General features: G+C 36.3%; 1 protein-coding gene across 2 annotated transcripts; it reads right to left on the bottom strand.

Annotated features, from left to right (window-relative positions):
* Positions 1–36341: 36341 nt before the first annotated feature.
* On the bottom strand, positions 36342–71350 carry ODF2L (outer dense fiber of sperm tails 2 like). 2 transcript variants are annotated; one of them, XM_008690640.2, is made up of 17 exons: positions 71121–71350; positions 65793–65962; positions 63373–63505; positions 62587–62715; positions 61103–61162; positions 60906–60977; positions 60269–60385; positions 56747–56932; positions 54174–54283; positions 52687–52822; positions 47514–47624; positions 46044–46148; positions 43888–44046; positions 42465–42550; positions 42220–42382; positions 39126–39251; positions 36342–36851 (listed from the first exon to the last, which is right to left on the bottom strand). In XM_008690640.2, exons 2-17 carry the CDS (start codon positions 65903–65905, stop codon positions 36723–36725), a joined length of 1935 nt encoding a protein of 644 aa, XP_008688862.1. In that variant the 5' UTR covers positions 65906–65962; positions 71121–71350; the 3' UTR covers positions 36342–36722. The 2 variants fall into 2 exon arrangements, with proteins under 2 accessions (XP_008688862.1, XP_040483016.1); XM_040627082.1 differs by lacking the exon at positions 43888–44046.
* Between the last annotated feature and the right edge of the window lie 739 nt (positions 71351–72089).

Genomic DNA, 72089 nt, shown 5'->3' with positions numbered 1-72089 from the left:
AGGAGCTGCCCATAGAGCTCAACTGGGTCCTGCCTCTCTGCGCCATGCCAGGGTGGGCTCTGGCTGTAATGTATCAATCTACTTAGCTCGCTTTCCTTTCTGGCATTAATGTCTCCTGTAAAGAGGCATTTGTTTCAGTCTGTTGGGGTGTTTGGTGCTTTCATTTGCTCTCAGCTGTATCACTGAATGGTCCATTTCTTCTGTAAGGGTTCCTAAAACTGTGATCTTTCAAAATTTTTCATTTTAAGTTTAGCATAATAAAATGCTTTAAACAGTGGATGTAATTCTCAGCAACAGAGTCACTCTGTCACAATTCTAAGCCTAATTCCAAAACCGTCCCTGAAAGGACACGATTTATGGACAAAGAATGAGTTTAAGTCATAAAGTTGGCAAGCAGTCAGAATAGATCAACTTTCAATTATTAACATTCTGAGCCATATGTGAATTGACTGGAAACCAGATCTTGGAGCCATAAACATTAAGACTTGTTCTTTCCTTTCTGTCAGTTTAAACACCAAAAGCACTTTAGGAAACCAAAGAAACATGAACATTTGTAAAGGAAAAAGACTGGAGTAAACCTGTCTCTTTTACTTTTAATGCCTGGATACTCTTTCATGTCCTTTCTAATGTTTTATTTAGTTCAAGTTCAATGGTTTCTATAATTTTTACAACTTTCCTCAAAGGTACTTCATTGTGACTCAGCAAGGTATGCCACCTTCATATATTTTGAACACAGTCTCTTCAGTATTTAAAACATTTTTCATCTTTGTTTTGCCAGAAATCTTCCTATAGTCTATGCTATTCTCACCTTCCTCATTAAACAGAAGAGACTTGCTTCAGTTACCTTAATGAATACCCATTATTACTTAATGCTTCGAAGAGCAAAATTCTAACTACTTTTCAAAGTTCTTTTCTCTTTCTATAGTCTCTGCAATCACCTTTCACTGGGACTCCATCAAATGTGTGGGTGCCACCTCCTCGTTTCAAATGTAATTTTTATAATTTATACAACTTAATTGAATTTACGTGTTAAGTAAAGCCAAGAGGCTCTGCCTGAGGGTTTCTAAGTTCACCCGGGAAGTAGAGAATTTAATTACTGCAGTAAGCTACGGTGCTGCAGCTTTGTCAAAGCCATTCCAGCATGCTTTTCAAAAATTTTCTGGCTGTGTATCTATACACCAGAGACAGGGATCATAGAAATCTGACCTCCAAAAGAGAGTGGTTTTACTACACTTTTAATCTTTTTTTTTTTTTAAGATTTTATTTATTTGACAGAGACAGCCAGCGAGAGAGGAAACACAAGCAGAGGGAGTGGGAGAGGAAGAAGCAGGCTCCTAGTGGAGGAGCCTGATGTGGGGCTCCATCCCAGAACGCTGGGATCTCGTCCTGAGCCCAAGGCAGATGCTTAACGACTGTGCCACCCAGGCGCCCCTAGATTTAATCTTTTTTAAAACAGTTTTATTGAGGTATAATTGACATATAATAAACTACATATATTGAAAGTGTATACTTGCAAGCTTTGATATACGCACACATCCATTAAATCATCATCACAATCAAGATAATGAGTATGCCTATCACCTCCCCAAATTCCTCAATCCCCTGTGTAATCCAGAACCCCAGGAAACCACTGATCTCCTTTATGCCACCACAGATTAGTTTGCATTTTCTAGAATTTTAAATAAATGTAATCATACAATATGTATTCTTTTGGGGGGGGGCTGTTTTTCCCCCTACTCCGCGTAATTATTTTGAGATTCATCCATACTGTAGCATATATCAATAATTCATTCCTCTTTATTGCCGAGTACTAGCATACTATATAACTATACCACAGTCTGTTTATCCATCCGTTTATAAACATTTGGGTTGTTTTCATTTTTGAGCTATTACTAATGTGAACTTTTATGTACAACTGTTTGGTGTTATGGGCTAAATTATGTTCCCCCTAAAATCCATATGTTGCAGTTCTAACGCCCATTATCTCAGAATATAGCATTGTATTTGGAGACAAGAGCTGTTAATAGAGGTGATTAAGTTAAAATGAGGCTGTTTGGGTGTGCCCTAATCCAATGTGGCTTTTGTCCTTGTAAGAAGAAGAGATTAGGATACATGGAGAGATATCAAGGCAGGACATGCAGAGAGAAAAAGACCGTATAAAGGACACAGCAGAAAGGTGGCCAGAGAGGCCTCAGAGAAAACCAACCATGCTGGTACCTTAATCTTGGACTTCCAGCCTCCAAAGTTGTGAGAAAATAGATATGTTGTTTAAACTACCTAGTCTGTGGCAGCCCTAACAGATTAATACATACAGGACATGCACTTCTCTTTCTCTTGAGCAAATACCTAGGAGTGGAATGATGGGTCATATGGTAAGGATAAATTCAATTAGCGAAAAGTAAAAGTCTTTTTAATAAACTGAGAAACCGTTCTCAAAGTAGCTGTACCGTATTGCATGCTCACCAGCAGTATATGAGAATCCCAGTTCCTTCATACTGGTAAGGTCAGTCTTTTTAATATTACTGATTCTAATAATGTGTATTGCTAGTTCATTGTGGTTTAAATTGCATGTCCCTAGTGACTAATGATGTTGAATATCTTTTCATATACTTATTTTTCACTCATATTATCTTCTTTGGCGAAGTGTCTGACCAACTCTTTTGCCCATTTTTAGTTAGGCATTTGTTTTCTTACTATTGAATTTTGAAAGTTCATGATCTATGTTAGCTAAAAGTTTACCCAAATAGATCAGATATACGATATATATGATTTTCAAGTATTTTTTCTGTAGCTCACATTTTCTTTCTCTTAGGAACATAAGTTTTTAATCTTGACAGAGTTCAATATATCCTTTTTTCTTTTATAGATCTTGTTTTCAGTAACATATCTTAAGAAATCTTTGTTTAAGCCAAGGCAGCAAAGATTTTTCTTTCCTCTTTCCTTCTAGAAATTCTATAGTTTTAGGTTTTTCATTTAAGGTCTATGATCCATTTTGAGTGAACTTTTGTAAATGGTGTGTAGACTGAAGTTATTTTTTTCCCCTTCACCGTTCGTTTAAAAGACTATTGAAAATCAGTTGTCCATAAATTTGTGGGACTACTTCTGGATTCCATTTTGTTCCATTGATCTATTTCTCTATGTTTACACTAGTGCCATGCTGCCTTGATTACGATAACATTTTATTAACCTTGAAATCAACTAGTATTAGTCCTTCAACTCTGTTCTTTTCAAGGTTGTCACGGCTATTGTAGGTCCTTGACATTTCCATATGAATTCTAGAATTGGTTTATCAATTCCTACAAAAGAACCTGCTGGGATTAGGACTGAGATTACATTAAATCTTTAGAGTCAGTTTCAATTAGTTGATTTGTTTTCCTAGTATGGTTCTTATTTTCCTGCTTCTTTGCACAACTTGTAATTTTTAATGACTAGCAGATATTGTAAATTTTATCTTGTTGGGTGCTGATAGTTTTGGCTCATGTAAATAAATATTCCAGAGTTTTGTCCTAGGATGCAGTTAAATTACTTGGAAACAGTTTTATCCTTTCATGTCTTATTGGACTAGCCCAGAGCAATGCTTAGTCTAGAACTACTTATATCCTACAACTGAGACAAGACCCTTCTATGCACCAAACCCAAGTCCTGTAAATCATGGGCTTTTCCAGTCTGGCTGGTGAGAGGGGGTACTATTCTCAGCCCTGTGTGAGCAGTGGGCACTGCTACCTCTAACATGTTTAGGCATTTCTTTCCCCAACATCAGGCAGTTCCCCCCCAGGCAAGTGCTAATCAGTACTCAGATAAATACTCCAGGGGAAGCCTTTACAGATCTCTGACCTCCTCTCTGTGCGGCTCTCTCCTCTCCAGTACTCTGTCCTGTGAACTCCAGCCATCTTAGTTTCCGGCACTCTCAGCTTTACCTCCTCACCCCACAGAGTCCACTGCTCGCTCTGAGTTTCCCCTCCCAGCACTGTGGCTTGGAGACGCTCCGAGATGGTAAGCAGAGTAATCATAAAGCTCATCTTGCTTGTTTCCTGTCTCTCAGAGATCACTATCTTTTGTTGCCTGATGTCCAGTGTCTTCAAAACCACTGTTTCCTATATTTTGACCATCTTTCGGATTGTTACTGGTACGAAGAATATGGTCCCTATTACTCCATCTAGGTCACAAGTGGAAGTTCCTCACAATCGTTTTTTACCAATGTTTTGTAACCTCAAGATAAAAGTAATGCAATTTTTAAACAATTATGTCATTGATCAAAACTTTTTAGTAAAAAGTTAGCTGTTCTAGTTCACTTATTTTTCTTGTATTATGTCATTCAGGAACTGTGCCTTTTGATTCTAACCAACGCAGGATTCCTTTTCCATCTGTATCAAACAATGTTAATAATAAAGGGAATGACCGAATTAGCACTGGACCATAAATGCTTCCTGTCCTCATGTGCCAACTCTGATTTGCTACGGCCACCAGATTGTGTTGGCTCATAACAGCCTCTTTGCCACATCTTCATCAATAACTAAAAACAACTGAAGAGGAAGAGTTTTAAGTTAAGAGGTTGTTTCAAATTTTGGTTAGAGGGCTGAAACATTCTCCAAGAAGCATAAGGCCTGCTGTGTGCCAGACACTGTGCTAAGTGTTTTACATACCTTAGCTTGTTTTCTTCTCTCCCAAAACCTATGAAGTAGATACCATTTTTAATATCCAATTCTTAGAGGGGGAAACTGAGGCCTAGCAAAGATACACTTGCCTAAAATGAACAGCTGGTAAATAACATAAATGGAATTGTAGGCTAGACAGTCTAATTTCAAAGCTATCTTCATGATCACAATCGATGTCATTTTGGCATACATAAAAAATGGAAGAGCAGAACAGAGGAGAGCTCAAAAACAGAACCACCATATCTGTGGGATTTTACTGTATGATAAAGATGACACAAATTAATTTAATAATTATTGCTGGCTATGCATTATGAAAAAAATCATTGTATCTCACAAGAGAAAAAGATAGAATTCACACATTTTAAAAATTTTATTTATTTTTTTAATTTGAATTCAATTAATTAACATATAATGTATTATTGGTTTCAGAGGTAGACGTCTATGATTCATCAGTCTTATATTACATCCAGTGCTCATTACAACACATAACCTCCCCAATGCCCATCACCCAATTACCCCATGCCCCACCCCCCTCCCCTCCAGCAACCCTCAGTTTGTTTCCTAAGATTAAGAGTCTCTTATGGTTTGTCTCCCTCTCTGGTTTCATCTTGTTTTATTATTTCCTCTCTTGCCCTATGATCCTCTGTTTTGTTTCTCAAATTCCACATATGAGTGAGATCATATAATAATTGTCTTTCTCTGATTGACTTATTTTGCTTAGCATAATTATCCTCTATGTCCATCCATGTTGTTACAAATGGCAAGATTTCATTTTTTTTTATGGCTTAGTATTCCATTGGATTCACACATTTTTAAAAATTGAGGTGAAAAACAGAAATAGTACTAAAAAGAATGTAAACCCCAGGAGGAACAGGTTCCTGTGCCAGTCAGGGTGGGCTAAGTTGTGCAGCAGGAACACAGACAACCTCAGTGTCTTTGTGTCTTGTTACGGCACAGGTGCATTTCTCCTTCATATATATGTTCAACATCGATGGGCGTTCCACTCATCACGGTCACTCAGGGACCCAGACTCCATTTCAGCTACGTTTCCACAATCACCACAGCAGGGAGAAGCAGAGGTTTACAGCTGGAAATAATTAATCTGACCTTGAAGAAGCCACATAACCTATGGCTGCAGCTCATTGGCTGAAACAAGCCCCATCAAATGTTAATATCAAAGGGGTTGAGAATAGTGCAATCCGATCAGAGGCCCCGAAGGAAAAGAAATAAACTATTCTGAACGGCCTTAGTAACTGTTCCTTTGTCTTATTCCTCAGTTTCTTGAGAAGGCTGCTAAATGTTAGTACTAGGCATGATCTTTGTTTTTGTAATTGCTGTTGACTTGTGCAAAATTCTTTTGATTATATTTTAAGTTTTATCATACTTATATTTATATGATTTTTTCATACTTCTATTTTATCATATCATTAAAAATTTTTTTAGCAAGTTTCCTTCATTACAAGTTTGCCGTGAATTTTTATCAGGAAGAATGTTGAATTTTATCTTTTAATATCTATAGAAATAAGAACTTTGGTTTTTTTCTCCTTCAACATTAATAATTACTATATTAATGAATTTTCTATTTTGAATCATTCTTGCATTACAGGGGAAAACCCTACTAAATCGCAGTTTATTATTATAGTCTATTATTTTGCTTAAATGCTTCCAGATTCAAATATTTCAATAGTTTATTTTGAATGTTTTATCGTATCTGAAATCAGGCTACATAGTTTGATGTTTTTGTTCCATCTTTGTTGATGACCTATATAATTCATCAGTGAAAACTACTGATTCTAGGGTCTCTAAGAAAGTAAATTTTAAAACATTTTAAATTTCGTCTACGGTTGTTGACTTATTCAGATATTTGACCTTTTCTTAAGTTGATTTTGGTTAAACAATCCATTCCACCTAGATTTTTTTTTAAAGACAAAACTATAAACATATATTTTTAATCTCTATCTATCATCTATCCTTTCTCATTCATAATATTTACATTGATATCTGTTATTGTTTTTCTTGGTCAGAACATGCCAAACATTTACCTGTTTTACTGACTTTTATAAAACTGGCTCTTGATGTTACTTATTAATTTTTGCTTTATTACTGCCTCATTCATTAATTTCTGCTTTTTATCCTCCTAATGTAATTTGGTTCAATTTCTTGGATCTTTTCTAGTTTCTTCAGACAAAAGCTTAGTTTGTTTCATCTAAATTATGATCATTCTATGTTCTGTCTCTACTGCCTCCTTAACTGTCACAACTTCTACCCAACATCTAAAAGGTTTCTCTCTGGAGTGAGCGTGTGTGTGTGAGTGTGTAGCAGTGTGTGTGTGTGTGTGTGTGTGTGTGTGTATTTTAAAACCAATAATTTGACAGACATTTATGCAAAAGAAACAAAATAAGTTTCATAAGGGTAGGACTGTTCACTTCACAAGGTCAAGTGCTGTGCTTTCAAGCATTTGGTGAATGAATAAATGTACCTGTTCCTTCCAAACATTTCTCTGGTTCTTGTCTCTGTACCTAGAATTCCCTTTCCCATTTTGGCTCGGGAAATGTGTGTCAGCTCTTCAAGACTGGTTCTGGATCAAAAATCAACTGTAGAAAGCCTAACTTTCCACGAGGCCAATTTGCCAAATTTTCTTGTTCCTTTGAACTATTTATAAAGTTTACAACAATTCACATTGGATGGAACAGTTTTAATAGCTTTTAAACATTTATGTAAACTTTCAGTTGACCAGTTTTCATTTTGTTTTCATAACAGCATTTTAGGGAATGTTTAATTGGTCTCAGATTCCTGCTGCTGCAGCTGGAAAAAACTGAGACAGAGGAAAAGGATTTCTACTGGGGGCAAGATGAAAAGGAGGGTCAGCACACATTGTTTCTCAGGCGGAGGGAAGATGTTGGCATAAGAAAAAGGATACATTCATGGACCATATATTCAAAAGAATATATTCTCAAATGTAATTTTAAAAATACATTCTTCTTATAAATAAGAAGATGCACCCAGGTTCCTCCTCTGTTCCCTACACATTTTGCCCCATTTCGTCTCACTTCTGTAGTCTCCTTCCTTCTATACATATAACTATGCATAGTGATGGATGCCAACTACACTTACTATGGGCATCATTTCATAATATCAACAAATATCAAATCATTATATTGTACACCTGAAACTAATATGTTATCTGTCAATTATACCTCAATAAAAAATACTTAAAAAAAAAAACCACAGACATTTACTATGAGTTGACTATGTGCGAGAAAGTAGAAAAGATGCTAAAGATTAAGGCTAAGTAAGTCCAGGTTCCAGTCCAGAGATCACAGTCTGGAGGAGGCAGACCAAGTCTGGTATCTTTATATTCACCCTTCCACTCTGCATTGTGGTTGGCATAGTCTGTGCTCAGTAGAAGTGCTAAGCATATTACCGGCATGTTGCCACTAAAAGAACTAGAACGACAAGTTCCAAGTACACTCACGGGTGTTATAACTAACATTTAAAATAGCAGCAGAAAACAGTGCAAGTCCAAGAAAGTTTATGAGGTGGCCCCGAAAGCTACATTTTCTAATTCACCAAAATATTCAACAATAGCAAAAAAAAAAAAAAAAAATCGTTTAGTGAGATACATGATATTCAGAATGTCACAGAAGCAAAAACAAAACAAAATAAAACAACAACATGAGCTAACCCTGTATTTAAAGTCTGGGTTCTGAAACAAGGTACCTGCGTTTCATTTAAGCTTCAGCAATAACAATCCAATAATTCAAAGTCAGTCAGGATATATTCAAGGATCTGTTAGGTGTAAACTCATTGAAAAATGTATTAATTCAGCCATGATCGAGTTCAAAATGTAACCTATCAGTCCCAGGATGATAAAAATTAAACAGTGTGGAAGCATTCCAGATTCAAGGTCTTATAGCTTCCACATGGCTGATCAAAAACATGCAGAAACACATAGTAATTTAGGAAGTTCGGTAACATATTTTAAAAAAGACCACAATAAAATTTAATTCAAATACGACCCTCAGGATCTTTGAAAACTATATCTAAATTAGTCTGGATATTTAAAAACCGAAATTATGTTGTCAGATATTCCCCCAAGTAACCCTCTTTTAAAATAAACGTCATCAGAAACCTAGGTTTATGACTGGTAGTCCAAAAAAAAGGTATTTGGAATCTCCATCCTTAGAAATTCTGTTCAGTGGTTGTTGGTAGTAAATAGGTTTGAGTTGGGGTGCATTTTCATACAGCATGCGTGTTAGACTGAATAATGTCCTCCTCCCCCCTCAAAATATACATGTTCTAATCCCTGGAGCCTATGAATGTTACCTTATAGGGCCAAAAAGGACTTTACAGATAGAATTAAAGATTTTGAGATGGGAAGATTACCCTGGATTACCTGGGTAGATAACATTTATTACAGTTATAATTTACAGTAGTATCATAGTTACACTTTGTCAATGTAACTATTTAATTTAGAGGCACAACGGATTAGGATAAATCCTATAGTCCAACTGATGTGAAAGACAAAATTATTAGGATAATAAAAGTCAACATTCTCTGCTCCAACTTTCCTGAATTAACCAGAATTCCCTTATTCCCTACTTTGGCTCAAGGGCCAGACGGTGCCCTTAGGCTATCAAAACCAGTTAGTCACACAATTGCCTCATTGATTCCCATTAAGTAACTCATATGCTCTGAGTTATAACTAGCTCTAATTTAGGACCTGCCAGACTGTCAGGCCAGATTTCCATGATGCAGCCCCTGAACAAAAACATCTAAGGCCAGAGATTCCAACAACCTCTTTTATCCTGTAAATTTAAAGAATCTTTGGAGTAAGCCCTCTGCCCCATACCACTTCTTGGATGGACAGGTAAGTTCTGAGAGGTGCAGCTTTGCTTCCTGAATTGCTCCTGATGATCTGATCATCCAACAAATTCCCAGCTGTCCTCACTATCACTTAATCCATAGCTACACAATTCACACTGTTAATTAAATCTCAGGTAAAACCTTTAACTTTATATCTTTGTAATTAAGAGACATTTATACACACACACACACACACACACACACACACACACACCAAAAGCCTTTTTAATTAAAACCTTTTGGTGGAAATACTCCTACTTTCCATTTTGGAGATGGTGACAAGTTTATGAAAAGTTTGATTCTACTCAGGGCATTCCTGTTTTAAATCAAACTAATTTTTCCATAGAATATTCAGTGACTCTCCCCCTCTTAATGCACTTCAGCCAGCCATGTTCCCTTTGAAATTAATTCCAGTTTGTGAAATTCAAAAGATGAAGACTAGTAGGAATTTAATTTCATATTGGTGGTTTCTGTGGCTGGGTAAACATTATTAATGTTTTCATAATGGCACAGTGATTTAACTCACTAAGCACAATGGACATATGGTACCATGTTTGTATTAGCTCTGCCCAGGACATGAAAAGAAATCACTAAGTGTAATCCATATACCTATTTTTTTCATTAACTCCCTGCATTTGAATATGAATTTGTCACCAAGAGCAAAGTTCTCCAGTCAACATGAACTATGGCAAGAGAAAACATACCATTAGATGTATAGGTTAATAGCTACATCATATACAAAACGGGTGATTAACAATCTAATTCTAGAAATACTGGGATCTTACTATGGGACAGGTCCTGTATCCTGAACTGGGGATAAAGGAGTGATGAGCCAGATGCAGCCCCGCTCCACGGAAGCCTAGTGTACAAACGGGGTACCTACTCTTGCCAGACACCATGTGGGTAATTGTGGCAGATAAAGCCGGCTATCTTAATATCCATTCCAACCTCCTTGCTGTACAGCGTAGGCTGGAAAGCTAAAAACTACACGTCCCACATCCCTCATAACCAGAGTGTAGGACGTGATGTGGGTTCCACCAATCAGGTGCACTTATCAAAGACCTAGATTCAAACTAAATTTAAGGGAGACTGGGTAGCTACAGAATTTGGGGGGCCCATTCCTAAATGAAAATGCATGGGCCCTGTACAAAAAGCAGGGGGGGAAACCCCTTCCTTTCTTCTGTGGTCTTTCCCACAACTCGTCGGGGTGTTTTTTGTTTTCTTTTTTGTTTGCTATTTCATGTCGCTCTCCCAGAATGCGGGAACACTCAGATTATGAGTGCAGACACTTATCTGCACGCAGGGGCCCTGCCCACCATTTCTGCGCACTGTCTGCTGGGTTTCCTCTCTCACCTGCTACAGGACCGAAGCCTCCAGAAGTCCAGTCATGCATCTCCCTTTCCCGAAGCCTGCCACCCCAGTCCACGGAGGGTGGGCCGCTCCGAGAGTACTGTCCCCTCCACGGCCCGACGCTCTAGGCACCAAGTCAGAGGCCGGCAAGAGACTCGTCCCACCACTGTGTCACCTAACACTTGGTGGTACCACTGGCCTGAGGCGAGGACTTCGAGAACTTTGGAGCCTGCTCTGCCCGCAGCTGCCCTGGGGCGCATGCGCCTGACTCCAACCAATCCCAATCCTCCCCACACTCTCGCCCAGGCCTCCGCCGGGGCCAGGGAGCGGGAGGTCGCTGGGCGTGTCAGAAACTGGAGGCCTGCAGTGCCCGGGCGTAGGGGATGGATTGACCGAGAACTTGTCACAGGGAGGTGGCAGGAGGACAGAGCTGAGGCTCCAAGCACCCAGCGCAAAATCCACTGTCCCAAAGTAAAACACAAATTTGAAGGTAAGGTAAGAATTTCCGGGTGGCAACCTCGGAGCGCTGAACTCCAAGAATGGTGCCCTTCTCAAAGTGGGATCTTGAATGACTGCACAAGTTACATGCTCATGAAGCTGGTCCTAAGTAGAGAAAAAGGGTGGAAGGCTTTCATGTTATGCCTTTGGATTGTAGCAAAGGTATCAAGGTTTTTCATCACCAGTTTCCTGCAAAAATGTCAGGAGGAGACTGTTAGGTTCTTAGCCATGCAGAAGCTGTGTGATTTTGGAATTTGGAGTTGTTCCTAGAAGCTCAGCATAGAGCCTGCTCTTATAGCCTTTCCAATAATTCTGTAAACCATCTAATAGCTAGCGATAATTCCCACAGCCTAACCAGCAGGGTTCAGTCGCAAACAGAAGAGGGGATACGGTAGTATAATTCTGCCTGGAGAGGCATGAAATAGGAAGATTCCAGAGTAAATTGACTATGATGGTGGCCAATGTTCAGACACAAAAGAAAGCATTTAATATTGAAGATGTCATTCAGTGCTAGAAGAAGAACCAACTGCACTAAAGGAGAGGCTTCACAAAATGAAATAGTTGTCATTCTTCACTCTTTATAGCATGAGTCGGAGAGGATAGTTGAAACAGAGCAGTGATTACCTTTGAGAGTGGATAGTAAATGTAAATTATGTCCTTGCTTAGAAAAAGTAGAAATTGTCCCCAAGACGCAGTAGGAAAAACATGAGCTTCCAATTTAAGTAGATTTACTTGCTGTGTTACATTGGGTAAGTAAATTAATTCTCCAAGTCTTAGGTTCTTCATACTATCCTTCCAGGGTAGAGATAATATATAAAAGGAACCTAGAATAACATCTAATACACAGTAGATACTCAAGAATTGCTGTTATTAAATAATAAAATAAAAATTTGTGTATGGGAACAGGCTTAGGAATACGTGGATGGCTTTCCCAGGTCACCCCTGCATCTGTGTTCATCATTCAAAGCAACACCACCCCAATTATCTATTGGATTCCTTGGCATCCATCCTATCCTCCCATCTATCCATCTACCAATCCAGTCCACTCAGTCATCCCCCCTCTAAGCCGCCCATCCATCCTCTCTCCCTTCTAAAACTGGAACTGTCATAAAAGTTGCAATTCAATATTCAGAAGCCTCAAGATTGCCTAGTAGCCATCTATCATAGCAAGCCACGAATTACAGATGGGATTTACTCCAAAATAAAATTAGCTTAAAATCCATATACAACTTTATCCTCAAAAAGTTGCATGAGGAGGTTGCCGGTGAAGCCAGAGTCACTTGAGCAGTTGAAAAATGGAGTTGTGGGGGCAAGAGGCAGGGTTAGTGGGCTGAGGAGAATGGGAGGTGCAGAAGTGGAGACAATCAGGACTGCGTAAAGAAGCCCTGCTTTAGAAAGAGGAGAAAGGGTGGTAGAGAGAGGCAAGATGTGGAGTTGAATAAGAAGTTTACGATTTGGAGTGGTGATTTCCTGAGACAGATCTGAATATGTACTGAGGGGCTCAGATTCAGGACATGCAGGAGGGATTAGAGTCAGACTGGGTTCCCAGTGTGACTGGAGAGATAGAAGGAAGGAGGAGTTGGACGCCTGTATAGAAGCTCAATGCTGAGATGGAAAAAAGCTGGAGAGCTGGCATCTCCTTCTGTTCTGTGAAGTTGTTTCCCCACACCCTGTGTGCCACTCACCTGATTGAACCCTTATGGCCAAACTTTACTAGGTCCTCTAGAACCCTGTCCTTGTCCTGTCTGCCCATTCCCAGTTCAGGCTCTTTCTGTGGATTACTGCTCCTGGCTCCTTCTCTGCTGACTAAAAGGAGTTCAGTACATCAGAGTGCTTTGTGCCTGTTTTCCTGAGACCTGGGAATATCTAAAGTCTTAGAATGACGGTAATATGCCCTCCAAAATTAAAAATAATACGTGAGAATTGTTCTCTTTATCAAGGAACTTTGTGACAAATGGCTCACTATGTATGTAAACCTCATACCATGAGGTGACGCCAAAAGAATTCCACAGCTCCGTTATCAAGGAAAACATTTCTGTGTTGGGTGGAGTGAAATTCTATTAACAGTCCCCTCTGGCAGCGCTGATTTTGTCAGCCCAAACTGAATGCGATCACAGAGTCTGACAGATAGAAGATTCCACTGGTGCAAGGCATTAGTGAACATGTTCAATAAAGCTCTTATGATGAAATGACATGTTCATTCCAAAACACCTACCCACAGCTTATTCATCTCCTTTGAGAAAATTGTAATGCTTGTGTTTCTCTCCATTAACAATAAAGATAATAGGGACAATCCATGTGGAAAAGGATGGGTTACTTGCCTTACTCAAGGTGAGTTTTACGTAACGATTTACACGTTTTGAGAAGTGAATTCTTTCTTCCTGTGAAAAGGCTGAAATTGTTGACATAAGAATTATAAAACTTTCTCAAAGCTTCAAGTGTAGGCTCAGTAATGTCTGAGCATCTGATGCATGAAATGGTGATTATAGTTGCTAACATGGCATCATCTAGCTGAAATTTGCTAAGAGAATAGAACTTAAATATTCTCATGTACACAAAAAAAATATGTGACGTGATGGGTGTGTTAACTAGATGAGAGGAATCCTTTCACGATGTATACATATATCAAATCATGTGATACGCTTTAAATATCTTACAATGTTGTCAAGTATAGCTCAATAAAACTAAAAAAAAAAAATAGTAAAATGATTTGCATGCATCTTTCCTTCTCCCGCACCCACCCACCATTTATTTTTTCTCAAAACGTAAGCTCTGTTGGGCAGGAAAGACTATGCGCTCTGAATTATTTAAAAAAATAAAGAAGATTGTTACGTTCGGAAAATTTTAGAGTTAAGTATGTCGTACTATATTATCTAAAAATCATATAGATCAATTATAGTATTTTTCTGAATGTCTAAAAACTATTTTAAACTAAATATCCTAGATTTAATCTGGATATCTACTGTTTATTTTTCAGTCACAAGAAATAACAGAGACTTTACCACATTGGTAGTCTGAAATATGAACAGACTATGTGAGGAGTGGGCCAAACAATCACCAAGGAAGTATATGAAAAGTTAAAAAAAAAAAAAAGCAGTAAGAAGTTCTAACAAAGCAGGTCACATTTTTCTAACAATGCCGTTAATAGTTTGATCAATGCTTCCCATGGCGAGATGCGTAAAGCCCTAAGTTACCTGAGAGTCTTATGTTACCAAACGTTAAATAGATTCCATTTCCAAATTTTTGTATTACAATTGAATCCAAGAGAAGAAAGATGGTAAATATTAAGTGCTAGGTTTTGTAATGTTTTACTATTACAGAGAAAGAAATAGTTGTATTTAGATAAGTTCTGGGTATTGTTAAAAGATAACCTGAAGCATATTAAAATTTTTAAGAATTTATTTGAGCGAAAGTTGATTCTAATTGGGTAGCACCAAACTGGAAATGATTAGTAGGAGTTCTCCACTGACAGGAGCTATTGGCAAGACTTTTATAGTGAAGAGGTGGAAGCGAAGCAAGGAAATTAGTTGACTGGCTCTAGCTGAAGCATTGCTTTATTTGGAAAAGCCCAGTTGGTTGGTTGTGATTGGTTATCTTCAGGTTTTGATTTCTTAACCTTGAGGCATTTATAGGCTTAAGTTTTAGTTTGCTTACACTAGGCTGCTAAGGTATTTGAACCAGCTCAATCTAACTGCCCCCTTGTTTAATTAAACAATATATATTTTAGTTAGAACGTATCAGTTAATTTGAGATAAGAATGGAAGCTAGGGTATGGAGACAACACTACACATGACTAATTTTAAAAAATGAAAAAATGAAAGAAAAGAAAAATCTGATTTGGGAGATCCTGTATAGATTCCCTATTGGATTGAATTAAACTGAACATTACTCTGCTGTCAGAAACTTTTGTTTGCCTATGGTTTTTCAATAAAATGACCAAAAAAATGCATTATTACTTCCAATGCACATGTATGTTAGGACACTAACTTTAGCTGTAAGCAACAACAACAACAACTGAAAGTGGATTGAAGTAAGGGGCTTTTATGTAATAAAATGTCTAATGTAAGGCTGTCAAGGGCTGGAGCGCCATAGCACCGAGAACCCAGTCAGTCCTGTCCTGCTCCGCCATGCCGGCGTGCAGCTTTTCTCCTCAGGGTCTTGAGGTGGCTGCTGTATCACCTCATGCCTCATCTCCCGTCAGGGCCACAGCAGCTTAGTTTATCCCTCTGAAAAAGCTGTTTCAAAGTTTCATATAATGACTTACATATTACTGGCTAGAATTGGGTTGCAGGGTCACCTCGAGTGGAAAGACTGTTAGAAAGGTGAGTATTTTAGGGGCGCCTAGATGGTTCAGTTGGTTAAGTGTCTGACTCTTGGTTTTGGCTCAGGTCATGATTTCATGGATAGTGAGATCGAGCCCCCTTATGGGCTCTGGGCTCAGTGGGGAGTCTGCTTGAAGATTCTCTCCCTCTGCCTCTCCCCCCACTTGCTCTTTCTCTCTCTCTAAAATAAATTAATAAACCATTTAAAAAAGTATTTTAGTTTTCAAGCCATTATGTAGAAAAAGGCAAGAATGAAAGATTGTGAATGGCTTTTAAGCCACCGTGTCTGCATCTGTAGGCAAGGGGATGAAGAATCTTGTAAAAACTATCAGCAGGCCATCCAACTAATTTTCTAAATTACAGAAAGAGTACATTTCCTTAGCAAATACTGACTTTCATAAGTATTATCGGTTGGCATTACAAGGCAGATCTTATTGATTTGATGAATCCATGTAAAAGTCATTTACTTATCAGTGAGACGGTTTTCCAATGTGCTATGCTCCTGTTATGATTTGACTTTCAGCTGACCTCGATTTTTCAAATGCTTTTATTTAAACTCTGGACACCTCTAGACACTCAAACTTCAGGATAACATAGATCTCAGCCCCATTATTCCCTTTCCAGGCTATATCAGGGGGAAAAAAAACAAAAACAGGGACTACAGGTTCGTCTATATCAGCTATTGAGGGAAGCAAGGTGTTAAATGGTCTCACTTACATAATGATTCTATATATTAGAACCAGCTAGGAAACTTTTAAGAAATTCTGATAAATTAATTTTTAAGAGCTCTGTAGATAATTCTGATGTGCAGCCAGTGTTGAGAATTACTGCATTAGAAAGAAGGAAAAAAACTAGAAATAGCATGGAAAACTGTGCTATTGAACCTCTTTAAGTTCAGTTTTCTCATTTATTAAATGAGTTAGTCCATAGAAACATTTGGTTTGTGTATGAACATGGTAAACAATAAATATTAGTTATTATTTTGCTGATGTTAATATATTTTTGAAAAAAAAATTTGTGAGCAAATGGAGTTTCTCCAAGGCAAGCAATAAACTATAAGATCAGATATCCTGAAGGTAGAAAAATTGGGTATTTAAATCCCAACTTGGCCACTTACTAGTTAATTTGACATTGAGCAGGGAAGCCATTTGATCTCTCGGTTTTCTTATCTATTAAATATGAGTAATACCTATTTCTCAGGTTATGAAGATTAGAAGATACTATGTACGCTAAAGCGTAATTTTCAGAAAAGTAGAATCATGACTCCTACACAAATAAAAAAAGGACACGTACCGAAGATTTTACTCAACTCTTTAATTACTGAGGGAACTGATATGATGGTAAGACCTGTTCATATAAGAATTTGACTCACAAAGCTTTACGATCTCCAGTCAAAATTCATTTGCATTTGTATGACCTGGAATTACCTGCATTGCTATTTGTTTTTTTTACAATTTGACAGCTATCCTTAGAGAGTTGTAAAATAATCTAGTCAAAAGAAAGTCAATTAAAGGTGCACGTTCCTGCAGTGGGATGATGAGGGTCTCCTGGACAATGCCCAGCATGCTACCGAAAGCTCTCCACCGTAATCTTTGCCCATTTCCAAGTCCTAACACATAGATAAAGCACACAGCAGAGTGTACCCGCCATGTATTAAGCACTGATTAAATGGTGGTTCCAGTTCTCGTTATGCTTGGGTAATAGGATTATTCACCTAAAAAACCTAAGCAAATCAACTGAATGTATTAAGATATTTGTCATCACTATGACACTAAGCATACATGCTTTACATTCCTCCCACTACTGTAAACACAGCAATGATAGGTGTTTTTATATAAAGGAAAGTCATAGTCATATTCAAAAGCAGAGTAAGAGATAATCTTCAGCAATATGCAGGAGCTGAAGCCTCAGGCAACAGAGTTGGACTTGTGTGGGAGGACAGAGCCAGGTGTCCTTACGAAAGCTGGACGCAAGGACAGTGTTACCCTTTGCCAGCTTAGTGACTGAATCTATCTCCAGTCACCAAGGGGGACAGAAGCTGGAGCCACCAACTAAGACCAGGCCTTGGCTACAGATGGTAGAGGCAACCAAAAAACTGATAGACTAGGAAGCTTGGAGGAGAGGAAGATGAAAACTCCCATATAAAATAAGCCTTAAAACTAATTTTTTTTAAACACGAGGAAAATTAACACTAAGACAGCAAATAAACTTAACCAGAGCAGTAATAATTAATAGAGAATATGATGCAGCCATTAATTGTGGAATATTTAACAACATGGAAAACGTGTTAAGGGAAGGAAAACATGTCAGGGGATGTCGATGTTTTTAAGACTGATCTGCTCATTGGCCACTAGCCCTCAACTCCTTTTCTACCCTTTTGTTTCTCCCCCATTGCAGGGAGCTGGAAGTCTGCACACTCCAGTCTTTTCCATAGTCCCCTTCCAGCTGTCTTGCAGAGAGAATCTGCCGATGGGAGACACTGGCAGAAACTGGGAACGAGGAGGACTGCCTTTCTGGAGGTAGCTCTGACAAATGTGGCAGCAGCAGCTAGCAGGCAAATATGAGCCCCTGGCAGGCAACATGGTTTGGACAGTAGGATTCCTGGACTCGCAGGAATTTAAAAAAAATTTATTTTAACTATCATTTTCCATCCAAGCCAAGACCTTAGAAAAGGTTCTATTCTAAGGACATATCCAAGGAAGTGTAGGACGGTCAATGTGGTTGTTTTAAAGTTAGGCTTCAGGCATTGTGATTGAAACATAACCCTGATGGCTTGCACAGTGTAATAAAATGCTTCACCAAAGGTTGCAGAATTGTAGGATGTAATAAAGTCTGCTTAGCTTCATTTCCAACGCTGCAGAACTCCCCGCTTCCTGTAAATCAGCTGCAGGTGGGTTCTGGCAGCCTCAGGAGCACACAGGCTGGGGGGTCTGGGCAAAAGCATTGCCTTTCTGCTTCTGTCTTGGGCATGGTAGCAGCTTCCAGCAGTTACTAATCTTTAGGTAAACACACCTTCCCATTTTTGGTCCTTCAATCCTTCCAACATATTCATAACCACTTTTCTGTACTACTTTCACTCTGTCGGTGGACACTGATGGATAGGGCTGACTACACCAACAGAATACAGAGAACATTCAAGCATTCTCACATATGCCCGAAAATCAGAGGAACAATGATACTTAAGGGACTGTGGATGAAAGCAGGAACTAACTTGTTATGCTAAAAAAGTAAACAACTTACACACTACAAATGTACACACATATCTATAGAAAGGAGGCTGGGTTTTTTTTGGTTAGTAGAATTACAGTTGATTTTTCTGTGGTGAGAGGATTACCAGTTCTGGAAGCAGCCTAATTAGGGTCACATCCCAGCTCTTCTACCTCCTCAGTGTGTAGCTTTGGGTAGGACTTTCAACCTCTGCCTCAATTTCTCCAAATGCCAAGTGGTTGAAATAATATCTCAAAAAGTCATTTGAAGAATAAAAGTATGTTAACAATGTTAAAGGGCACAGAAAAGAACCTAGTATATAGTATTATATAAGTGGTTTTCAGAAAATAATTTTAAAAATGTTTTAAATTTTCTAATTCTAATAAAGGATATATATTATAACTGACCAGAAAACATGTCATATAAAAAAAAAGTGACATTCCATAAAAAAGACAATATAAGTAGTTTTAGAGTTACTGTTAAATTTTTAATCTAATTTTTACAGTGTCACAAGGCTTTAGAAGCCACATCTTATTGGTCACACAAACCAACTGGGACAGTGTGGGAGGTAAGACACGAGAGTGTGAAGGAGATGGGGATCGTTGTGGGCCACCTTGGAGACTGGCTACCACAATCTGGACTATGAAAACCACTGTCATGTTTATTGCCAAATTAATTTTTTCCCTGAGCCAGTATTAACTGTATGATGCTAAGAGTCACAGGAACCCCAGCAAAAGGTGATTTAAATAAGAAGAGGTTTATTTCATGCCACATGAAGTCCCAGAGTAGGGAGTCCACAGCCAGGACGGTGGTCAAGGATGCCTTCAAGGACCCAGGCTGCTTCTCGCCTTCAGCTTTACCACTCTCAGTGATGACAACAGCACTTTCAGACCCCCTGGCAGAAAAACACCCTGTAGCACCAGTGACCTTCCCCTTACACCTCATTGGTCAGAATCTCATCATGCAACTTTTAGCTGAAAGGCAAGTTGGGGAATTGAGTGTTTAGACAGTCCAGTCTCCATAGCAGATGAAGGCAAAGAAAAACAAGGAAAACTGTGTTGACGGAGCCCAGCATTTCCAAAGTTCAGATTTTGAACAGTGCAGCATTTCCTAAGGTGGATCAAGAGGCAGTAAATTACTGGAGCTATATTATAACATAAAAGAAGGACAGGGATTTATGTGTAAGGTTCTTAGGAACTATGTCTTGAGTTAACATAATATATAGTATTAGGTATTTAGCACCCTTTATAAGCATTAGCCTTATACAAGCATTTCTAGAAAGACTTTTATTTTGTTTGCATTCATTGGGACAGATTTTCCATTACTAGGAAGTAAAAAGAGTAAAACACCATCATAATTTTATGTAGTTTACTTTCTCTTAATTTCAGGATTTGCATTACAGGTTTTAATCTGTGCATGAAATGCTAAGCCCAGCTACGCTTCAGCTCAATACTTCTCCTGCCACCCACTGTGCCCCAGACCTTTTGCCACTACCCTACAGATCTGTCCTCACATGTGAGTTCTTTTGCTATCACCCTTCTTGGTTCAGAATTTTCTTCTTTAAATAACATACAAACAAAAAGTGATAGGGCAAATGATTAAACACATTCCCTTTAGAAAAAAAAAATTGATGTTATAAGAAACTAACTTTGTAAAGGAGGCAGCCCAAAAAACAAACTGCATTCTGAAAATACCATGAAATGCCAACATAGCATTTTTGTACTTCAAAAAAAAATGTCTTCAACTTTTATGCCAAAATTGACTTGAAAATTGAAGCTGTTAAAAATACACACTTAATTTAGTAGCTTTTAATTCACAGGGCTTTTTCATGGGTGGAGTTGCAAAGTGGTGAGTTGAATTTTGCCACAGAGGAATATACTGCCTCTGTACAAGTCAGACTTTTTACTAAGAATAGACTTGTGGGCTGCAGGATAATTAAAAAGTGCTTGGCATAATTGAAGTTCTGGTGAGGAAATGATTAAAGTCATGGCCTTGCATGTTGGGTGTATACAAACTACTTTAAAACTTAGATACTGGAATGTATGGCCTTAAAAGGATTATATTAAGACGAAAAACATAAAATGCCCCTGATAAACCATACTTTCATTTTTAAATAGAACTGAAATCACTAAAATTGTACACTGATTTTACATGAATAGTGGAAACTTGCTATACCTATTAGAATATTGAAAAACATCCTTTTTAAAGGAGTAGCTTATGCTTTCACTCAAAACAGACAATGGAAAATAAGTTACAGAAAAATGTTTACTTGGCCATTTCAGCGTTAACAAACATTTTCAATGTTGTTTAGTATCTAGCTTGGTGCGCTACTAAAATTTAAAAGTATTTAAAATTAATTCTTGTTATTTATAAAAGAACCAGATACTGTTTCTTTCTTGGACTAAATTATTTTAAGTTGAAGAATTAGGCTTTCTTTTAAAGGTTAAGCATTTTGAAGAAGCAACTATTACCAGTGGCTACTTTGGGGAGTGGTATCTGGGGTGAGAAGCAGCCGAAATAATATTTTTTACATCAGATTCCTTAGTACTATTTGAATTTGCTTTTAAATAAACATTAACTTTATAATTAAGTTATTAATGATAAAATTAAGTTGAAAACCTTATTAGATCAAAAATCACTGAAGAATTGAAAAATAGGTCATGAAAAAAGAATCGTCTTGACTGAAACTTGAAAAGTATCTTCACATAGAATATGAACAACTTTCAAAACAGACCCGACCTAGGTCTGGAATTATCATCTTAAGACCGAACAGGAAAACTGAAATGATAACATAGTGTTTTGTGTTATAGTGCTCTTTAAAATCTAATTGAAATGGGACTCCTGGGTGGCTCAGTCGGTTAAGCATCTGCCTTTGGCGCAGGTCATGATCCCAGGTGCTAGGATCAAGTCCTGCATCAGGCTACTTGCTCAGTGGGCAGCCTGCTTTTCCTTTTGCCTGCTGCTCCCCCTGACTGTGAGTTCTCTCTCTCTCTTTGACAAATAAATAAATAAAAATTTTTAAAATACTAAAATAATAAAATAAAAGCTATCTGAAAAATCAAGAAACCCCATATTCTTTATTAAGTATTCGTTGACCTGTTAACAAAAGAAAAGACCATCTTCCTCATCTTTTTTTACAGTAATTTTGAAGTCTCCTAACATGTTTTAACTACAGTTTCAGGGTTCCCAGGCTAGGTATGGACCCCATGAAATAAGATAAAGATAAGAAATATGAATTTAAATGATTACTTTACACATGGCTATGACATTAATTTTAATTTAAAGTAATACTTATACTGTACTATTATAAAACCAACAAATGGCTTTATTATCAGACTAAATTATCCTAGACAAAATTATCAAGGACAGGGAAGGGGAGAAGATGGGAAAAGCAGCAAACTCCTATCTCCATGAAAAGGCACTGAAACAAAAATAGTGAAACAGGCATAAATTATCAGGCAAATATGAAGAAAAGGTATCTAGAAGTAGCAATACTTATACCATCCAATTATAATTCAAGACAAAAAGGCATAAAATAATGAAGCGTACTTAGGTAGTTTAATTTGTAGTAGGTAAGTCATCAACTTTGTAACTACCCACAAAAGATTAAAAAGTGAATAGTCTCAAAACATCTTTTGAAAGGAATAGATAATAACCAAATAATAGCATCAAATTCTGTGGAATAAAAATAATACCTGTAGGAGGAAAAAAATGGGCAGAAACACACATGCAGTGGGAGAATTTAACATGCATCACCATTAATATATGATAAAACAGAAAAAATAAGGAAATTTACAAAATTTAGAAAAGTGATAATGAATAAATGCAGAAGAATAACAGAATTAGAAAACCACCATTTTAAGACTCCCTAGTGAAGTAATGGATCTTGGCAATGATTATCAATGACGGCTTCAAAGCATTTAGTAAAAGTTGACATAATTCTTTTTAATCAATGAATCAGTTTGATAATCATCAGAATCTACTGACCCATTTTAATGTTAATGATAGTAGGACAAGCAGACAGTACATTACTCCTAATGCGATGCAAGTGAAAGTTGACAGTACCACCTATGATGTATTCTCGCCAAAAAGATTTAAAACTGAATTCAATTAAGATTTTGGACCTAACTACTGGTTTATAGGAAATACAGGAGATGTAGAAACATGTTAAATAACACTATGAGGATGTACTCAGCCAAATAAAGACTGTAAGAAATTCTGTAGGGCAAATGATCCAATTTATTCCATAAATAAATGTCATGAAAAATAAAGGAAGGGCAACTATTAGATATTCAAGAGACATGTCTACTAAATGCAATATATGAATTTTGGGGGGGATACTAATATGAATAAGTCATTTGTAAAAAAGACATTTTAAACACGAATAATACTTTAAGAAAGTACAATGTTAACTATTAATATAAAAAGGTTAAGTAAAAACTTATACTGCCTATTTAAAAAGTCACAAGTATCAACTGAAATATTAACAGAATTAATTAGTAATGTGACTAAATAGAAGATAAAACAGATACTTTCCGTATATACTATTAATCACTAGTAAGGAGCTAACAATGCTTGATCTATACAAAAAAATCCAAAATTCTAAGAAATAATTTTACAATGAAATATGTGTAAGCAGTTGGAAAACTATAAAACTTATACTAATAGATACAAATGCTTAAATTAATTGAGGACTAGAGTTTAAACACTCTGCTCATACTCTATTGCACTGCCTTAATAATCATTAAACAGTAAATGTGCTTTAGCCCATCCCACCATATACCTTGGTTCTATATGCTGTTATCAATTTACTAATCAATAACATATGACACTTGTTTGTTTATTTTAGGAAAAATGTCTCTTTACTTGGGAATCCCAAAATCATGAACCGAAGTATATAGTTACAGAATGGCCTCATTATTAGCAGTTAGAGAATTATAACTGGATCCTTTTGCCTTTAACAAATTGGGGTTTGCTAATTCATTTGTGAACTTTCTAGGATTAGGAAGTGCTGCAGCCTCATAAAGTTTCACTATGGGAGCCACAGCCTTTATCATCTCCTATGGCCTGGTGTCATTAAATAGTTCTGCTACGTTCCATTTACAAGGCCCCAGCAGCAACCTGATGACTGTGAGCCAGCTTAGGGAATATTGTTCTCCTGGCCATTCCTGTTACCCTAAGCTGAGTATTTACAGTGATTACATTGCCCAATTATAATGTAATACTAGCAAGAATGAATGCCACAATTATACACTATGGTTCTCTCTACATATTTCCCATACCATAAAAAAATATCACATTGAATCAATTAAACTCTGATGTGTGAATACATTCTAATAATCTTCCACATCATTCTTCAGCTAAGTATCACAGTAAATTTTCAGCTTATCACTGGTTCAACTATTTATAAATTAAATAAAACATTTGTTTGTGAAGTAGACATAAGTTTACATTTTTTAGAAACCAGGAGATTTTCTGGAACTGCAGAGGATCTGCATTTATCAACTGAAATACTAAGTTATCCACAGACTTAGAAGGTAAAAAGTCAATAACACAACAAATAAGCATAAACTCAACCATACATATCATTTTGTTTCAGTCATTTTCCCATTGCAAATGAGAACTTTATCTCAGCTATTTCGAAGCCAAACTACACTGCACTCCATACAATGAAAATGATGTGTTCCTCTGAATGAGGACAATTTGTAACACAGAGAAAGAAATAACAGAAACTGAGGTGGTAAACGGGTTAATTAATTTCTGCTTGATGAGCCACAGAACAGAGACACAGACTGAGGAAGGGATTCGGGCACACCTACATTTTCATCTCAGATCCAAAAGGCATCTAGAGTTAGTACCAGTTCTCCCCCAAGGGGCATGAGCAAATATTCAGAGTCTTTCATAAGAGAAAGACTAGAAAAGAGGAATGAGTTTATTAAGGCAAAAGGTCCCAATCAGTGCCACAAATGGGTTATAAATGTGAAAGTACTGATCTTTTCAACTTATAAAGTGGGGTGATCTGGTCAAGACCTATGTTGGCTACAGCTCTGCGCCAGAAATTCCTGGCTGTAAGCATCCTCCTCTATTTACTATAGTTTGACATATATATATGTTATTCTCCTATGTGTCATGGTTTTAAAAAGGTTAGGAAGCTCTGCTGTATGAGAAGGAAATAGGTTTTAATCATCTTTGATGTCCGGCATTTGGCAGCTATGTTTTCTGAGGGGCAGTTGCCATGCTGGCCATGCCTAGAAGCTGGAAATTCAAGCTTGGCCCCTGGGAGAAGACTGCTTCTGGGGGTCAGAGAAAGCAGGAGAGCTTTTGGTGGTGGGTGGAAAGTGGAGGGAAATAATGGAGACTGAAGGATGGCAAATACACAGCATGTTTCCTCATTAAGCCTTTTCCTGAATTCTGAGGGCTGTTTGGGGTAATTGGCTAAATCTTAACCTGAAAACCTGTGAAGAACAGAGCAGAATTACGTGCGGTCCACCAATGCTTAAGAGGGAAAGACCCTCACACTCTCAGGTCAAATTCCAAAAAAGATATGCCACTGGAAAAGTGGTGGCCAGAAGTAGACTGTGTCTTATCAGAACAATAACCCAGTCTCCCATTAGCTGATTGCATTAAGGCACTTAATCTGCTCACAAAAAAAGGTAGACACTCCCTGACAAAAAGTGAGTCATCTTTACTTTTAATAGAAGGAAATGTGGGGGAAAAAAGATATCTGATTGATATAGAAGAGGAATCAAAGGAGAGAAAAAGGAACATAAAACAAGCAATTCTAAAAGGGGAGGATATAGCAACACAGGCTTACCTTAAGAAGAAAAATCCCAAATAAATAATCTAACCTTATACTTGAAGGAGCTAGAAAAACAAAAACAAATGAGGCCAAAAGCCAACAAAAGGAAAGGAAATAATAAATATTAGAGCAGAAATAAATGATACAGAAACTAAAAAAAAAGAACAACAAAAAACGAACAAACAAAAAACCAATAGAACAGATCAATGAAACCAGAGCTGGTTCTTTAAAAAAATTAATAAAATTGATTAACTCTAGCCAGACTCATTTAAAAAAAAGAAGAAGAAGAAAAGGACTCAAACAAAATGGAAAGTAAAAGAGGACAAACAACCCCTGAAACCAGAGAAATACAAACAACTATAAGAGAATATTATGAAAAACTATATGCCAACAAATTGGACAATCTGGAAGAAATAGATAAATTCCTAGAAACTACCAAAACTGAAACAAGAAGAAAAAGAAAACTTGAACAGACCAATAACTAGCAAAGAAATTGAATCAGTAATAAAAAAAACTCCCAACAAACAAAAGTCCTGGGCCAGGTGGCTTCATAGGTGAATTTTACCAAACATTTAAAGAAGAGTTAATACCTATTTTTCTCAAACTATTCCAAAAAGAAGAGGAAGGAAAACTTCCAAACTCATTCTGTGAGGCCAGAATTACCCTGATACCAAAACCAGACAGACTCCCTAAAAGAGAGAACTACAGGCCAATATCCCTGATGAACATGGAAGCAAAAATTCTCAATAAAATACTAGCAAACTGAATCCAACAATACATTAAAAAAATCATTCACCACGATCAAGTGGAATTTATTCCTGGGTTGCAATGGTAGTTCAATGTTCACAAATCAATCACTGTGCTACAGCATAATAAAAGAAAAGAACCATATGATTATTTCAATAAATGCAGAAAAAGCATTTGACAAAGTACAACACACATTAATGATAAAAACCCTCAACAAAGTAGGTTTAGAAGGAACATACCTCAACATAATAAAGGCTATCCTCAAATTCTGAAAAACTGAGAGCTTTTCCTCTATGGTCAGGAAAAAGAAAAGAATGTCCACTCTCAATACTATTATTTAACATAGTACTGGAAGTCCTAGCCTCAGCAATCAGACAACAAAAAGAAATAAAAGGCATCCAAATCAGCAAGGAAGAATTAAAACTTTTCAATATTTGCAGATGACATGATACTCTATACAGAAAACCTGAAAGACTCCACCAAAAATTGCTCAGATACATGAATTCAGTAGACGCATGATAGAAAATGAACATACAGGGACGCCTGGGTGGCTCAGTTGGTTAAGCATCTGCCTTCGACTCAGGTTATGATCTCAGGGCCTGGGATCAAGTCCCGCATCAGGCTCCTTGCTCAGCGGAGAGTCTGCTTCTCCCTCTGCCTGCTGTTCCCCCTGCTTGTGCTCCCCCCCCAACAAATAAAGAAAGAAAGAAATAAAATCTTAAAAAAAAATGAACATACAGAAATCTGTTGCATCTATACCCCAATAATGAAGCAGTAGAAAGAGAAATTAAGGAATCGATCCCATTTACATATGCATAAAAAACAATAAGATACCTAAGAATAAAACTAACCAAAGAGGTGAAAGACCTCTAATCTGAAAACTATAAAACACTGATGAAAGAAATTGAAGATGACAAAGAAATGGAAAGACATGCTATGCTCATAGATTGGAAGAACAAACATTATTAAAATGTCAGTACTACCCAAAGCAATGTACACATTTAATGTAATCCCTATCGAAATATCAAGAGCATTGACCCCCGTGCAGCCCAAAATCACGTATAACTTGTGACTCCCCAAAACTTAACTACTATAGCCTACTGTTGACTGGAAGCCTTACCAATAATGTAAACAGCCAATTAACACATATTTTGCATGTTATATGTATTATGCATTATATACTGTATTCTTACAATAAAATAAGCTAGAGAAAAGAAAATGTTATTAAGAAAATCATATGGAAGAGAAAATACAGTACTGTACTGTATTTATTGAAAAAAAAAATGTGCACCCAGTTCAAACTTCAGTTGTTCAAGGGTCAACTGTACTATGCAAACAAATACTAAATATGAAAGCTGGCATGACTACATGAATATCAGACAACAGACTTTAAGACAAAAATTATTAGAAATAAAGACATTCAATAATGATAAAAGGGGTCAAGCCAAAGGAAAACAATTCTAAATCTGTATGTATACAATAACATAGGTCAAAATAGATACAGGGAAAACCGACAGAATTAAGAAATGAGAAAAAGACACAGCTGAAACTTCAGAAACCACAGAAGTGGAATAGAAAAGAAATAGAAAAATATATAATAATGATGGAAGAATTTTATATATCTTCACCATTCAGAAATTAAATACCATTGGGGGAGGTAGAGAAAATTGCTCTCCTGCCTTAGGACACTGCCCCCATAGCTAAAATTGACAAGGATATTTTAAGAAAAAAAAATCACAGACCAATCTCTCACATGAACATAGAGGTAAAAATCCTAACCAAATATTAGATTAGTTTAATGCAGCAATATACAAAAAAAGGTAATATAGGATGAACAAATGGGGTTTATTTCAGAAGTGCAGGGTGATTTAATATTTGAAATCAATTAATCTAATTAATACCATTAACCAAAAAGGGGAGGAAATTATATAATTATTTTGAAAGATAAATTACATAGCAATTCATAAACATCCATTCATAATGAGAACTCTTAGCAAACTGAATAGAAGGGCATTTCTTAGACTGAAATTATATCTACAATAATCCATGGGAAACATTATACTGAATGGATTATTGAAAGCTATTCCCTAAGATTTCAAAGAAGAAAACAGTATCTGCTGTCACTATGTCTGTATAGGAAGTCCTACCCAGTGTACACTGGAAGAAAGATAAGAGAAAGGCATAAAAATTAGAAAGGAGAAATTAGAGTCTTTATTTGCAAATGATATGATTGTATACAAAGAAGATCCCAAAGAACATAGAAACTATTAAAATTAAATTGCATCAATATATCTGAGTATAAGGTAAGTATATAAAAAGGAACTCTATTGCTGTATCCCAACAACAAATATATAAAAATGAAATTAAAAAATACTATTGATAGGAGCATCAAAAAAAAATCAAACGCCGAGGCCTAACAAAGTATGTGCAAGGCATTTCATTGAAAACTACAAAACATTAACTGAGAGATTTTTTCTAAAAATTCTAAATGAGTGAAGGAGATACAATATTCACCAACAGTAAAGATGTCAGTCATCTCTCCCAAACTGATTCATATAGATCTAGAAGTTCAACACAATCCCAATCAAAAACCCCAATATTTAATTTTTTAGGTAGACATCGACAAGATGACTCTAAAATTTGCATTGAAATAAGAAGGACCAAGGATGTCTAAAGCATCTTGAAGAACAGAGCTGGAGGACAGAGTGGTATTGGTGCAAAGATAGAAAAATTGAACAATGAAATAGAATAGAGTTCAAATAGAAACTACATATCTGATTTATGACATCTATCTGCCTTATGACACAGGTGACAGTGCAATACAGTAGGAAGTGGATTTGATTTTCAATAAATGGTGCCAGGTCAATTAGATAGCTGTATGATAAAAATTCTTATCTCCTGGCTCAAACCACAAGCAAAATCTATTCAAGATGGATTGCAAATGGAAATATGAAAGGTAAAACGATAAAGCTTTTAGAAGAAAACATAGGACACCATCCTCATTAGCTTGGAATAGGCAAAGACTTTTGAAATAGGACACAGCAAGATGCTAACTATAAAGGAAACAACTGATAAATTGGACTATATTTGTGACAGTTAATTTTATGTCAATTTGGGGGCACCTGGGTGGCTCAGTTGGTGCAGCGCCTGCCTTCCGCTCAGGCCCTGATCCCAGGGTCCTGGGATGGAGTCCCACATCAGGCTTCCTGCTCAGCGGGGAGTCTGCTTCTCCTTCTCCCTCTGTGTCCCACCCCCTCCGCCGCAGCTTGTTTTCTTCCTCCCTCTCAAATACATAAAATCTTTAAAAAAAATTTATGTCAATTTGACTGGATCACAGGATGCTCAGCTTTCTGATTAAAATCATTTCTGTGAGGGTTTTCTGGAAGAGATTAGCATCTGAATTGGTAGACTGAGTAAAGCAGATTGCCCTCTCCGATGTGGGTGGGCATGATCTAATCCTTTGAGGGCCTAAATAGAACAAAAATGGGGGTCTGCATGACTACTTGAACTTGAACATCAATCTTCTGTTCTTAGTACTCCTGGCTTTCAGGCCTTCAGACTCAGACTGGAGTCTATACCATTGGCTCTCAGGCCAATGAACACCACCAGCTTTCCTGAGACTCCAGATTGCAGACAGCAGATCATGGGACTTCTTAGGGTCATGGTCACATGAGCCAATACCAAGGATATTCTGTTTCTCAGAGAAGTCTGACCAACACAATATTAAGAACTCTGATCATCAAAAGTCACAATGAAGAAAGTAGAAAATATTTTATGTATCTCCAACAAAGATTCATATCCAGAATTCATTTTAGACTAACTACAACCTAACTTGACTTTTAACAGCACAAAAAAATTTAATAAAGGGGGGTGCCTGCCTGGCTCAGTTGGAAGAGCATGAAACTCTTGATCTCAGGGTTGTGAGTTTGAGCCCCACATTGGGTGTAGAGATTACTTAAATTAAAAAAAAAATTCTGAAAAAAATTAATACAAATGAACATCAAATAAATAGACATGCAGGAAAGTAAACATCAGCTTCAGGTTTTAATTGAACTGACAACTAAAAATGAGAACTAAAAGTATAGCACTTCTCAAATTATGAACAAATACTAATATTTACAATTTCAGAACTCCTTGTAATTTTCAGAGCATGTTCACACTCCTACTTCACAGTTAGAACTAAAATTGAAAGATGACTTGGCCATATTGCTATTCATTTGAATGTCTAATGACAAGATTTAATTGTTACTAGGTGCCAGGCATTAGCTAAGCAATGGAGTGGCATAACGGAAATAGTTCCCACCAGCATCTAATTATTACTTTAGGATAAACGCCTAAGTTGAAAATTATTGTAGCAAATGGCATGAACAATTCTGTTTCAAGAACCTTGAAAACTTTCACAGCATTTGATACTATAATTTACATCGAGGCATTTATCCTAAAGTCATAATTAGATGTAGTATGATACCCACTGCAGAAAAGTTTGTAACAGAGAACACATGAAAACAACGCAACTATCCAACTGTGGAGCAATAATTAATATGTTACTGTATATGCAGAGATAAATGGGACAGTAAGTCCCATTAGTAGTGTGTGAGAATTCTCATTTTACCTCTTTTCAAAACTAGGAATTACCTCTTTAAAATTACTACAGGGAAAGAAGAGAGATTCACTTACACTTCTTTACTACTAAATCTGAACATCTTACAAACATATTTGTTAGCCATTGGTAATTCTTCTCTTATGACTTGTCTGTTTTTATCCATGGACATTCATATTTTATTAATGTGTAACACCTGTTTATATGTTGGGCAGGAAAAAGAGAGTAAAGAAATCTTTTGCCTACCATATTCTCAAGTGTTAGGCTTGGTATTTTAATAGGAGTCAACTCATTTAAAATTAAAATTCTTATTTCTAATTTCAATTTTATGAACACTATCAAAAAGGCTAAAATAGAACTCTCAAGTAAGACAAGTTCAAAACAGTAAAAACCAAGTGACACTTCTGGCATGGAAATGAAAACTTATGAAGTTTTAAAGAATTAACTGTGCTCATCTGTACGAGTAAAACAAAATCTTTTAAATATAAAAAAGTTTTAGATAGTATTCAGGTGGCATTCAAGAAGTTTTAGTTACCATTAATTATGAAAATGAAATTGCCATTTTTTAATGATCATTTACATATGCCTTACCATATTAGATTCAGATGCTCTTTCTATTCACTTATTTTTAAAAAATTGAGCTCTTTTTTTTTAAATGATAGGAAAGAGATCTACTTTACAAAAACATTGCAAAAAATAAACTTTAAGCTTGCATAAAGGGGTCACAGTTAATAATTAAAATATTTATTTAAAATAATGTGTGACAGCTAACTACAGTTTTAATTTTTCTGGTTTTAAGCTTAGTCTGTTGTCAATATTAACTTCAGTGAATAACAACAAATGATACAGAGGGCCCCTAACAGTTCTTTTTCCCTCTAAGCACACCCCAAGCCATGCCAAAGAAAGAACAAGCAAGATACTTATTTTTTAAATGTACCTAAACTTTACAATTTTAAGGAAATCTTAAATTTTAAGGAAAAAAATTTATTTACTTATTTTTAATGTTTTCTTTCTCTTGTGGAAGTGTTACTGGAAAGTGCCACAACTGGTTGCAATGTTAAATCAAAAACACTAATGTTATACTTGGGACTGAAGCAACTTTCCCAATTGAGTAGAATCAGAAGAAAAGACACCACATGTGATTTTTGTTAATGCTTAGACAAGAAAAAAAGAAATTCCTCTTAAAACCACCTGAAGTAACCCATTCCACTTTCCTGACTCACTCCCAATGCCAATTCCCTCCCATTTTTCACTGTAGCCTCTGGGACACACATCTGATTATAGACAAGGTCCCCCCCTCCCACACACACACACCCTGAATCTCTTCAGACTCCACCTCCGCCTGAAAGGAAACCCATCACCTCACCCAGGAACTGCTTCCCCTGCAGTCAGCAGGAGCATGCGTTACTCATTCTTCCAGACTGTTTAACTTCCCTACCTTTCCTGGCAACTCCCCTCACCCTACTTTGAAGCTCAGAACTAATGGCAGTATCACCATCCCTCCATCTACCTATCCATCCAACAAATATGTACTTAGTGGCTGCTATGTGCCAGGCACCATGTTAGATGTAGGCTACAGAACAGTAAATCCCACCGTTAGAGTCTAGGGAGACAAATGTGACACAATCACACAGATACAAAATTGCCAGTTCTGAAAGGAAAGACTAAGAAGCGTTATGAAAGAATGAGAAGGATCTTTAGTCAGGCCAAAGAGTATTTCAAAAGGAAGGTAGGAAGGAAGGAATTTGGTTTTCAGGGAAACCATGTGCAACTGGGCATGGTGAATGAGGAGGAAAGCGGTAGGAGAGGGTGAGGAAGTGGGCAGAGCCGTGAGGCCATGGACCTGAGGGCCAGAACATGTAAGGCTTTATGGGTCATGCTGAGGATTTTGGATTTTATTCTAAATGCCATCAGAAACCAGTGGTAGAGTTTTAAAACTTTCATCCGTTAGCACAGTGACCTACTCATCTGCCCACATTTAAACAGGATGCTTGCTCTTTAGCTCTACTCCAATTCCTTCCACATCCTAGATGGCTTCAACATCCACGCCTTCTCAGTTACATGGCATCCTGCGCTCCAGTGACCTCCACTCCACCTCAAGCAGACTTCTCGCTTTATCCTTGTCCCTGACTATTCCCCCTGTGAAAATACAGTTCCAATATTTCATTCTCAGGCCATAACTTCTCACCAGTCCTACTCTTCCACTCCCTAATATGCCTGTCCTCCAACCTTTAAAATTTTTTATTATCTGATTAGCAAATAATTGAAAGTAATGTAATCTCATTGGAATAAGTGGAATAAATACTATTTCCTCCATCCCTACCAAGGCATGTAGGCCTCTCAACACCTTTCTCTGTGCTTATACCAACATTGTAAACTTATTCACAAAGAGACGCTTGTTTTGATTACAAAAGATGAATCATACCAAATACATAATTCTGTGACTCTTAAGATTAAAAATTTTATAAAAATAAAAATCATGAACAAATCTCAAGCCAGCAGATATAGATTGGATTCATTCTTTAAGTTGCTGCACGGTATTCTAGGTACAGACAGCACTGCCTGTGCTTCCCCTCCATAGGGGACTTTCACTTGTTGTTCGCTGCAACAAACTTACTGACCCCAGGACACCTTGAAGTGGGCTTTTCAGTGGAGTGAAGTGCCTCCAGTCTTGGTAGTTGAGAAGAATGGACGCTCATGACTGAAAATGTCTGGGAGCAGAATGGTTTTTCACAGCCCTTCAGCTGAGGGTAGCAGGTCTCGGGCCATGAGAACCAAAGCCATCCACCTTTCACCACCTGGTTTGCTACTGCCCAAGAAATGTGCAGGGCGGGCTGCTGGCAGGTATTGAGGGAACCACAACCATGAGAAAGCAAGGAAAATTAAAACTTATATGGGGTTTGGAAAGAAAGATGGCCAGCAGAAGAGAAACTCGAGATTCCTACTATAGTAGAACCAATGGAAGAAACAGATGAGAATTTTAATGAAAATATAATGGAATTACAGCCCTAAAAACAAAAAAACAAAACCCAATACTTTCAGGAACTAAAAAACATGATTTCTTAATTAGAAATTCAGTATCCAACAGAAAGAGAATGACTGCCCTTGAAAACCACATTAGTGGTCATAAAAATCAGGTGGAAATACCTCACAAGATACCCTGTGACAGACCCTGAGGGAAAAGGCAAGTTGTATGGAGATCATATCCAGGAGACAAAACAAGGAGGAGGAGAGGAACATGTGGAGAGGTAATAATTGCATAAATAAAGGAAAAAAAAAAACTTTTAGGACTCAAGAAAGTCTTGAGGCCCTGAATATCAAGGATAGAGAAAACCCTGCCAGGCTGTCAGCACCGCGGGGCAAGAGCTTTCTGGGATAGTGGAGAGCTGGAGTAGGGACACTGCTCAGGGACACCAGGGCACTGACTCTGGGCCTCCCTGATGCTGAGTTTGGTTCACACACCAGAAGAGCCCAATGTCTGTATTTCATGCTAAGTTCTTCTAGGGTCTGACACACTTCCTGTTGTCCTTTGTCACTAGCACCTGAGTACCAACCTCAGGGACTCCGTGGTAGTCATTTCCTTCCACAGTCTATCTCAAACTGCAGGGACTAATTCTTAATGCATAGGCACAAACCACCTTGGCAAAAATTAGAAGTATAATAAAAAGAAAATATTCATAGATGAGGTAAATGCATGATTGTTACACGAAACCTTTACCTTTATGAAATGTCTACGAAGGTAGTATGATCATAGTCAAGAGCAGAGACTCTGGATGCCTGCCACTTGCTAGCTCTGTGGCCTTAGGCATGAAACCTTTCTGTGTTTTGCTTTCCTGAAACATAAATAGAATTAATAGCACCTATTAAGTGCTATTAAGTGTAAAGATTAAATGAGTGGGTACATGTCCCACGCAGGGAGCTTTGTCTGGCACATAGCAAGTCCTCAGTAAATAAAAGCAATGTCGTTGCTGCTGCCACTGCTTGCACAGAAAAACAGCACTGTACATAGAACTTTAATTTTAGAATCAGAAGAGTTGAGTTCAAACGTCAACTTAAAATTTAAGAGTTTTATACCATAGCCATAGTAGTTAATCCTTCTATGCTTACATTTTTTTCATATGTGAAACAGGAATATGAATACCTTTCTCTTCAAACATCCATCCATCTATCCCCAAACATCAGCTGAGCATCTACTACGTACCAGCTATTGTGTAGTGGCTGGAACAGAAATATGAATAAGGTACAGTTCTGCCCTTCAAGAGCTCAGCCCAGTGAGCAATACTCAAGAACCTCAGTTTCCTTTCATCAGAGTATTTCTTAAATCTCTCTTTGCCTTAGGAGGTGAAGACAGGACTACAAGGGTCAAGTATGTGTTTTAGTAAAAGTATTATGATTAAAAAAAAAAAAAAGGCAACACTAATATTGTTAGCAGTTGTTGGGCAAATAATGTGGCCAGTTCCTGAAATTACCGTATTACGCTATTTTAAGAAAAATACTAGTAAGCAGTTGGGTCACTGACAAGGAGCTCCAGTAGACCCTACAGCAGTCCTGGGAGTGAGGGGGACCAGAGAAAAGCAGGATCCCATTTCTGGTCAGAGAAGAGGATAAAACATCTTGCGGAGATAGCTCTGTTCATAGGCTGAAACATGTAGGACACAATTTGCTTCTCTGAATGATCTTTTGAGACCCGAGTGCCCTTTGAATAAAGAGCTCTCAAGCCATTGTCTGAGACGAGCTACTACTACCTGATTCCTCGTTGACAACATCAATCCCCTTTTAGAGAATTCTGCCTTGGCGCATCGGGTAGGAGACTGGGGGGAATAAGTTTTTGGTTTCTCTTCTACATCACTGCAATAATAAAGACCTTATCCTACGACTTCTCGGTATTAAAGCGCTTACTTTGATCATCCCAAGGGAGCTGGCTATGAAAAGGGGTGGGGAAAGTTGTTCCCCTTTAATCTTTAACTCAGGGGCTTTAGAATGTCTACAGTGACAATACCAGACAATCACTGATAAAAAATGAAATAGAAAAGAGACTGTGAATTCACAGGAGAGCCCAAATGCCCATTCTTTATAAAGAAACAATGAATGCCAACATATTTTCATCTGTCACCATCCGTTGGCATTTAATAGCTATGATTTAAAATGCTATATTAAGAGCCTCACAGAAATTATAATGGTATCATACTTGAAACAGTATTAATTTGACATTTGGTATCTTTAGAAAGTATGTAATTATACTATTAACAATTAATACCCAGAATATTTTTCTTGATTATATATATATCTATCTTACCACAAAGTAAAACAATTATATATGTTATTCAAAATCATGTATTTGGCTCATAACTGGCCTAGATTTATTACAAATTCACTTAAATGATGGCTACAGTCACAAAAAAATGATTCTGGCTTCTTTTGTGTGAAAACCATTCTAAAAATCAATATAATTTAAATAGGTATAAACCAGAGCTAAATGAAAATTATCCAGCAAAAAGGAACACTAACATCTGTATCTTAAAGTTGCAATTGGATAATAAATTGTATTTAAGAAAGCTACATAAAAACTCTACTACTACCACCCATAAATTAAAGTATATTTATTATTATTTTTGTACCTAATCATGTTTCAGACTTAGAGTAAAATCCTATTGCTTATAGAAAATAAATCCAACCATTTATCCAAACATTGTTACATAAGAAGTTTTAAGAAACTGTAAATAATTCTTAATACTCTCATTCTGATTCTCTGACTTTTCAAGACTATGTTGTATTTCCTTCAAACATACTTCCTGGTGTTGTGCTTGCTAAAGAAAGAAAGGAAGAAAGAAAGAAGGAAAATCAATAATGACATTCATATCAAAGGGTGGTGTCATAATGTAAAATTTATATATACAATAATTAAATACTGACTTTTAATTATTTAAGAGAGAGAATTCTAACATCTGATATGTGCCAACAACTTATCTTAGAGCTCACTTTTCTTTAAAATCCAGCATAACTAAAGTACATACATGGTTGATCTCTACTGTGATATAGTTTGTTGTAATACACAGTCAGCCTCAAATGATTACATATTTAACATGATTAACATAATAGATTTCATTTAAAACTCTCATAACGATTTTTCATTACATTTAACATGACTTATTTTAATACCAGTTTTTGCCATTTTCATATTTTATATCGTAAGACTTTTGCTGCCTTAAAAAGTGACAGAATTCTAGTTTTGATAATGTGAACATTTTATTTTTCGAATCCTTTAAAAATAAGAACTCTGAATATTATAGGTGTTCTTTATTTGAGGGAAAAATTAAAAGCCCAATATATTTTTTAAAAATATTCAGTTGCATATAAATTCTCAAGTAGATCTGTTTACTGAAAATACTCCAGACAGATAGACTGCAAGTATTATCTAGCTTCCAACTGAAATGCAGGCACCTTAAGAAGAGAAATCTTTCATTTCCTTCCTATCTGGTAGTCAATGACACCTGATACCTTCTGAAACTGACTGATGCCCCTTGGGGGCAGTGGAGTTAGGTATGAAGCAATGTGCTAGGCTGGGCTACACAGAGTCATAGAATGAATACAGTGAACCCTTATGGAACATCATCAATTTTATTCAACGGTTTGGAGGGGAAAATATTAATAAGAACACACTTCTATTGTAGGGTAGAAAGTAAAATGTTCATAGATTTTAGGATCCAAAGACATTTCAGGCTTCAGGCAGGTCAGCCTGGGTTAAGCAGGTGAGGCCATGCTTGGGTCTGTGCATTCACTCTGCCCCAGCGGAAGCACTTGGGCAGAAAATCTGAAGAAGCCTACTGTGGGCAGGGCACTGTGGAAGACACTGGGGTATAACCGACTATGAGACCAGCTCTCAGGAGTGCTTACAATTCAACTGGAGCTAAGACACATATACAAAATAAATACTGACCTGCCCACGGAACTGTCCCCTGGAAGGGACAGAACACACAGACTCAGCAATGTCTAAATCTTTGCTAGAATTCTACATTTTTACTACTGTAAAAATTATCAGATTTAATAGAACATCACAAATTAAACTTATTTATTTTGGCAGATTTAACCAAGCACGGGGAAAGTTATAGAGAAACCCAACTCATCTCACTACTTATTTTTTCAGAAGCCTTAATTACACATGTTTTACAGTATCAGAAATTCTGATGGTGAGAAAAAAAGTTAAAAAATAAATGTATAAATAAAAGAGATTTAGAATAAAGAGCAGACCCATGCTACATTAGAAGTGAGAAATGTTTGTTCTGATTAAATTGCCATGGAAATTTTGATGGTGATAAAATTAAATTAATATTACATGTCAAAAATCATTTCACTTTTGAACTTTTCACGTCTTCAACTTTTTAGACACTTGGGAATGAAAAAATAGTTCTTGTGGAGTCTCCAGTTCCCAGAAACGATAAAGTATCATCATTTTCTACATCATCAAATAGACAGTTTTCAAGTAATTTAGTCACAACTAGTGCTAGCTTCCATAGTATCTTGTGCCAATTGACTAGTTTCATGAATATTTAGGAAAAGACATCCGAAGATTAATTAAACACAGCCAATTTGGGATTCTCATTTCATGGCTGAGTGGCCCACAGCACCTATCTTATATGCAGATATAACAACACCGAATATTTACTTAATACAAACTCATCACTTTCTAAAGTATAATATTCATTACTCAAGACATATCAAAGTCTATCTCAAAATAGTTTAAATTGTGTATCTTAAAAAAAATGAAAAATTTGTACCAGAAATTCCTGAGTAGATTGTATCTGTAACTTTCATTAAGCAGCTGTTGTGTGAAAGTAATATGCAGGAAAGGGCCTGATGAGACTTTGGGAAAATGTGGTAGGAGCTACCAAGGATGCAGGGTAATAATTCTATGGCATTATCATGACATTTAAATGTTTATGGTTTATGTTATTTGTTATTCTTAATATTACCAGTAAAGCAAGAGTCCTGATTCCCCTCACTTCACACTTTAACTACATGGTAAGAATGTTAAACGCTAATTTATTTTTTATGAAAATACATTAAGCCATACTAATACTTACGCTGTTCATTTTGCAAACAAGTTGATTTTGTTCTTCATTTTTCTTTCTAAGTTCAGTTTCCAGACCTAATATTTTAATCTGTAAAGCCCTCTCTCTAGACGACATTTTCTCTATTTCTTCAGAAACCTGTAATTTTCATTAAAAGAGTAAAATAACTATGCTTTCTTTAAAGTATGATCTAAAGTCTTGACATAGTTATACTGTACCTCTTTTTCTGAACAGTTTAATTACAAATTGTTTAAAGATGTTCTATCCTGAGGAAACACATATAGCATAAGTATGTTTACTTCTCTTTGCAGTAAAAGTATCTGCAAAATTAGCCTGAGACGGAAGAAGTATACGTATTTGCACTCCTCTGTGACTTAGGTAAGTGTTTTGCCCAATACTGTATTTTTTTTTTAAAGATTTTATTTATCTATTTATTCGACAGAGATAGAGACAGCCAGCAAGAGAGGGAACATAAGCAGGGGGAGTGGGAGAGGAAGAAGCAGGTTCATAGCGGAGGAGCCTGATGTGGGGCTCGATCCCATAACGCCGGGATCACGCCCTGAGCCGAAGGCAGATGCTTAACTGCTGTGCCACCCAGGCGCCCCCAATACTGTATTTTTATAACCTGCTGAGACCAGCTGTCATGTTGTACTGTATTTATATTCACCTTGGTGTCCAGAGGCGGGCTGGAACACAGCAAGTTCTCATTCAGTGAGGACAGTAGACTGAATGAGATTGGGGCAGGGGATGAATACACTTCACTCACACATACAAAAGAGACTGGTTTTTCATTTATTCACTTCCAAAGTGGTCTGAATTTGAGTTTTCTTATTTCTATGATTGCTTATTTTAGCAGAAAGTCTAGCTTAGCTATGTTCATCCAACGACTCAGATATGTGGGAGCCTATGTGCAAGAATGCTGGGTTGGAGCCACACACCAGAGTAAAAGTTGAGGCGAGGACTAGTTGAGGAGCAAGGAGCTGGTGGGAAGGACTGTCCTCTACTCATGCTTCTATAAACTCAGTTCTGAATTATTATAAAGTCATTGACAAAGACTTCTTTTGCACAAATTCCAAGGGCAGTTGTGTGTGAGGGATGCTAGCAGGATCTGAAGCTGTAGGGGAAAGAGACTTTGACAGTGTCATCAGTGTGGACAACGGTGATGAGGCAGTGATGGCACTCCTCACCTGGCAGGAACTAGAGACAGCCCCACATTCCAGTGCAGCGGGACAGAGAAGAAGGCAGACACATCTCTGGGGACTCTCAACACTTCTGAGAAGGAATCTGAGAACACCTAGAGTTTCCAAAGTCCACTTAGGCTGAACCCAGGATGAAGTCATTTCTTTTCCTCCCAAAGGCTGATGGAGCTGAGAAATCTGGATTACATTTCTATCACTGACAATACATTTTACTACTTAGCTTTTATTCGAGGATGTATCTTTCAAAGTAAATTTAAATTGATTTCCCATATATATATATATATATATATATATATATATATATATATATATATATATATATATTCATATATATGTATATGACACTTGTGATAAAAGAGTGACACTTCAGGGATATCAGGTTTTATCTATTGTGGAACTGCCATTAACATGCTTGAGAAAGACATGGGTGGAAGAGAGTTTAGAGGGAAAGATCCAGAATTTAGGTATTGGATATGTTAAGTTTGAAATGCTTATGTTAAGTGGAGATGTCAAGTAAGTAGCAAAATATCTTAGCCTAGATTTCAGGAGAGAGAGAAGTCTGGGGTGTAAATATACATCTGAGAGTCATCATGGTATAGACAATCGCTCTTTGGCATCATTCAGTGTGATGAGGAAACTCATCATCCCCATTTCACTAAGAAACTAGAGTTTAGAGAAATGATTCACTCTGGGTCAGGGTGTAATGTGTCAGAGCCAGAATTCAAATCCAGCTCCTGTTGGGACTCCAGAGCCCACCTTAAGTCCTTTCAAGATTACATTTTCAAGTCATTTGATAAATTAACCTGTTCTCCTGTGTCATTTCCCATCACCCCCACGTTAAACTAACAGTGTCCTCCGGTGTACCTTGTACCCTCCCTCTGTTGTCGCATCAACAGGCTGCATGACATTTGTCTGTTCACATATTATCTTCTCACTGGACTACAAGTGTCCTGAGAGCTGAGGCCAGGTCTGTTGGAGGAGGTCATCGAAAAGACGTGACCTTCAGGTGACCCACGAGCTAGACCTGGGCAACTGGAAGCTCCCTACCCTCTCCCCTGTCCTTTAGATCCGTGTTCCGCTTTCCTCCCCTGCTCCCAGAAGCCACTCCAAGTAAAGAGCCTTGAGAAAGGAATGTGGTGTTAAGGCTATTCGGACTGGGTACATGACTGAACCTAGTTAAGGCCCTCTATATAAACTTTTAAGATTCTGTCAGGTGTAGAAATCTACTCATCTTGTGGCCATCCAAGACAAGTCTTGTGTTCCCTTGCTTATTAAACCTGTCACCTTCCAACCTGGAGTGGTTTGCCTCTTTCTACCATTTCTCCCTGCCCTCTGCGTACAGGTTTCCCATAACACCAAGGAAACTGCTGAGGAGCTTGTGAACTAACAAAGTCTTATTCATCTTTGTACCTCAAATACTAGCCGAGTGCCTGACACACAGTGAGATGTGTATTAAATGTTAACCAAATGGATTTAACTGGAATTTAATTCTTAAATGTACTTATGTAGCAATATTGGCCAAAAGAAAAGGGAGTTGAGCTCTACAGCTCACCAGATCCTGATCAAAACCAAAATGCCCAACAATTTGCACAATTGCTTTGGTTTTATTTAAATAAATAAATAAATAAATTTTAAAAAAGGAGGGGGGAGCTCCTTCCAAGTCTTCCATCTCTGCCCTTTACCCCGCCACATCATCATTTACCTACTGAAGTAACTGCACCAGGAATACAGCTGTTTTGCTCCAAAAGGGAAAAGTAGGTAAAAAACAAAAATGTAATTGCTCTCTTTACCCTGTCATCAGGATAAAAACAATAACTGTAGGTTTGGTAAGATGAGATATTGTCTGTTTAAAAAGACGACTCTTTGGTAAACTAATTAAAAAGTTTCTAAATAAAGGCCATCTGTACCTTTTGTCTTCCTTCTTCTAAAGCAGCTTCCAGCTGTCTGGCCAATGCCATATATTCTGCAGATTTCTCTTTAAACTTAAGATTGCTACGCTTAAGACATTCTTCTTGGTTTGCCAGCTTCTTCTCAAGCTCTTTATTTTCTGCATCCATCTGTTCTAATTTTCTTTTTACAGAAAACATATATTTTAAAATTATAGTGTGTAGAGAAAAATGTAACACCAATTTTAAGTCAATTTAATACTTACTGTTTCAGGTTTTCACACTTCAACTGAATAAGATAATTTTCCTCTTCCAGAGAAAGCTTTCTCAGAAGATTATGATTTGCATCAACCTAAAAGGGGAAAAATAAAGTTTTCTTGGTTATTTTCTTTATAACCAACTTCCAAAGAAATCTATATACTATGTTGTTAGAATAATCATAAAAAACAAGAAGATACAAATATTATTATTACTCCTACACAGAGAGACATAAAGAAATATTACATTGTTAAGACACAAGCTCTTAAGTTCCTGGTTAATTTTAAAAACACTAACTGCCTCATGAAAAATCACCTACTAAAGATTTATTTGAAAGATGGCAATTAATACATTCTGAACAATGCTTTCTTGCAAAAGGACATTTATTTTATTAACGTTTATTTTATTAAGTAAATTTGAAGACTAAACAGTATTAATCTCCTATTGTCGGGTATTTAGGTACTCTTACAATTTCTTGTTTTACCTAAAGATAGTGATTGATAATTGACTATCTATGAAGTTGTAACTACAAGTAAAAACCATATTTGTGAGAAACAAAACAAGCAAATCAACCAAAGACAATTTGCTGATACCAAGACAGAATATTCTTCCCATTGTTTCAAAACTTACACTTATCTTAAGAAGCTTTGAAAATAAAATTTCTCATAATTTAATTAATAATTTAGGTTATCTTCACAGATTTGACATTTTCCTAAAAAAATCTCTTCTCAGAAATTTAAATTTAGCAAAATTTTGTTTGCATGCCTTTTAAAAACAGGATGCATTTCAAAATTAAAATCCAGATTACATTTGGTAGACAGGGAATTGTTCCTAAAATTGTTTTGCAAATAAGCAAAACACTTGCTACCTCCTTGCACATGCATCTTTGAAAAAAATAAAGAAATATTTATTAAGCACTAACTCTATGCTAGGCATCGAATTAGGAGGTGGCTATGTGGTGACTAACTGGGCACCCATGATCTCTGTTCTGATAGAGTACAAAAGTATATGTTGGCAAAAAAATAATTAAGAATAATCCAAATGAACTTGATTCATAATTCTAATTAAAATAAATTGCAATTTTTGTAAGGTAGATTATAGTGCTTTAGCATATCCTGATGCCAAAAAATATATATGTAAACATAGCATAGCTCCTCTCATACTATTACCATGTTCTGAAATACCTAAATATAGATTTGTATGAATAAACTAAAATGAGCAATTTTAGTTACCAATTTTTCACGATAAAATACTAAAAGAATAGCGTGCAGAATATTACAGTATCTGCAATAAACTGATGAACTGATGGAGATGGGAGTAAAAAAAAAAAAAAAAAAAAATCAACCCCTGACATGAGTGCCCTCGACTGGTGAAATCATTCCAAAGTTCCCTTTAACATAGCTAGTAGAAAGCAGAAAGCCGGCGGGACACCTGGCCCTGAAGCTCCCTAACAGTGTGCGCCTGGTCCGCACATTTCCCCTTGGAGTGCTGCAGCCTCTCCTGACACTCGTGAAGCCTCCGTTCCGCCGCCGTCAACGAATCGCGCACGCGCTCTAACTCCTGCAGATGAGACTCCATCTGGCCTCTCATCTGAGTTGTAGCATTAGGGAAATAAGTGCAAGGTCACACATTAAGCATTAATGTTTTTACTATCTTAAATACTACATATGCTCATAATGTAATAAGTATTTTAGGAATAATGGTTTTAAACAAACGAAAAGATTCAACCAAATACATATGAATAAAAATTAAGTTAGACTCTGCTAACAAGAACACCTACCTCAAAAGTGGGCTGTACTTTGGTTTTCAAAAAGTTTGTTGAGTGACTAATAAAACCATTAGAATTAAAATTTTAAAAATAGTTTTAAAAAAAGTTTGTTGAGTAAATGCATACAGTTATATTAGCCTATAGGGAGAACATTTAACCTACTTAGGAAAGCAAACTTTTTGAATCTTGTCATTTACCTTCAAGCATAGTTATTACTAGTAAAGCTGGTATGGTCATTTGCTACTGCCCACCCATCAGGCTAAAGTAATTGTCACTTTGTCATTCAATCTTGTAATTAATATTTCAATTAGAACAGCCTTCCTACACTCACCTGAGTCCAGATTGGTGGGGTTTACTGTGCATTATGTCAAGATAGCTCATATCACCAGTCCTCAGTAGACTGTCATTTCATCACTAATACTATGAGCAAGTTTCTCTAATTTTATCTACATTCACCCCTTTGGCCACTGCAGTACCTCACCGCGGCACTTTTGTGGAGATGTGACAAGAAGCAACCCTAAGAAATGCTTACATAATTAATTAAGAAAAAATAACCAAACATATGGCATTTAGAATGTTTATAGGGAGGAAAATACAAGAGCCAGAGTCTTTCCCTGAGACAGGGAACACTTAGAGCTACTGTGCACGTCTGGCATTCTGAATCACAAAAGATAAAACGAAAACAAAGCATACCTCTGGGTCCCCAAACATCTAAGGGCCCAGGAGAAAACCAGGAGACTTAACAGTGGAAAAGGAAAAATTCCGTCTTAAAAAATGACTTTTCTGGTTTAATACCAGTTAGAAGACATTGTGACTCACGGCATCTGAAAATCACAGGCTTCTGCCCCATCGGCCTCCTGAACAGGTTTTTTAATAGACTTTTATTTACATTGCTGCCTAGCAAAAGAGAAGACCTTTGCGGTGGTACATCTCGTGAGAGAGACACACCAGGACACATGCAATGCTAGACATGCTGCTAAAAATAGATGAAAAGTAATTCTAAGAAAGTAGTAAGTTGCATGTTTGGTGGGCTATCTTTATCTCTGTTTAACCAGCAGAATGCCTGCTCTGGCTGACCTCTTCTTCACACTGTGCCTCACTCAGACTTCTCAATCCCAAGATGTGGGGGCAACCCAGAGACAGTCACCTTATTACACTCAGTTGGAAGTGACTGGTAACATCCCATGACCTCTCCTGCCGGCAGTCAGTGTCCTACGACTTTCACCGCTTCCTTACCAAAACAACATGAGAAGACCCAAAGAGGGATGCGGTTTCATTTAAAAAGTTAAAAATATTCACAAAAACATCATCACTTGCCAACACTGGCCTTCCCCTCATTCTGTTGCAATGGGCTGATAAAAGGGAAATGATGCTGTTTTTTTAAATATTACTTTTCTTCCAAAAAGCATTTAGCAGAGAATTTTTACTTTGCCTTTTAGACACAAAAGATTTAGTATCAAAAACAAAAAGGTGGGATTAAAAATGAGAGATATTCAAGTTTGCATACTTATGGCTGATGGAGCCAGTGATAAGTGATAACCAGTTTTTTGAGATATATGAGTCTGCTCTTGTATTAGAAAAATCAAACATTTATTCTATTTTCCAAATATTAGGAAAAAGTAAAAAAAACATTCATACAAACAAACATTTCAAGCCTGGAAGAAACATTACCTCCTTAGAAAACAAACTCCTACAGAGATTTAAAACAGATAATTCCTAGGTCAAAACTAGAGAAAATGACCACAATGAAAGAATAGTATAATATTTTAAAGTATAAAACATATAAATATTATTTTATTGCTTAAAACATCAAACTCACCTTCTCTAATTTTTTATTTTTGTTTTTTGTAATTAGGTTATTTTCACGTAGCAAATTTTCACATCTGCTTTTCACCATTTCAGCTGCTTCTTGCAACTTTTGTACCTGAAAATAAATTATGAGTAACATTTTATTAAAACCATAATGTAAATTAAAAAACACATGAATTCGTATTTTTAAACAAATCATTATTTCCCTATCAACACCCTCAGTATCTTTATCTGTTACTCCTACTTTAATATAAGAATCAGTGCTCTACTCCAATCCACAATTCTTTTATGATTTACCTGTCTTTTCCCATCAATAATTCTCGACTCTCCCCTTGAGCCTGAATATTAGAGAGATCTTTATTTGCAGGTCAATGTCATTTTAAAGAATCAAAAAAAAAAAAAAAAAGAATCTGAAGACTAAGGAGTAACTGAAATATGCTGACATGTATGTCCACGTGCAGATTTGGGAAAAGTCAGATTTATTACAACAAAATAAATTAAATTTTTGTTTAAAAAAAAAAATCAACCTCTGTTCCAAACTAGCTCCCATACCAATTACTTTATATTTAAACAAAACAACGCTCAAAAAAAAAAAAAAAAAAAAATCTGAGGCGTTTCCACAAAGCCCAGAGCCTAGAACATGCACATTATTCTGCTGAGGGATTAAACGCAAACACCCCGCTGGAGGACCCAGCTGACATTCTCAGTAACAGGCCCACAGTCCACCACAGCCTCAGTCCTACCTCTGGCAAGCTCTGCATGACTGCAGGATTCCTACTGGATGTCTTGACTGCATCTTCCCATCGAAACATCCAGATGAACTTCCTTCCTACTTATTGACAGAATGCGCTCCTTTTTTACCTTTAATTCATTATTCTTTAATTCAAATGCTCTCTCTTCCAGTAAAACCCAGCTCTTTATTGACCAGTTTGTTACCATCATTAAGGACCTGCGTAAGTCCCATCTTTCTCATAAAGTTTTTCTTGAATACTAGGTTTCCAAAACATAAGGTTTTCTATAAATTGCCATCAAACACAGCTCTATTCCATACATATTTTCAAAATTCTTTTCCAGGTCTTTCATGTGAGTAAATCAGCATTTTATTTATCGGGAAAGAGGGAGTACTGAGTTTTAATGACCCTAGAAGGGAGTCATTACTCTAAATCAATACCAATAAATATATAAGATGACAATATAACTAAGTTTAACATGATTATACATAAGATTTACATTACATCTACATAATTAACTTTAGATCTACTTTTAGGAGTAGCCAATACATACACAGTCAATGTTTGAATCAGGAATCAGCAGAAATCATCTACTTATAAAAATATGTGGGACCTGAAGAAACATATGGGACATATATTCTATCACAAAATAATAGCTCTTTCTTCAATTCTGCTTATTTAGATCACAAAAAAATACAGTGTTTTAAATTGCCTACAGAATTTAACATTAAAATCAGTGCAATAATCACCTGAGTTTTATATACTTCAGTAAGGGTTTTCTGTTGTTTTTCTATTTCTTGCAATTCTAAAAGTTCATTTTCAACAGAAACAACCTCGTCCTTCAAAGCATCAAGAGTAGTCTAGCAAGGAAAATATAAATAGATTTTATAAATCATTAGAATCATTTATACTCCAGTGCTAGGATTATAAAAATATAACTCATTTATCAAAAGGTTAATAATCATATTTATTGCATATAATTACTACTTAAATTTAAGAATTTTCGAAAGCCAGTAATACTCATTAATAACTATAATAAGATTATGTAAGACATATATTTTTAAAACTTTTAAAATTTCCTGACAAAGAAAGACTTGGGAAACAGAAAGACCATGATCTTAGACGGGAAGACTCGATACTATTGACATATCAGTTTCTTCCAAATAGCTAACACTTTAAGTGCAATTTCAACCAAAAGTATAATAGTTGGGAGGAGGAGGAATATGACAAAATTAATTTTAAAACTCATATGGAAAAATAAATGGGAAAGACTAATATAATTCTGAAAGGAATATTAAGGTAGAGAATCTCAGTACTTATTAGATATTAAGATGTATAAAGAATTAAAATTTTTAAGATTCCAACATAAAAATATAGAGGTCAATGGAACAGCAACAGAAAAATACACTAAAATTATATTTAGTATATGATAAAGGTTGAATTTTTAAATATCAATGAGGAAAATATGGATCACTAAATAATGGTAATAAGACAACTATTTAACTATTAGAAAGAAAATAGATGAACTACTTGCCTCCACCCAACAATATTTTTTATATTAATTTATATTTTAAAAATAAAGTTTTAAAAATTTTCACAGAAGATCCAGCTAAAATTTTGATCTTAGGATAGCAAAACCCCTACTAAGTATAAAATCAAAAGAAGATATCAAGTACTGTAAGGGTTTGGGATTTTACCCTCTAAGTTGACAAGTTAGCCTGGAACAGTTTCCTGAATGCTAGCAGAAGACGTGAGACTCCTGGGTCAAAACACAAAACTTGATTACAGCAAGAGCAGTAGCCAGACGTCAGATCTGCATTGGTCTCCTAAGCCCCGGCTCCCCCAGGGTGACTCAGTGAGGCCCAGATACACCCACACACGCAGGGGGATGCACTACAGAGAAGCAACCCCGAGTTTAGGGAACCCAGATCTCTCATAACAGGCAGTAAGCATGTCTACCCTTTGGTAAAAAAAAAAACATGGCTATCTTCCAAGGAGGCTCACTAAACAAACATCCTTGAAAAGATAGTCTGGTTTGCAGGCAGTCAGCGCTTCTACTTATAAGATGCACAGAATTCTGTTAAAATTTTTTTTTAAAAGATTTTATTTATTTATTTGACAGAGACAGCCAGCGAGAGAGGGAACACAAGCAGGGGGAGTGGGAGAGGAAGAAGCAGGCTCCCAGCGGAGAAGCCTGATGTGGGGCTCGATCCCGGAACTCCGGGATCACGCCCTGAGCCCAAGGCAGACGCTTAATGACTGCACCACCCAGGCGCCCCAGAATTCTGTTAAATTCTTAACAGAAGCCATAAAAGGAAAAAAAATGTATCCATACACATGTGTAAACAGATCTCTCCAAATTTCATTGCCCCCTCAAAAATTTAAGAGACAAACAAATCTAAAAGAAGAGTAATAAATTATGACAAAAGATTAATAGCCTTAATACAGGGTTCTTACATATTAATTAGAAAAAAGACATAAAGGATAACGAATAGGTAATTCATAAAGGCAGAAATGTACATAATCGATAAATACATGAAAAAATATGTTTCTTAGTTACTGAAAAATGCTCTAGACCCTGGATATTCTTCTCTTAATGAACAAAAGAACCAAACAATCCCTTCCTTCGTGGGGCTTATGTACTCCACATCTAGACAGACAAAAAGGGGATAGATGAACAAAAAAAGAATGTGAAGTAAAACATCATACACAAAAGCAGGATAGGAATGACATGTTGGGGATGGGCCAGGGTGGCCTTCTAAGAAAAGGGACTTTTGAGCAAACACTGAAAGGAAGTGTGGCTCTTTGAGGGAAGAGAATTCCTGCAGAGAAAGGCAACTGGGGGACAAGCCCTGGTCAGTTAGGGGGAAAACAGCAAGGCCAATGTGGCAGGAAGGGAGAAAACAAAGGGGAGAATGGAAGGAGATGAGGTCAGACAAGTACTGGAAAGCCAGATGGAATAATGCTTTGTAGGTGTTTATTAACCAGATATCGCTGGAGGGTTTTGGGTGGAGCAGTGACATGGTCTGACTTAAATTTTTATGGGAACTATGCTACTGCCACACAGAAAGCTGACTGCAGCAGCAAGGGCAGACGCAAAGGGGGTCAGGAGGTCACTGTAACTATGAGAGATGGTGGCGGCTTAAAACAGGACAGCAGCAGCAGTGCTGGGGAGAGGTGGTCAAATCATACATCTGTGTGAACTAGATCTGCTGACAGACTGGAAGCAGGTGGGAGAGAAAGGAGTCAAGGATGACACCAGGTGAAAGGACAGACGACTGCCGTTAACTGAGATGTGGACAACTGTAGGATTGTATTAAAATACAGGAGCTCTATTTTAAACATGCTAACTTTGAGAAACCTATTAAACATCCAAGTGGAGATTTCAAGTAGGCAGTAGAAGATATGTCTGGAATTCAGGGGCAAGATCTAGGCTACAGATATAAACTTGAGAGCCCGCAGGATATAGATGGTACTTAAAGCCCCAATGGATGAGATCACCTATCAAATTTGGAGAGATTTGTTTTTTAAAATTGTCCAGTACTGGAAAAAATATAGGGACCCATATGTGGGTAATCGGAAATATATAATATCAACACTTAACATGAGCCTCCCTTTTGACCATATAATTACAATCCTAGAATTTTACCCTAAGAAAACAGATAGGCAAAAAGACTCAAAGAAACTACCCACATTTTTATTTATAGTAGCAAAAAAACTGGAACTAGTCCAAAATCCCCAAAACTATATGCTAAAATAGTAACTTTGGTTTCTTTGAGTTGTGAGACTACAAGTGATTTTTAAATTTTTCCCTTTATGATTTTCTGTTTTTTCAACTCTTTACAATGAACAAATAGAACTTATAACCATCTAAATAAACTTGCAATTTCAAGAGAAGAGGTCACTGGGTCTTAGAAGCAATATCAGCTAGATTATTTTTTCATTTGCAATGTTAAAATCTAAAATTATTCTAAAGTCATTAAAAGTAACAAAATACAACATCTAGGCAATTTTACATTGCAGAAACATATGCCAAACACATCCAAGTTTTTTCCTTAAACAAAAATCCAAAGAATGCATTAAAAATACATGTTTCTGAATTATTAACAGAATATAATATGTAAACTTTAACCCAATGATTCTTAAACCTATGTAATTTAAAATTAATTCCACTTACAATTTGATTAAAAATTAGATTTATAATTGATGACATATTATTCTAATCCTTTTTCTCTGAAGCTTATCAAGGAAATTAAGAAAATAAACATAATAAATAAAATTGCTTCCTCTTCCAAGATAAATATTTTAAGCATTCATTCAACAAATATTCATGGAGAGCTAAGTGTATGTCACACCTTCCCTGGGCATTCTGGGCATACAAAGATGGGGGTTTATAAGGAGAGACTCATCCTAATTGAAAAGACTTTGGGGGCAAGTAACACTTGAGCTGAACTAAGGTAGGTCTTAGGAACTAGGAAAAATGATTCCAAACTATAAATATAGTAAAACTATAGGAAGAGATACAGGAAAACATGATGAAATTGCAGGAAATAATGAGTATTCATATTTGGCTAGAGCCAGGATAACTAGAAGACTACATTCCCCTGTCTCCCTTGCACCTAGCTGAGGCCATGTGCCTGAAGAAAGTAGAAGAGTAGAGTGGTATGGAACTTACAGGAAGTCTCCCTAAGAAGAGATGAAAAAAAGGGGGGGGGGACATAACTCATCTTTTTCCCCTTGCAATCCTCCTGCTTGAAATTTGGCTACAATGGCTGGAGCTCCAGCAATCATTTTGGATCATGAGGGTCATAACCTAGGAATGGCAGAGGAGAGAGATAAAGAGAGTTGGTTCTTTGATGCTGTCTGCTTTGAACTGCCAACTCTGGCCTTTTTACATAGATTCTTTTCTGTGTTCTATTTACTATCCTCCAAAAATAGTATTAAAGAACTGAAAATGATGTCGTCATCTTTTTTTTTTTTTAATTTATTTTTTGAGAAAAAGGGAGAGGGAGAGCACAGAGGGAGAGTGAGAGGGAGAAGCAGACTCCCTGCTGAGCAGGGAGCCCGATGCAAGGCTTGATCCCAGGACTCCAGGATCATGACCTGAGCTGAAGGCAGACACCTAACCTACTGAACCACCCAGGTGCCCGGATGCGGTCATCTTTAATCAAGTCTCATCTGGTTACTTGTACCTCTAATTGAGAACTCAATTTTTTTTCTCAGAAAGTATAAAAACTTCTTCCTCATTTTTTTCTCTGGTACACATACAAACCAATCACCCCTTGGATTTCATTAAGTTGGAAAATTCTTTCTGGTTATGAAGCAGCCAGGAACATACTTTCTGGTTTCAAACAGACCAGGCCTGAGGTTATATCCCATTGTAACCATGACACCTAGAAAAAAATCTTATGCATTAAAGTTAATGTAATTTTGGATGATTCAACAGCAAAAATTGAAGAACAAATAAATTTTTTAGAAGTCGAGACAGTTACCCAACCTCATAAATCTTATTTAATATTGCTGAAAACAACTTTAACATATATCTGTGTATAACTCTAGACACTTAAAAATCTATATACAAATGTATGTGTCTATATGTGTATATAGATATATAAATATGGATATATATTTAGCTTTAGAAGTTGCATGTTATAATGATCCTCTAATATCCTCTAATGTCCTCTAAAGGACAAAATGACACGATAACTATCCTAATCATGCTACCATTCCAGCTACTTCTTCTAAGTTGTCATTAGACAATATATACACATACACACACGAATACACATTACCTTTTGTTTAAAAAAGATTTTATTTTTAAGTACTCTCTACACCCAATGTAGAGCTCAAACTCACAACCCTGAGATCAAGAGTTGCATGCTCCAGCAACTGAGCCAGCCAGCGCCCCAGAACACACATTACCTTTAATTTTGTATTCTCAAGATTCAGAGTTTCATTTTCATATTCAATTGAGTGAAGTTTTCTAAGAATTTCTTCACATGAATTTTTTCCAAGGTCTTCCACTTTCTTCAGGTCTTCCAAAAGATTCGTAACTTGCCTTTATGAGATAAATGACATATTTTATAAAAGTCATAGAAATTGGGGGCGCCTGGGTAGTGCAGTCGTTAAAGCGTCTGCCTTCGGCTCAGGGCGTGATCCTGGCGTTCCGGGATCGAGTCCCACATCGGGCTCCTCCACTGGGAGCCTGCTTCTTCCTCTCTCACTCCCCTGCTGTGTTCCCGCTCTCGGGAACATAAATAAATAAAATCTTTAAAAAAAAAAAAAGTCATAGAAATTGTCATTCCAATAATGCTTTTTTTTTTTTTTAAAGATTTTATTTATTTATGTGACAGAAAGAGACAGCAAAAGAGGGAACACAAGCAAGGGGAGTGTAAGAGGGAGAAGCAGGCTTCCTGCCGAGCAAGGAGTCCGATGCGGGGCTTGATCCCAGGACCCTGGAATCATGACCTGAGCCAAAGGCCAACACTTAACGGCTGAGCCACCCAGGCGCCCTCCAATAATGCTTTTTAAGTGTGTTTCTGAAATTATGTAGGTTACACAGTTTTAAAGTTAGTACAAGTCACAGAACAAGATGAACAGGAAGCAGTTACCTTCCAGGCTACTACCTACATAACCCTGATTAGCAATAATTACCCACTGATGATGCCAATGAAAAATTACACAACATTCTCTTTGCTATTCAGTAAAATGTCTGAACTACTCAATGGCTGTCTGTCTCTCATTCACGCACATGCACATACATAGATACGATCTCAGGGCCAAAGTTTAATAAAAGGATCACGTGAGGCAATAACCCACGTTTAGAAGCAAATTATACATGCTAGTGTACAATGATAAAACTGAAGAGAACATACAGAAAATAAAGCATTTAAAAACAAATGTGCAGGGTTCATTACTGTTAGTTTATCAGTAATAAATTTCAAAGCATAAAAGATAAGCATTTTTACTCTTGATTTTCTGTTATGCAAATAAGTCACTTAAAGAACAATAATTTTTAGGATTTTGAAAGCATTTGTGCTTTTACTGTAAGCTCTGTTATATATCCTTACTTACACCTTCTTGTTTGGCAGAGAACTATCACTTCCATTTTAAGACAAAGTAGTGTTAACATTTAACTGCAAATAATAGATGACACATTACCAATTCCAAATACTAACCTACAAAGTTTAAAATGTGAACACCAATGCACTTTTTAGTGGGTAATAATTTTATCGTATCTTTAGAATAGAATAAGAAAAGTTTTTAAAATTATAATAGCAAAAATATAAAATCATATGGACAACCTTCACCACATGTAACCCAGAAGAACCATGCAAACTGCTTAAAGAGGAAGGAACTGAAAACACTTCTTATTAAACTGTAAAAAGATTTTAATTTTTTTTTCTTACTTTTGCATTGTTTCAATCTGAACCTCCAATTCAGTTTTTTCTATTACAATTTTCTCATAATGACTTTTCCAGGCATTGGAAGCTGAAATTGTTTCAGACAGCTTGGCTTCCTAAAAAATACATCAAGTACTCATCTTGTAATTGAATAACACTTTGGTTTTGTGCGGGGCTCTAAACACAAATACAACATAAACAACGAAACACTCATCCTATAAAGGATGGAATTTTTGATATGGAAAATTTTAGTGTACAACTCTGAATTTAGGAAACTTTTAAAGTAAATGTTGACAATATCTTTATATTAGTATTGTTTTATATGCTCATAGTGGCAGTTCCGACACCATATTTTAAGGATGTTGATATAACTATTTTCAATGTTTCATAAATAATGAAGATAATTTCCTTCCTATTTCTTGAACTTTTCCCTTTGCATTCTATATATAGAAGATGCTAACAACCACGTAAGCATCAGAGAAGAAGCCCTCTACTGATATATATAGAAGCTATCCCACAATTCCATAATTCCATAGCATTTAATAACGCAGCCTTATTTATTGTTGCTATAATGACGTCAAGCTGTTCTGCAGAGGTCACTCTCATTGACCTTCAAACACTGTTACTGTAAACAAAGAGATGAAGTAGTAGTGGCTTATCCACTTTGAATGTGAGCTCCCTGAGGTAGAGATTTTTGTCTGTTTTGTTCATTGCTAGGTAGGGCCTTGAACAGTGCCTGGCATACAGAAGACGCTCAATAAATAACTATCAACTGAACCTACTCTTTACAAACCCACCTACTGAGCTATAGTCATGTGTCTCCCTGTCTACATTCTACAGGACGACAAACTCACTGGGAAGACAATACCCATTACTACTAATCAGAAGACCCAGAAGTAATAATGATAGCAGTTAGTATTATTGGGGGCTTCTTTCTTTCCTTTCATCATTCTTCCAGTCACAGAACAAGCATTTATTGAGCATCTACTATATGCAAGACTTTTTTGGTTTACACTTTTTTTACAGTAATATTGTTGATACGTTGAATAAAGCCTAGTATTCTGTTTTCATATTTTCATATTTTATGTAAATGAATTTTAATTTGCACAATGAAATATATAAGTTGATATATATATATATATATATGAAGTGTAAGGCAATATACTATAATGTAAAGATATTTAGAAATTTTATCTATAAAATAAATGCTATGAAGAGAATTCAAGGTATGATATGACTGTGTGGGACTACTTCAAAAGGAGTGGTCAAGGAAGGCCCCTCTGGAGAGATGTTAATTAAAAAGATACCTGAATGATCAAAAAAGAACCAGCTATTGTGAACCCAAGAAGAACATTACAGCCAGAGATAAGAGCAAACAATAAAACTCTACGGATTAGAGGAATAGAAAGGAGGCCAACATGGCAAAAATGTAGGATGGCCAGGCACTATGCTTTGACATATTTTCTCATTTATTACTCTCTACAATCATGAGATAGGAATACTATTATCTCCTATTTTATGATGAGGAAACAGAACCTTAGAGAGGTTAAGTACCTCACCCAAAGTCACAAGATGAACAAGCAGAAAAGCCTTCCTATACCATGATCTGGTGTATGCGTGACACGATACTATTTAAACAGGAAAATCCTGAGAATGTTAATGACTTGATTAGCTTTCACCACTCAAGAATATTTTCAGGCATTCAACCCGGTCTAATGACCTTCTAGATTTTGAACTTAGTCCTCAATTCTTTTTGTCTAGTTAAATTCTTCTGAACGTCATTCATCTAAGTGTTAACACTCAAGCTTATAAAATATTAAGTTGTTTTGTTTACACAGGAGTTTATGCAAGTCCATTTTCATTTCTAAAAGCCTCTACTCATTCTATAAGCCTTAACATCAGTTCTTAAGAGGTGGAATACCCATGAGACATTAAAAAGAATATTTTATTAATTGCTAATTGAATAAATACAATAATTCATCAAAAACAACAAAGCACTAAGTCCAGTTTCAACTTTGTACTACACCCAAAGATAACTTTCACATGGTGTGTTTACGTCAGCGAATGGCTTTAAGTGCATTATGGAGTTCAAATGAAGTGAATTACTGAATACAGTCATATGGTCTAATAACATAAATCAGCATTTCCCAAACTGGTGTTCCTTAGAACCAGTTCCAAGAGTTGTTTTGTGGGTAAAACAAGAGTTCTGTGGTTAAATAAGTGGTGAGAAATTCTGAGTTCAAAACTCTTCATTATGCTGTTTTCCTTTGCCTACTCAGGGCCTTTAATATGTTAATATACACTGTCCATTTCCAAGGGGGAGTATGTATGAAGTGCTACCCTTAGCTTGCCAAAGATGCTTTGGGACACTTTTAATATATCCTTTAATAAAGTTCCCAAGGAAATACTGATATAATTCAATATGCAAATGTGACATTTTCTGTAATCTTTCAAAATAAAGACTAAAGCAAAAGAGTCAGAGTAAAGTTTTCCTAGTATCAGTAGCATTGAGAGATTATTATAGTAAGCATTATGGCATTAACTACATAGAACAGTTAAGAAAGAATGTGTATACTTACCTGATCTCTAATTTGGGAGGTAAGGTTTTCCATGTCTCCAGTAAAGTGTTTAAGCCTTTGTCTGTAAATTTTAGACGCCTTTTTTAGAGCTATAGTTTTTTGCTTACTTGATTCTTCCATTGCTACCGCTTCGTGTTTATTCTTTCTCAATTGTAAGTTCCATTCAGTTATCTTGGTTTCCAAGCTCTAAAAAAAATATTAGTAATACTTAAATTTTTTCAGAACTCCAATGTTTATGTCAACATTGTAAAAATATGTAAATAATCTTCCACAGATTTTATCAGAAAGATTAATCATAGGATTAATAAAAAGCAAAACAGTAAAGAAAGGTGGTTTCACTAATGTTTATTTGTAACATTATAGAATGCAAATTTAAAATATATAAGCCTACATAAAACTAATCCCACTCTTATTAAAGATACTAATATTGGTGATTACGATACAAACTTTTTTTTTAACTTTTGTAATTACCTAGAACTTGTTAAAATTTCACATCTAGAATATTATACGTGGTACTAGTTACTGAAAATCAAAAAATTGTAATTGAGTTGGAGGCAATTCAAACAAAATACACAAAACTCAAAGGAATCAGTAGCTCCCTACATATGTTAGGACTCTTCAGTTGCAGTGATAAAGGCTTAAAGGACATATGATCAAAATCTATAGATCACAAAAGATGTAGATGAGATAGACTTATTTCATAAATTTTAATTTACTGGAATTAAGGGGCATGCCTTGACACTTAAAAGAGTTACATCAAGGGCAATAAAACTACTGCTTTACCCAATGAATAGTAACTTTATGGAAGTTACTACTTCAAGACTGAGAGGCTTAGACAGATGAAAAACTATCAGATCTGTAACAGTAAGGGTGAAAAGATGTTCGAGGGGCATGTTTCTATCCATTGAATTTGATGGTGTTAATTAGCATGACTGTTACATAACTAGAGACAGAAGAATAGGCCGGGTAGATAATGGCTAGGATTTAGTGTGGTAACTCTCATGCTTTTATTTCATATTACTTTAAGACTTTGTATTTAAAGTATTTGACTACTAAATATCTAAGAATTTAGAGACCTAAGATTGTAATGCTTCTACATTTTTTTGAAAGTTGTAGAATACTGAAAAAACTTATTACAGAATTTAGGTGTTAGTTTAACATTTCTTAGACAATCATTTTAATGAAAAAAAAAAGTCAAAGGAGTCACAGTAAAAGACTGGGTTTTCTATTTAACTCCACGATCAATAAAAACTATGCTTCTTAACTTCCACTAAAATTTAGATTAAGAAGTACATATTAAATATGATTTAAAGACTAGCCCTCTTTGAAAAGTGAACTCAGCAGATTAAGACAAGCAGCAAAATACTGTTAAACAGTGTTTAGAAATTTACTTGAACTAAAAAATCCCCTGAAACGCTTTAATAAGTAGTTAGGGGAAAAAAAGTAAAAGAGCAGTACAAGTCGTCTTAATTAAGAGAACAGACTCCACAGGAAATACAGCTGCCATTCCTCTAGGAAACCACACGGTGTCATCAGCACACCATGAATAACTGCTACACGTCAATAAACCATTTTAAACACCAAGGTGAAGTAAATTTTTAGGAACAAGATTCCAGTCAGGACTTTCTCACTAGATTAATCCTATCCCACATTTGTGCACTATTAGGGAATATACTAAGCCATCAAATTATTTTTATGGTTTCAAAAGAAATGACTCTTCGCAGTCTTTTGCCAAATGAATGGACACACATTTAAAGTCAACTATTTGCCTTTCCCTATTTCCAAGGAGCTCTACCTGCTGCATATTAAAAGAAAATTATTCCATGTCTTCTAAATTGTGAAAATATTCTATTCCTAATTGCTATATTATAAAGATCTAGGATGAAAAATGGGTTAAAATATCTTTGGGATACTTTTCAGAGAACTAAAATGTAATTTAAATTTTTGTAAAGACATATTATAACAAATTGACTCAACAGAGTCAAAACTAAAATATTAAATGAGATTTATGTTGCCGAACTGAGTTCATTATCTTTGTACTCCAAAAAGAACCTTGTGAAACCTAAATCCCAGAACTAAATTCTGATCCCCCTAATTACTTACTGCCTTAAATTCCAAAATTGTGTGTTAGAAGGAAGGTAGAAAAATCAGTAACCTAATGCAACTTGTTGTAATTATTTCTAAACAGTAGGGTTTTTGTAAAGTAATTTAACCTCAAAGTATTAGGAGAATGTCATGGTAAAATCTTAAGATTTTAGTCTTATATTCTCTAAATTATCATATGAAAATTGTTAAAATTAACTTTAAAAAAATTACTTAATATTTCATTTTTAAACTGAAGAAAATTTTTTCAAAAATTTCCCCAACTGCTATTTGAGGCCATAATTAAAACTTGTGTAAGATAAATTGTGATAGATGATTACCTGAGGTGTTAAATCACATGTATTCTATTGTATTTACCATGACAGGGTAACGCAGTATCAACTTTAGTTCATCTGTAATGCCCTAAGACACCCATGCAAACCACACAGGGAATCCATGGGGGAAAGCGCTTAAAAGCACATGCAGGAGGGGAAAGGACAAAATTTATATCCTGCATAAGCCTGCTTAATGTCCCCGTACTGGGCTAAAGTTTTTCATCCTTGAAGGAAAACAAACCAAAACAAAAACAAAACAAAACACCCCAAGAGCAGGCTTGAAATATGCCACAGGTTGCAACATCTGCCATGAATGGTTAAGGAGAGCAAAAGCAAGCAGAAATTTAACACCGATTTCCTCACACTCAATGGGGGTTATCATTGTACACTTCTCTTCTCCAAGTGAGAACACTGTTTCTTTTCCTTTGGCAAAAATAATGACAATAGATCCAGTTAGCTTGTGACATGTCATAGTGACTTCAAGTTCTTATTTCAAAGAGACTGTGAGGCTTCCAGAAGAATATTAAAACCACTGAGATTAAACCAAAATATTCCCCTTAATGACACTGCTAAAAAAACTGCACAACAAGAATGTTACTTGGTTTTCTAAACATCAAAAAGCTAAGTAACTGATTTTAAAGTTGTTACCATTAGTGACAAACACAAAAATAATAAACATTTACTGACTGCCTACTAAATGTATGTATTTATGTGTAGATGTAGAAAACAGACAGGAATACTATATCCCAAAATATTAATAATGGTTTCAGTGCTTTTAAATTATTTTAATTTTTTCCTTTGTATTTTACAAATTTTCCACAGTAACAGAAATTAACTATATAACGGGAAAGATTTTTAAAGTAATTCAAGCTCTATAAACCCTTCCTAGATTCGTATTAGAGAGAGAGAGCATTTCTATCTTGGGATTTAGAACCAAACCTTTAGATGGGCCAGACATCTTAAGATTTGCCTCAGATATGCATTACCCATGGCAACGCTTAAATTGAATTCTTCCAAAACACCAAATTCCACAACTAAGGAAGGACTTTATAGTTGTTCATTAATTTTATCACTTAAACTATAAAAATGGCTGAATATTTAGAACCTTTATGTATTCTTTTAATTTATCATTTTCTGCTTCCTTTTTATGAATTTGGAGCTGTAATCGTTCATGTACTACTTTCACTGATTGTGAAAAACGGTTTGCTTTCAAAGCATTTGCCTGTAACAGAGAAAACAAAAAGAGACGCGTCATTTGATATAATTCTGCACAATGTTTAACCTTATCCATATTTAGGCATGATTTAAAGTTGATAAAAGGCGAGATACCACTGTACATTAACCGTGAGCCCCACTGTAAACTGTATATAAAACTCTAGGGCTATTTTCTCCTTCCCCCTTTTATTTAATCACTCCTGATAATCTCCTTTTAAAAAGTCCTACCTATCCTAAGTAAATTATACCTAAAATGCTCCTACAAACACTAAAATTTCTTAATTTATACTAAAATTGAATTATAAATTTATTCGTAGTTCCTTATAGTGATTTATGCCAACTACCCTGACTTAAATACCATAAAAATCTTTTAAAAAGAAGCTTCAAAAAAAAACTTGTAAAATATCTAAATAACGTAAAAACACTTCTGTGTCTATTTCTGAGGATATGGGGAGGAGGATAGAAAGAAGGAAAAGAGAGAGTCAATATCAAGAAAATATGATGAATTAAGTTCAAAATTTGCCTACCTTTTCATTCTGAAACAAACAAGAAAGCTCTTGAATATAGGTCTCCTTTTCAAGTACCTTCTTCTTAAGATTCTTCAGCAAATAATAATGTAAGAGTTAGAAATATCACAATTTGGATAATGTTGGCTAATTTTATAAAACCAAGCAGCATATAAATAAAAAATCTCAGAGTAGACACAAAGTGTAAAAAGACTTACAGTATTTTCACTTTCATTATCAGTTATCTTCTCTAACATGCTGGATAAACTGTCCCCTACCTATGAAAAAAAGATGTTATAAATCACAATTGACAAACATACTTCTCTACATATAAAAAGTAGAAAGAGGAATAAGAAATTATTCCTTGAGAAATTAATATGGGTAACTATTATGAACAGTTCAGATTTTTAAAAAAGTCATCAGATGGATTTTTGCCTAAGTGTTCCAAATCATCTTTTGTCCACAGCTTATGAAATTATGTACTAATTTCTAAATAACACCCCCAGTACAAGCCAATGACAAAAAAACCACAAAAATCTTGTATACAAAAGAAGCTCACCGTGCTGCTTATAAATAGGTAAAAAATATAAACAACCTTCATTCTAGCAAGTAAGAGTTTTTTAAAAGAATCACAGCACATTAGTAAAAGAATTCTAGGTAGACATTTTAAATGAGAACACAGAAAAATGTTTATTCACTTTGAGGGTCATACTCCTGCTTGAGAATGTGAAAAGCTACGAATTCCTTTCACCCAAAAGCACTGATGCCATGTACATCTAATGCAAAGCTGCACACAATTTCAGAGGCCTCATGGACTGCATGAAGCTCACTCTTGGACTCCAGATGGACACAGTGCAATTGCTTGGCATACATATATTTTCATTTCTCTTGGGTATAAACAACTTGTAAATAAATATTCACAGCAGCTTTATGCCTAACAGCCAAAAAGTGAAGCACCCTAAATATCCATCAACTGAGGAATAGACAAATAAAAATGGAATAGCCATACAACAAAATATTATTCAGCAATAAAGAGGAATAAAGCACTCACGTGTGCTACAACATGGATGAACCTTGAAGGCGCTATATTAAATGAAAGGCGGTTATGAAGAACTACATTTTATATGGATCTATTTAGATGAAATGTCCAGAATCAGCACATTCATAAAAACAGAAAGTAGATAATAGGGTAAAGAGAGGTGGGTGGGGTTGGGAGGTAGGCAACTTCTAAAGGACCTGGGGTTTCTTTTTGTGGTGCAAACGCTCTAACATTGACTGTGGTGATTGCTGCACAGTTCTGCAAATACACTAAAAATCACTGAATTGTACACTTCAAATGGGTGAATTGTATGGTATGTGAGTTATCTCTCAACAAACTGTGAGCCCCCAAAGATAAATGTATGAATACAATGGTTCAAAGGAGCTTAAAATATAAGAAAATTTTATTGTAATCAGCTGAAATGAAATACAACAGATAATGAAAAATTTTGAGATTGTATTTTCTGCAAAAACATGCTGCTTTCATGTAGAACTCTGTGAAACACTGAGAGTAAGGGTTAGTTTAATGACTGCCATTCCAAACAAAAATTCAAGAATTATTTCCATTTCGAATATACCAATAATTCAATTTCTACAGTTTCAGAAATAGCAAATCCTTCAAGTGAGAAATATATCTATTAAATTAGTGCTTCGGGGTCCTTACTTGTTGGTATTCTGTCTTTCTCAGGAGATGTTCCAAAGCTTGTTTTACATGCTTAAAAGTGTCTAATTCTTTTGTTAATATTTCCTTCTGTTTAGAAATCTTCTTCAAATTGGATGCAAAAAGATTAGCCTGACAAAATGTAAGAATCACATATGCATTTTAAGATACAGCATTAAAAATTTTTTTAAAAGATACAGCATTAAGACATTTTAAAATACAGCATTGCTATTATCAAAGAATACTTTATTCCAGTAACAAAATCATTTTTGCATACAGTAAGAGTAAATTTTGCCAAGTTTATTAATAGTACATTAAAGTACATTGTACCTTAAAATAATGAAATCAAAATAAGGGCTTAAACCCTGAAGTATTTCAGGCATTTATTTTAATGAAACTAATAGAATACAATCTATTTTTTGTCTCTAACTCAAACTTTAGTAACACAGGTTTCTGTTCCATACAACACTATGGAAAATAGATATATTTCATCTCTTAGAATATTTTAGTTTAAATTCACTCTTTAAAAAGTTGACTCTCTAGCTCAACTTCAGGTAAGTCAAGCACCAAGGTATATACTTTGAGCTTAGCCTCTTATCAAGTGCATGCCTGAGGTTATCTCTGAAGAAAAGAATTGCAGCTAATGACACAGGAGACTGATAAACCTGCAATTTTTTATATCAAGTACTAGTATGTGAGCATAACTACATTAAGATATAAGACCGTAGTTAGTGCATTCTGAGTATTATGCTGTCCATTTTATCAGATGTTCATAAGTCAGGTACTCACATTTTCAAAACTAATCTCGTCAACGGTATCCTTAAATAACGGCAAAAATAATTCTACAGAACAGGATGCCGACTCAGCTTCCTTAAATGTTGCTTCCAGGTCAGTCTTTTCATTTAGGATGTCCTGCTTTAGACTAATCGATATGCACAAATAAAATTTAAGTTAAACCTGTCACATAAACTAGTTACACTTTTTATGCAAATATAGCACAGCATAACTAAATATTATAGGTCCACCAATTGCTCTCCAAAATATAACAGTAAATTGTCACTGAAAACGTATGAAATTTTTCCTATACTCCCCTATTTTCTATACTTTATACAGAAAAAGTTTTTAAAACGTTTAGATTTGTAAAACACCAAAACCACCAACAGCAATGCTTCACTGTGCTACTTGTCACTGTTCAACATCTCTTTTCAGGTTTGTAAAATGATTTGTGTGAATGTGTTTATGTCTTTACTTCCCTTTCTTCTTCCTGCTCCAAACCCAAAAGATTTCTTTCTAGATCTTATTCCCAAATGCTTTCTTGAAATTTCCTGTTCTTCACAAAAGAAATTCTTCCAGAAGAACAAATAAGCTAGACAAATGGAACACAAAAAAACCAAAGCTCTCCAGATCTCAAAAATCCTTCACACCTGGTTTTATAATACATTATCATCATTCAAAACAAAACTATTACTATTTGCCTTCTTGATTACCTAAACTGTGTATCACTGTAAGAGCTCTCTGGTCACATTTTTACATCCTGAAATCAGGATGCTTCTTGTAATCTTTGTTAGTTAGGAAGCAGTCCTGAGCTCTTTCCTGCACAAGCCCAGAACTTAAAGGGGTCCAATGCTTTCAAGAATACCCCAGAGATGGGGTGTAGCACATTTTAACCCCTAGGAATGGAGGGTCATAGAGGGATTGAAGGAGCTGGTGAAGTAGGAATGTTTAGCAACATTCCAGAAGCAAGACTCCCAATATAGGCTTACTGGATATTGTAAGAGCCCAGAACCAAAATAAGTTTTCTTTCAGTTAAAGATGCTCCTTAGCAATGCCCATCACCAATACTCTCAAGAGCAAGGACAACTGAGTCAAAAAGTGACTCAGAAGAGTTGGATTTTGAGTTTAAAAAAATTTTAAGAATACCCTACTTTATTTCACTCACATTTTATTTTTATATAAGCATAGAGTTATTTGAAGTCAAAAATCTATGTATAATTAAGTTTGAAGGAGCTTTTTCAATATTTATAAATAAAATAAATCATAAGAAAGCATTGTATCTTTCTTCAACAGGCAGATTTTTTTCTTTCTTTACAAAACGTAATATAATGGCTCATCAACAACTGATGGGATCTTAGAGGCTATGTCAGAAAGCAGACTATGTTCCTAATTACTGCTGGCTTAACGTGATGGGTATAAGATGTGGCTAAAAATGACAGTTGTCCATTATTAAAAACCATGGGCAGAAGAAAGTCAAGAATGGTTATATATTACCAAATATCACTGTCATTTACAAGCTAAATAGAAGCTGGACTATACTATCAATGGTGACAATAACAGTGTTTTAAGACTGTCATTTTGGGGGATGCGTCAGTGGCTCAGTTGGTTAAGCGTCTGCCTTCAGCTTAGGTCATGGTCCCCGGGTCCTGGGATCAAGCCCTGCATCAGGCTCCCTGCTCCGTGGGGAGCCTGCTGCTCCCTCTGCTTGTGTTCTCTCTCTCTCTCTCTCAAATAAATAAAATCTTAAAAAAAAAAAAAAAAGACTGTCACCTTGGTGAGCAATGACTCATATAAATAGCAAGTGTATTGACTGTCATTTTGGTGAGCAATGAGTCATATAAATAGCAAGTGTATTCCCTATTTTTTTAAAGATTTTATTTATTTATTTAGGCAGAGGGGGAAAGGGGGAGAGAAGATCTCAAGCAGACTCCCCACTGAGCGTGGAGCCCAACACGGGGCTCAATCCCACAAACCTGAGATCATGACCTGACTGAAATCAAGAATTGAATACTAAACCGACTGAACCACTCAGGCACCCCATGTATTCCCTATTCTAAAAGAGAGAGCAAAATATGACAGGTATTTGTTATATAGCAATATTCCAAATGACAGTGAATTAGTAGTCATCAACTACATTTCCAATATTCCATAGTATTTCTATTTTCATTTACCTTAGCTATCAGGCTTAATACTTTAATAATTCTCAATAGATAAGGCTTTCATTTTTATTTGCTTTAAGATTCAAAAAAAAATTGCCCAGTTCTGCTAAATGAGTACTGATTTGTAATCATGGTTAAATAAATATATGAACTGCTAGATCTGAAGAAGATACTCTTGAAAGAATGCTGTATTTGATTCAAACAATTCACAGTATGGACAAAACATGAAATGCTGAAATCAGAAAATCAGATATCCCCTGCTATTATTGAGAATACCAGCTGAGATGACTTTCACTGGCAGCCTGTGGTAAACGTTCATCCTCTGGTGTACTTGAAAAATGAGAACATGTTTCTTCTGAATGACTTTCATCAACTGCAGGCTTCTCCATGAATTTGATAAATGGATTTATAGGTGGCTTCCACAACTTTTCCTCATACACTGAAAGCTAGGAAATATTTTAGTTATTAAACTTATCATTTCAATAGGTTCTTTTTTCTGTCATTACCCTATAAAATAAAAATCCTAAACATGTAAAAAATAATATTTTACAAAGTAGAAATTATAACTGCTACTCATTGTGATACTAATTCAAAAAGTATCAAAATTGCATTGCACAACCATTCAACAATTACCAATTCCACGGTTTCCAAAAGGCCTATTATTTTCTACATAACCACAAGAATGTAGAAATTTTTATTAATCTATTTCTTGAAGTATTATAATATCTTAATCCAGTCAAACTAGAAAATAAAAAAAAAAACTTGGTTAACTCTCGTCGTCAATTTCACTATATCTACCCAATAGGAAATGTATGTTATGTATGCCTAGAATAGAAATTTCATATATCTCTCAACGTATTTGGCAACGATAGCTACAAGAAGATTAAGTTATTCTTTTGAAAGTGGACCTTACAAAATTAAATTAATTTATTCCTATTTCCCAGCTCAATCTAGGATATTCTTTGGTGATAACGAATAGACATGATAATACTTCTAAGTTTTACTAAACAACTGCTTTCACCCAAACTCAGAGATGTCATTTTTTAAACAGGAATACTCATGAATTTCTTCAGAACTGTTCCATTTTAAATAATTAATTAGTACTTTAGCAATCATTAAGGCTGTGTTTTCACAACTCTAACATATGGTAACATGGCTCCCTGACTTCATTTTATATTTATACAAAATCAAATGTTATACTTAAGATCTTCTGCACTTTTTCAGAGATATGTTACCTCTTTGTAATTTATTTTTACAAACCTGTATTATACAACACATTTGTTCAAGAATTTTCAATACTTTTAAGTATATGTGAAGAAATTTATAGGGTGAAAATTACCTGTATTTCTAAATGACACTTTGAAAGGGTCTGTAAAAATGCATTTATTTTTGTCTGAAGGTTCTATACATTACAGAAACAAATATTTAGGATATAGACCAATGAAAAGCATGATCATATTTTGAAATACCAGCAACTCACGTACAAATGCAACTGCTAACTAACCTACAGATATCTAAGATGATCTACTTGAATGCTGCAAATATGAAACATCTGTTAATAGGACATAACGATATTTTGAGCTACCCGAAGTCTGAAAGAATTAAAAAGAGACGGATACAAAAAATCAAATGAAAAACCAAACCTAAGAGTGAAGAAGAATATGATATGGATAAACCACTGCAATCAACAGTACCACCATCTACTGATCTGTTTGGTTCCAAAAGCCACCCTACTCACAGAAGAACTGGAATTTACCTTTCATTTATTCACTTGTTTAAAATGTGTTGCTTTGCACACTGGAATCTCAAGAAAGAATACCTTATTTACATTTGAATCCTTAGGACCTACAAGCCTTGTAAAAGCTAAGCCATTAATTGAAGGAGAGGACTCAAGGCTTAGAGCAGTTAATGTGATGAATAAAGGCAGTTGCTTTTTACTTATTCACTTCATTGATTCATCTTTTGGTGGAATCATTAAAAGAAAAATGTTTCCGATATTTTGAATCAAAGTTCAAAAAATAAATGTAAGAGGATTAGGGATCTTCAACTGGTAGGCATATTTCATAAGATTCAGTTTGATATCAGTATATTAAATGAGTTCTTACTTGGCTCTGTGGGTTGTTGGCAGTTATTTATACAATTTTTCTAAAAGTTTTATCACAGGATGAAATACTACATTTTTCTGCTTCATCACCTGTAAAAAGTAACTGTGCCTTATCTTACAGGGTAAACAAATAAAATTAACACATTGTAAAAACAGAGATCTTAGAATGACTCTTAGTCCAACATTCAAAAATGTTATCTTCATTACTGATTCCTCAAAACATAGAGAGTTATATAAGACAAGTCTCAGATATATCCATAGAAATTATCAACAATTATATTCTTACAATCTAGAAATATTTTCCAGGATAAAAAACTGTTCAGAGGTTCCCAGGCACTCCACTGTTTCTGTGTTGTGACAATACTACAATGAAAAACATATGTGTGCTAAACAACAATTTTCTTTAGCATAAAAAGTCTTACCTTTACAAAATTTTCTATCTTTTTAGTGAACCAAATGTATTCTTCTACGGAAAAGCAGATGTTTCACAAGAAAATGTTTTCAGTTACATGGAATATACTGCCAATTGACAAATATTCTTCTGTACAACTTGGTGGTGAAACAACGACACACATTCTGCATACATATTTAATAACCAAACCCCTAAAGATTAGCAATTTAAATATATTTCAATGTTTAAAGAATTAAATTTCCTATACAGAGATGACTTTACCAGTCCCCTGTCTAAAAGGCATGTACTTAAAGTTTTTTCCAGGCGTGGTCACGGTTTACGCTGACCCAGCTACACTCACTAAAGTATGTTCCATTTTGGCCAACAAGCATTTGAGGGATGGCTGTTCAGGGACTGTAATGCTGGCCATGGTCAGAGAAAAGAAAGATCCCAGTTCATGTCCTTCCTTAGCATCTAGCTTGCTCTATGTAAACAGACCAGCTGCAGACAAATATGTATTTAAAACTAATCTCTCTGAAGAGAAAAGCATAAGTATCTCACAGATTTCAATTTGTTTTGCCAAACATTAATTCTTAGAAAACAAGCTCCCATTGGCTTCAAACAAAAGCACACAGCTTCTCCTGAAAAACTCACTGAAATACTCAGCAAAGAACACAAAGTAGATACAGGAATGCCGCTCGTCTCTCTCACTATTCTTCACACTAGTCAAAGTTTACTAAAGAACTGTAGAGTCCTGCAGAACAAATGTGTGACAAAAAGGCAGAGAAAAAGGCATTCTAGGTAGAGGGTCAAGTACAAGCAAGAGGAAAGAATCATGAAGGGCCATGATTTGCAAGGGCAAATGGCAAAGGATGAGACTGGACACAATGAAGTGGTCACTGTAGGCCAAGCTCAAAAGCTTGAATTTTTTCCTAAAGGTTAAGACAGACCATTAAATCATTATAAGCAGGATAATAACAGATCAAAAGTTCATCTTTAAAGGATAAATTCAGTGATATTTTGGAGAATGGATCAGGCATATGGAGGGGAGAAGAGTAGAAGCAGTGAAACCAGTTATTAGGGTGCCAGAGAGATGAAATTCTAGCGTTATTTACCTAGAAAAAAAATCAAGAAGAAATCAAGAGGTGTTTCCACGTGATAAAAAACTTGAAAAAAAATGAAGGAATTAGAATAGCAAGAGATCAGTACAGAAAGTGACCAAATATAACACCTCATTTACCCATGACCACCTGAATGGATTGCTCCACATACCTGTTACAGAAAATAAAAGCTTATCCCTTTAAGTACCAAAATTAACTTATGAGCTTGAAGAAAATCTCCTGAAAGTATTCTTTCTTCTTTCTCAAACAGAGTACAGGTAGCCTGAACTTAATTTAACCTTTCCTTGATGACCCAGAGGCAGCACATCAAAATGAACCTCTGGGCCAGACTCACCAGTTCTTAATCCTTAGGGCCCCTTGACGTGGGCAACGCTTAGCCACAGCCGGCCTTAGTTGCCTCTTCTACATAATGAGAAAAACCATTGCCAGCCAAAGCTGTGGGGAGGTTTGAACAGAATGAAGTAGCACTTACAGGTGGGGTTTTTTGTTTGTTTGATTTTTTTTTTTTTTTTTTAATTTAGGGTCCCTTTGGCTCATTGTTGGGGCTGCTTTCCCACCAGGTCTTCTCTTTAAATTTTTTCATCTTAAAAAAAAAAAAATCATACTGAGTCAATCACCATTCCTTAAATTACTTGCAGGCCTGACTTATGTGTATAAAACCAACTTTTCAAAACAATTCTTTCAAGATCTGTTCTTAACAGAATCATTACAAATCATCTTCAAAGTAGTCATAAGTCGAGTACTACTAAACCACAGTCCAAGGGAAAACAACGGATTTCCAAAAGAAATGAGCTCAGTGGGTAAATGTCAACCTCATTGCTATACTCAGCTCCTTGGGTCTCATTAATTTATACAATATAAACAACGCCACTTTCTCATACCTTTGGGTTTTTTGGATACAAAAACCGTATTATTTATACACATCAAACATGAAAGTAGAAGAAAGAGAAGCAGAAAATGGATACCTAGCTGTTAAAAAATTAGGAATATGACCATGACATTCTTACTCTAAGCAAAAGGGAAGCAAACTAATCTTAAAAACAGGTTTTCTGTGATTTGTTCCTTTAACGAAGTGGTGTTTAAAACTAATCTAAGAAGCTCATTAATTCAAAAACACCTGAAACCTTACTATGGGTGAGGTGACAGGGAAACTTTGTCTCCGAAATAGACATCCTAAATACCAGCCCCAGTGTGGCTATGGTTTTCTCAATCAACAAGTGCCCCTTACTACCTATACTCAAAATCTGACATTGGTTTACTTAATCTCTTTTATTACAACCACTCCAAAGTGACTATTAATGTCCTCACTTTTCAGATAAGGAAACTGAAGCCAGGAAAGTGAAGTGACCGGTCCAAGGCCACACACTTGAAGAGTTTCCTATGGAGTCTGGAAACCTAGAAGGAACCTGGAGGACTTAATTTCCGAGGCTTCCCACAGTATTCTCCACTAAAGGAGCCCCAGGGCCTACCACGCCCGGGTATAGTATATGGTGTTCCCTTAAAAGCCAGCGAAATGAGCAAAAGAAAACTGTTTCAGAAGGAGACGCCGCCATGCCCGGGCCGCCGGATAAGGACTTCGTTGTGGACCAGCCCATCAACTAAGATCTACCCTAGGGTCCTGGGGACCACACCCTCCCTAGGAGTACAAGCCTCGCCGCCTTTTTCACATGCCGGGCAGTCAACTCTGGGGGAAGTGGCAGGTATGGGTAGAAAGGGGATGAGGTCTAGCTCTGGGTGGACGTGAAGGCGTTTCACTTCCGGGACCCACCGCAGCCCCGACCACCACAACCCCTAACTGCTTCCGCGATAACCGCAAGGAAACTGTCCGAGCTCCAGCTTCCCCCTCTCCCAAGGGCGTGCCTACGCCCCGACCGCTGCGTCAGCACACCGCCGTGACGTCAGCCCGCCGCCGCTCCGCTGTGGAAGAGGTCCAAAGGGGCCGCAAAATGACGCTCAGCGAACGTTAGTGGAAACCACGGCCAGCGTACCTGTGCTCTCCAGCCCTGGGTCGGCTAGGTCAGAGCGGGACGCAGGGGGCAGTGCCGCAGGTGAAAGCTATAAAGGAAGCCAAGGGGCGCGAGGTGGCAAGCAGGCGAATTCCTAGAACTGCTAGCGATGGAAGAGTGCCCGCCCAGGTGCAAGCAGGACAAAAGGGGAGCTAGTAACCATCAAGCGGCTTCTCTGGCAACGGCCGCCCCGCCCCTTCCGTCGGGTTGCAGCCGACGCAGCCAATTGGCCGGGCTAGGGAAACCAAGGACCCGCGTCTGTTGCTATTGGCGGGAGTGAGAGGGCGGGGCCGGGGAGAGGCGCTTTGTCTTTCAGTTGCTGGTCTGGGTAAACTTTTCCCGCCCGCCGTTCAAACCTTTTGTTTTACGGAAAAGGCCTCACTTGTGCGTGGTTACCAAAAATCTTAACTGAGCTCTACCTAGAAAGGGAAATAAGACCGATAGATTTCGAATGTTCTGACAGTTGGCCTGGAAGTGCCCTGCTTTTGCTTTTTAAAGGGGGCATTTGAAAAAGCCCAAGCAACCGCTACTAAAGGAACCTTGTTTTAAATATATGGTATTGCTGTTTGGCTGAGATCTTCCCTAGGCCTCCTTCCCTCTGTTAAATTAGGGAGCTGGATGGTGATCTCCAAGGCGCCTTTCAGATTTCAAATTCTTTGCATCTGTACTACAGCCAGCTAGTATGATTTATACACTCCTGAACAAGCAAGGCAAGATTTTATTTGGAAAATAAAATACTATCCACCTCAACTTAATATTCGTGTTAAGAATTGTGCACCATGTGAAATTCTTAAATAGAGCAATTATCAGCTGAGCAATTTAGCCATGACATGGCATACCTCATTATTGGTTTTACTAAAGAACATTTTCCATTGATTACAGCAAAGCTTTTTTTTTTTTTTTCCAGTGCTGATTGTCCAGCAAAAAGTTCATGGCAGTTAAAAGTTCATT

This window comes from Ursus maritimus, unplaced genomic scaffold (genome assembly GCF_017311325.1).
Source record: "Ursus maritimus isolate PB19 unplaced genomic scaffold, ASM1731132v1 scaffold_12, whole genome shotgun sequence".
Lineage (NCBI taxonomy): Eukaryota > Metazoa > Chordata > Mammalia > Carnivora > Ursidae > Ursus > Ursus maritimus.
This window is presented reverse-complemented; position numbering and strand designations above follow the sequence as displayed.

Bases quoted from the DNA above. Each gene is read 5' to 3' on its own strand.
- ODF2L (XM_008690640.2), bottom strand. From the start codon at position 65,905: ATGGAGAAGCCTGCAGTTGATGAAAGTCATTCAGAAGAAACATGTTCT. The intron at 47,625-52,686 runs GTAATGTGTGTT...TTTCCTTGCTAG, and splicing joins TTGAGAATACAAAATTAAAG to ACTACTCTTGATGCTTTGAA. The intron at 42,383-42,464 runs GTAAGTATTAAA...TTCTGTAAAAAG, and splicing joins AAGTGTGAAAACCTGAAACA to AAAATTAGAACAGATGGATG.